Here is a 72089-nt window from a genome sequence, read left to right on the forward strand (position 1 = left end):
TCACTCGTAAATTAGATTCCGGCGGGAAAATAGTATCGCGAATTCAATTAACGAATCAATAAAACGGCATGGTCCAGCGGAAGCAAGGTGCGTTTAGGAACAGGGATTTTATGGCATGCGATGCCGATCGAATTCGCCACACACATGGAATGGACATTCCGGGGGCCATCTGCAATCGGAGCTCATTTCCCATATTGAGTTCATTAGTGCTGAAATATAGGGCAGGGTTATTATCATCAAGATGGTATTGGCAAACGCTTCAATCAGTTTCAGTGTACATGAACAATTGGACGTGATAAACAGAGCGATATTGCCATAGCTAGACTATGGGAGTTTGTCGGATACAGATGCAGCAAATATCAGATCCCATCAGTGACTCGCTTATACAGGGTGAGTCTTTGTCTCGTATGAATATTACAACAGTAGATTCTTAAGGTCAAAAGGAACACTTTTTTCCTCTATCATTTTTTACGAATCGGCTCGGTTTAAAAGATGAAGGCTGTTGAAAAATCATGGAAAAACGTTATTTATAGATCTCAGACCTCTTGGCAAAACCTTCGGATGTTCATTCATTCATTCATTCATTGCTGTATCCCGCTACCGGGAATAAATCTACAAAAATATATAAAAAAAGAACAGACTTATAATTCCTTAGGGCTAATTGCGACTGTGTGCCCTCCTGTGACTGAAGATACCCAACCGTGACCTACAGATCCTTCCACACTCTGGTCATGGATAGTCACCAACCAGATCTGGCAGCCGCTGTATTCTTCTCGAGTTTCCATTATAACAGTGCACCATAGACCTCCACTGTGACCTGTCAAACGCTAGTTGTTCCCAGTTATAATTGGCATTAACTGATTTTAGGGATTGATGCAGTATATCCTAAAACCGCTTATACTGGCCTCCTGGTTTCCGGGCTCCCTCTGTCAATTCGCCATACAGACCTATTTTGGGGAATCCTATGTCTTGCATCCTCAGAATGTGGCCGCTCCATCTGAGTCGGGGCCTGGTTACTTGAGCCTCAATTGTTGCACAACTCGCGCGCTGCAAGACTTCTGCATTCGAAAGTTTATGGATGTGATGCCAATTATCGAAGCACCCTTTGAAACGGTCATAACTGATAACGTCCTAGTGCAATAAGTTTCGTAAATCGTTTGGACAAAATGTCATTCACCTGGTTTAGTGGATGGATCAAAATCAGAAAAGGGCACCGGCATTGGCGTATATGGACCTAAACTGAGAATCTCTAAAGCCCTGGGAAGTGATCTGTAGGGAAGTGAACCCTCTATTTTACAGATCGAGACGCTGGCTGTTACGTATGCGCTCAGGAGTGATTAAAATGAACCCCAAAGGGGTGCATATCTATATCGCCACGGACAGCCAGGACACGCTGAGGTTTCTGGAATAACACTGCCAGGGAGCTCTGCTGACATGGGAGTGCCATAATACCATGAAGTAACTGGCCAGAGGCAATAAAGTGACTCTACTTTGGGTACCAGGGCGTTGTGATGTTGAAGGAAATGAAAAAGCAGATGATCTTGCAAAAAAAAAACATTAAGTTTAACATCTGCTGGACCGGAGTGTTTCTGTGGGCTTGTAAAATACCAATAAAATAACAATAAGAGTTGAACAACAGAATAACCCTCTGTAAAAACACTCCTGGACTTACTCAGTCAAAGAAATTCTTGATGATATCACTGACCTACTTCAGAAAACTGATGAAGCTGTCATGAGCTGAGCTTCTGGTGATGGTGGGACTGTTGACAGGGCTGCTGATGGAAAACTCAGCAGGAGAGATTTGTAATCTTTGTGGATCCTCAGCAGAATCAGCTGAACACATGGTATGCAAATGTGTACAGAGCTGGCTGGCCTAAGAACCATTCATATGGGTAAACCGGTCCTAGATACTCACGAAAAAACGACCAAGGGCCCTAAGGATGTTGTCGGTTTTATCAACACCATTGACGACCTCCTTGGATTCCTATGAATGAGTAGGATAGAGAGCAAAAGATATACATGGCAATTAATACAATAATGAGGATAAATTCAGATCCATACCACCCGCTGATATGAAAATCAACAAGTGTTACGATCCGAAATATGGGACATATGCTATTGTCTTTGTCTGGGTTTTTATCTGGAGGGGATTGAATCGGACACCGTTTCATACTGGGTGGCGCTCTGGTAACTGTATAGTACTCAGTAGTCGCTGTGTTACTGGATATTACTCAGTAGCGCTTGCCAGTATTGAATAAAGGTCCATCAATTCCAAACGGTCGGAGAAAAAAGCTATGTTGCTCTGATGAGGTCAAATGAGACCGAAACCACGGTCAGCATCTGCTTTTCTTCGATTGGGCGTACTCCATTTGGGGCCTTGACGAAGGCAAATTGGCTAGTTCAATTCGGATCGTAACACTTGTTGATATTCATATCAGCGGGTGGTATGCATCTGAATTTATCCTCATTACTATTCTTAATATTTTCTCGTGTTATGCGCCGTTTTCGAGTAATTCGATATTCAAAAATAAAAATACCTGTGGAATTCGAAAAATTGGGTACTTTGACCGAATGCAACTCTTTCAATAGATCCACAAATGTGTAGGCCACAGATTTAGCTAATTACTAGCTGACCCGGCAAACGTTGTTTTGCCATATACATAATTTCCTAGTCTAAAAAATAAAAAAAAATTAGGGGTGGACTACCCCTAACATTTAGGGGGATGAAAAATAGATGTTGGCCGATTTTCATAGATACCGGATAAGCACAAAAAATTTCATCAAAATCGGTCAAGCCGTTTCGGAGGAGTATGGAAACGAAAACTGTGACACGAGAATTTTATATATTAGATTCTGAAGGTAATTTTGTTTTTCCAGGGGCGGCACAGCTCATTAGGAAAGCTTAAAATGGCTATATCTTTTTATCAGGGCCGAATCGGAAAAAAATGGTATAGACCTCAAGAATCTACTGTGAAAACACTCACTCTATATACTTTACTTTCTCGTCCTCATGTAAAAAAAAAATTGTCGACCCCTAAATGTGACCTCATAGAGCAGACGGCGTACATTTTCGTAAAAATATGGGAAGCTGTACCTATCTTATATTAATTAGGGACAAGACATCCAATTCCAAGTCAAGTAGGTACCTAACGAATTAGGGACAAGACATCCAATTCCAAGTCAAGTAGGTACTTAACGAATTCATTTTTTCTCGCACAACCATCTAATGAACAACTCACCCCCAACAGGCTCTCAGCGAATAATTCAATGACATCCTGATAGAAGCAATAACCAACATTAAAGGAAACTGCTTTAGAGCTAAGAAGCGTCACGTTTGATCTTACGCCGGTATGTAAACCACACCATTGACGTCAAAGGACGAAAAGAAGCACGGAAAAGCGAAAATTCTGGAGACACATCACACCTAAACCCCAATTTGCGAGGAGTATGTGTAGACGAAGCTTGTTTTCGATAGATTTCCATAAATTCGAGATGTACAGAAGGGAGGATGTGGATCAGTCGTGCATATAAATCGAGTTTCCTTGGAAATATTGGGAAGGGTTCTGTAGCCATTCTCTGGTAGGTCGTGTTACATACGGGGGATAGTGAACAAGTAGTTTTCCTGTTCAAACTTTGTGCTTGGGATTATACAGGTTACGTTTTTGACTTTTACATATACACTGCGCAAAAAAATTAACGCACATTATGGAAATCTCAAATTTATTCTACAACTGAAGGTGCTCTCAATGATAATTATTTTTATCAGAATTATGCATGCATATGTTATCCACTTTCAACGGTTTTCTTCAATACAGATGTTTTTTCCTAGCAGGAATAAAAAAAGATGATATTATAAGATTTTGAATGTATTGGCTCCATTCTAACATCAGTTGTTCTCGATCAATTCTAGTGATCAATAGTTTTTCTTTCGTTTGATTTTCTACACTCGATCGCTATGCAAGGCGAAACACGCAATTTGACCCAAGAGGAATGTGCCCAAGCGGTAGTTTTGCGAGAAGAAGGGTGGACATACACAAGAATTGCAGAAAGGTTTGGAGTTTCCCATACAAGTGTGTCCAGAATATTGCAGCGATTCAGGGAGACGGGAGACAGGTATGAATGTCCGAAGACCAGAACAGGATAGACCACGGGTAACAACTGCCATTCAAAAACGTTACTTGAGAGTTTCTTCGTTGAGACAACGGTTTGCAACCGCTCGCCTCCTTCAAATTCAGCTTGAGCAAACTCATGAGGTGCAAATTAGCACTCAGACAATAAGAAATCGCCTCAGAGAATATGATTTAAGGTCTCGTGTCGCGGCAAGAGGCCCAGCTCTTACCCCAGCCCATCGAAGGGCGCGTTTGGATTTTGCGAGAGAGCATATCCATTGGGAAGAGGCCGATTGGGAAAGAGTTCTCTTCACAGATGAGTCTAGATTCTGCCTCTACCATTGTGATCGACGTTCCCTTGTATACAGACGTCCACATGAAAGATATGCTCAGTGCAATTTCCTGAATACTACTGGTTTCGGAGGAGGATCGATTATGGTGTGGGGTGGAATATCTTTGACTGCTCGCACAGACCTAGTGGTCTTTCATAATGGAGCTATGAATGTTGATAAGTATATAAGGAACATTCTTGAAGAGCATGTAGTGCCATTTGCCCCATACATTGGTGAAAATTTCATTTTTATGGACGATAATGCCATAATGCCCATCGTGCGCGCATCGTTCAGGAGTACCTCGTAGAGGTTGAAGTCTCTCGAATGGAATGGCCAGCTAGAAGTCCAGATCTCAATCCGATTGAGCAGGTTTGGGACAACCTCAATAGAATTCTGAGAAGTTCAGAAAATCATCCAGCTACTCTTAATGACTTAGGAATCCAGCTCGGAGAAATCTGGGAAGGATTAGATCAGAACATTTTAAGATCACTCATTTTGAGTATGAACCGTCGTTACCGAGCTGTAATTAACGCAAGGGGTGGAAATACCAAGTATTAAATCACTTATCAGCATTTCAGTATTTTGAAAATTGTTCATTTCTCTTCTTTCACATAAGATTCGGTGAAATCCTGATTTTTTCTTCTATTTAATGTGTCTTGTTTCGTTCAAAACCTTCCCGAGAGAACATAAAAAATAAGTTATAAAGTCAATGTAGAGTTAACTTTCATTAAAATTGATATTTTAAGAATGTGCGTTAATTTTTTTGCGCAGTGAATATCAGAGACAACCTGAATATATGAACAAGTCAAAGTTTTGACGGAAGTTAGGTTAGCAGCAATCACAGAGCAGGGTGTTTCACATTAATCGTATTCATAGAATAGTGTTTTTCGCCTAGGTTTTTATGAATCTCATTTTATTATATTTTATTATGCTTTTTTAGGCGAATGGGGCCGCAATGAGAATAATTTGACCTCAGTCTAGATCCCGCATTATTTACGGTAATTACGCTAATCCGAGCAACAAGTATTTCTGTCTGGTTGTCAACATATTTGTCGGAACAAATTAATTATCGATATATTATGAGACATGTTATCGCTTGTCAATATGTAACGAACGCTGAATGTTATATTACTACGAACTTATCTCATCGATAAATAAGGGACAGGGGTGTTATTTTGCGATGGCTGCACATTTTCGAGATATTGATTTTGTCGGTCAAAGTGTCAAATTGCAACGATTTATTTGAGGATGAGGCGTATGTTTATTGGCTGTGAAATGACGAAATATCCTGATTATTTCGCTTACTTCTGAGTGATTATGGTGAATACGCAACACAAATCCGAAGGACACTAGTCAGCACAAAAAAATTTTCCACTAAGAAGAATCAAAGTTTTGGGCTAACTTCTTCCCCTAATCTTTAATTTTTCGGATAATTAGTGCCATATTAGTCAAAATTTCAACGGCATATAGATTAACCCACTTGAAGCAACATTTTTTAAATGCTTTCATCCGGAAAAAAAACAAAATGTAGCACAAATTGGGCAAACTTTTTTCATTTTCAATATTGCGGGAAAATTGAGGAAAATTTGCTTGGCATAACTCAGTACAGTTTGGCACAACCTATTTCCGCCGTTAAAACCCAAATTTTCTAAAAGTGATGGACTAGCCGGTTTCATACATGTTGTGAAATAACTAGTACCCTCTGCAATAAAATTGCAACAGCACAAAGCAGCACAAACTTAAAAGAAATCAGCACAAACTTTCATTTCGAAAATCGAAAATGTCTGGGCCAACTTGACACACATCAACGAATCCTATACTAAGTGTGTTCCTGAACTAAGTACCAGCTAGCAAAGTGCCAATTTGTACGGCATTGGCGTAAATGGACCTAAACTGAGGATCTCTAAAGCCCTGGGAAGTGAACCCTCTATTCTACCGACTCAGACATAGGCAGTTTACGTATGCGCTCAGGAGTGTCTTAAAATGAACCTCAAAGGGGCGCATATCTATATCACTACGGACAGCTAGGACACGCTGAGCCCCCTGGAATCACACTACCGGGGATCTCTACTGACATTGACATTTGAGTGCCATAATACCATAAAGCAACTGGCCAGAGGCAATCCACTATGGGTACCAGGGCATTGTGATGTTGAAGGAAACAATAAAGCCGATGAACTTGTAAAAAGAGCATCAAGGTTAACACCTGCTGGATCTGAGCGTTTCTGTGGGCTTCGGAAATTCCAAACATTAAGTGGGGCATAAAGAGGGCACTACACCTGCCCATCCACGTAAACGACGCATTCATCCATGCACCGCTAAGGGAGGGTGGCCTGGTAGTATTCTGTATGCGGAACAAAATCCCCATTATAATCTCTCGCAGGATGCAGAGCCTGAGAGGAGTTACGGCAATTCTGAACTGCGTCGTGGAGAGCTCCTCAATCTGGATGAACAGGGTGGTCAGGATGATAAAACCGCCAAACGCCACCACTGCCATGAAGGACGCTAATAGGCCAGTGAACTCCATCAATCTTACTATGGTACTGGACTGGATGCACTTAAGAACCACAAGATGTGCAACACATACATTGATAACCCTCCCAGATACTGGTCAGGGGAGGACTATGTACGGGCAATACAGCTGTGGTCAAAATGTTTACCAACTGCTGGCCTGCTGTGGAACCAAGGACCAGAAGCCGTGTGCCGGGCAGGATGCAGGCAACGTGAGTCACTAGCACACATCCTGCAAAAGTGCAGTGTCATGCACTGGGAAATAATAACTAGGAACAACTACGTCGCTTATCGCCTTGAGGATATAGCGATAAAGAACGGCTGGCAGGTGACGAGAGAGCCCAGGATTAGGGACAGAGAAGGGAAACTTTTAAAGCCCGACCTTCTGCTAATTGAAGATCAGCACGTCATTGTATGCGAGGTCTCAGTGAGCTGGGAGTGCCCAGAGCCTTTAAGCATGGCTTATGCAGTTAAGAAAGCCATATACTCCACTCCCACCTTCTTAGAGAAGGTTGAGGAACTTCACCCGGATAAAATCATAGAGGTGCTTCCACTGATTGTTGGGAGCTAGAGGAGGATGGTGCCCTGAAAACCGCAATATCATCAAGATGGTTGGCGCTACAGATGCGGACATTGGTGACATTATCCATACCGCACTGAGGGGTGGCTGCATCATACATAAGCAGTTCAACCGCGTGGTTTGGCGCTGTGCCCGTAGGGTTCGCGAAGTTCGCGTTCAGTTCGTCCCACTGCAAGACCTCAGTGGTAATGCTTTAACCAGTGCGCGAATTGGTTGTGTATTCGGGCTACTGATGCGGGCTGTAAGTGCGGTTCAAGAGAGTTTGTTCGTGCGTTTTTGTTCGTGAGCTTCGTTCTATACTTGGACGTATTGATTTCCCTCTGTTTTTTGTCAAATATGTCATGTACCGAACTTTTATTTTCTGTTTTATCTATGGACCTGACATTGTCTACGTCATCTTTGAGGTCATGTGACCGAATAGCATAGGGATATCTTTCTTCCCTGTTTTTTGTATTTTCCTTTGCTGTGAACCGCTTTTGTATACTGCCTGTAGTCTGAATATTAAATAAAGCCTTATAACAGCGGTCCAACAATAGGAGTTGAACAAGAGAATAACCCTCTGGAGAAACACTCCTGGACTTACTCAGTCGAAGAAATTCGTGATGATTTCACCTACCTACACCAGAAAGTTGCTGAAGTTGTACAAATGATATTTGTACCGATATTTGTATGGGGAAGTCAGCATATGAGTTTGTAGGCTCTGTGGATCAGAAGCAAAAACAGCTGAACACATGGTATGCAAGATGTTCAGAGCTGGCTGGCCTAAGAGCCATTCATATGGGGAAACCGGTCCTGGATACTCACGAGTTAAAGGCCAAGGACCCTAAGGGGTTTCCTATGAATGAGTAGGGTAGAGAACAAAAGATCTACATGGTCGAAGTTCTCGAAAGGCTAATCGAGCCACAACGACCCTGGTTCAAATAATAATAATAGGTAGTATTGATGAGGGCATTAGCAGTGCCAAAACATTACTAAAAAATTTGATCTCTGTGCGTTTCGTATTTTCAATATAATATGCTGGGTGTTCAGGAGATAAAAAAACTTCCAAATTCCCCTCGGATATTTATTCAAAATCAATAGTTCAAACATTTTTGCTCTCTCCTTCACCGGAGTCCTTCCCGAACAGTTTCTCTGGATTCAACACATGGATCTGCGCCCCAGATCCTGGCCTGGTCACGAACACGAAATTTCCGAATTCCGCATCCCCCACTCCCTTAGATGAGTAGTAATTCCTCTTCAGGTCTTCCTTGTACTGATCCACCTTGTCTGCAGTGGTGAGAGCCACAATGCACCCTCCCCAACCTGCCCCGACCATCCGAGCGCCTAAAGTGTGGGACCTTGAGATATCCACTAGTCTGAAATAAACAAGAATCGTGTTAGAAAATCGAGCGGACAGGGGTGTTTCCAAAGGTAAACAGGATTATTTGGGGTCGGGAAAACTGAGAGGGGCGGATTCCTTAAATGGGGACGGAGAAAAAGGGATTGGGAATTACATCCGAGATTTGCTTAGCCAAAGTGGGATTGCGATGTTTGCTTGTTTGTTGGTGGTGAGGATGCAGTGAGATTTCTCTGGACCAAGTGGGGTCATTTTGATTTGAACCGAAGCAAAACCTTGTTCCTTCTAGTTTATCCCTTTCTGCGATGACATGCAGGGAACAGAATCGGCCTGTCATTTCTAGATTTTGAGTTGGGAACAAAAATTAAGAAATTGTCATTTTCAGTAATGCTGAATCACTCTCTTGTTTCATCTCGTAATCCAAAATGTTTATGACACTTTTTTATGAGTAAATCGAACATGATTTTATTGAATTTTTAGGTGCACCCATTTTCAAGATTCTGATATATCGAATGTAAACTCTATAGTTAGAATTTCTTTCATCATACTGCAAATTTTCTGATGATTTCATGAGAAAGAAATATGAAATTTTTCCTGCTTTCCAGAGTGACTGTTAAATACAGGGTGTTCTCAAAGGTGAGGCTTTTTTTTTGACAGAAGGTAGAACTCATCAAAATAAGTTGTTAACCAAAAATTGTCTGTATAAAATCCAAGATGGCTGAGATATAACCCCTAGAAGTTCGACAAAATTTCAATGAATTTCAAGCACGGGACTGTGGAAGGTGACTCAAGCTGGGACTATGGCTAGACAATGAATGGTTCAGTACCATGTTCATCGGATTAGATGCATCAGGTCACTTTTGAGAGAATCATAATTGTTGTATCGTGCAATTTAGGGTGAGAAAAAAATGTAGAAAATCGAGGCAGTTTCTTGAAAGTGCTTATGTTGGTTATGTTGAAAAAGTACTATGATGTTTCATCCCATTTTTATGACGATTGTTGGAATGTTCGAACAAGAAGATTATAATGCCCATTGTGAAAAAATTCATGATGATTTAGACGAATTTTATTGGTGAGATTTTGAAGTATTATTCTATTTTTTACACTTGTGTCCTAAGTCTCTTCTGTCAGTCGGTATCGAAATGAGTCATTTCATAAAATCGTGTAAGTTACTAAAAAATAATGAGAACAATTAGGCAATCCTAAGTTTCCATTTTCATTACCACGTAAATATCGAACGAGCCAATATCCTAAACGAAACCACATGGTCGAATCAGGAGATAAGTTTTTTCCCACTGCTTTGCTATAATTCAGCTAACAAACGGTCTAGAGTCGTATTAGGATCTATTTCAGTAATAATATTCAATTTTTTTTTCAACTTTATCCTTTTGAAAGTTTTGTATAGGTTATTTTTGGTGAAACGCTTCGTTTTGACCAGTTTTACCCTCTGTTGAAAAGAAGCCTCACCTCCAAATACACTCTTTATACAGGGCGATTCTTTGACTCGTACAAATAATTTGACGGTAGATTCTTGAGGTCAAAAAAAAGTTTTCATCAAAACACGTCCCGCCGCAAACGCAATTTATAGGATCTCGAAGATTTTGCCAAAAATCAATGGTGTATGAAGAGTGGCCGGACTGGGGTTTATATCAGAGCCGGATCCAGACAAAGACACAAAAGAGTTCGTACACCGTATCCAGGTACGGTATTCGTGATGTGTTTTGCAAGTCCGGATTCGGCTTAAGTCCACTAATCTAACTTAAGTTATCCACATACTCATCCAACGCAGGATCACTGCACTCGAACAAATTTTTCAAACTCTCGTGGCTCTCAGTGAGTAACTTTCCCAACACTAAAATGCCATCTTTCTCGGGTAAAGTCTCGCAGCAGTTCTTGAATTTGTATACTCTTGCAACCTCTGAAAATCAAAAAATTATAAAAACTTAAAGAATAAAATGATGTGAACAAAATTAAAAGTTTAAGGCATCGGCGAAGCTGTATAGATAACTCATTTCTATTTCATTTTTAACACCCTGCTCCATAAAGGTGTTATCTTCTGTTATTATTAACTTTTCACGGTTTTTCAACAGCATGTATCTTTTAAACCGAGCCGATTTGGCAAAAATGGCAAAGGAAGAAAGTGTTTCTTTTGACCTTAAGAACCTACTGTTGAAATATTTGTGGGAGTCAAAGACTCACCTTGGGTTATCCTACACATTTTAAAATGTAGAACTTTTTCGAAAAGTGAGGCAGCTATCAGACTTTAACCATACCAAGAATAGGAGGACAGACAGTGTGAATTGCGTCATGCAATCAAAAACTTCCAGGATATGAAAACCGAACCTGACCGACAAGGAGATAAACTTCTACAATATCGCCACATCCTGGCCTTCAAAGGGCAGAATATACTCGGCCGTAATTTTGGTGTTTCGATGAAACCGCTAGTAGAATACAGAGATCCCATGTAATATTCTTCGCATAAACTTTTCCGAATGCAATATTCTCTCATTTGGGAGTGAATTTATTTCGTCTGTTTCCGCGCGGTTTGTTGAAGGTTAAGTGTGTGGCTACACGAAGCTTGCTGCAATATTGCAAACTTCAAGGCTTTGGTTAATTATTGGAAACGAACTCGACAGAAAATTATGTCCTCGCCACTGAAATTTTCCTAGTTTGAACTAAAAAGCTGAGTTATTTATGATTTTCAGTCAATAGTCAATAGTTATAGTTCAACGCCTCTCCACCTCGGCGCTGCCTGCTAATTTTCAGATTACAATCTACACTTTGTATAGTAGTGGAAGTGAATGGATGGGGAAGTGAGCGAAATATTCTTATCTAATGCTGCGACACAATCATCTCAATTAATTGGAATAGTAATGTCAATATTGACTGAATTATTACATGTCCTAGACTGAGTTGTGTGTCAAATGAGCTTATTACATCATTACTGGCTACAATTGGTAGGGTGCTAATCAAGCGATGTAATGGGTGGCCATCAAAATAGGCCGATTGTATTCATTACAATGGTTCTGTTTCCTAATCTGGGCCATGTCGCACAAACGAAACAGCGAATCTCAAAATTGAATCAACTGAGCCCTTATTATTCAGGGTTGGGATACAGAACGGAATCGAGAGAATATCAAAACGAAATGATGATACGAGGATATATTGAAAAATTCTTAGCCTACTATAGAAACAAACAAAATTTCAATGTCAAAATATTTTATTACTCAACGTATTCTCGTCTCAATTGGAAACATTTATTACAGCGAACCTGCAACGTCCCTAGACCTTTCAAAAAAAAAGGTTTCTTCTTGCTCTGCAAACCAGACCTCCACAGCTTTTATTACCTCCTCGTGGGAAGAAAATTCAAGACCCTTTAAACTTTTTTTCAGTTGGGGAAAGAGATGATAGTCGGATGTAGCCAAATCTGGTGAATAAGGGGGGTGATCAAGTAATTCAAACCCTAAATCACGAATTTTCTGCATGGCTACATGAGATTTGTGTGCAGGGGCGTTGTCCTGTAAAAACAACACCTTTAAATAGCTTTCCGCAGTCTTTTCTCTTTAATTTTTTCCCGTAGAGTGGTCAGTAATGTCGTATAGTAATCTCCGATTATTGTTCTACTCTCATCCAAAAAACTAATCATGATTACTCCATGGCAATCCCAAAAAACTGAAGCAAGAACTTTTGTAGCAGATTTTTGGACACGAAGCTTCTTAGGTCTTGGAGAGCCAGAGTGTCGCCATTCCATCGATTGTTGCTTTGTTTCTGGATCTTATAAATGTACCCAAGTCTCATCCATAGTAACAATTCGGTTTAAGAAGTCTGTTTCGTTTTCAAATCGAGCACAGATCGAACGCGATGCTTCTACCCCTGCACGCTTTTGGTCAGCATTCAAAAATTTGGGGATTCATTTAGAGCAATTTTTCTCATGTCCAAATTGACGTGAACTATATGATGAACGCGTTCGTATAAAATATTCAGTGCTTCAGATATCCGTTTTAGCCCAATTCGACGGTCTGATAAAATCATGTCACGAACTGGATCGATATTTTCGGGGACTGACACAGAAACTGGCCTTCCCGATCGGTCATCATCTTCAATGGAAATTTCACCTCTTTCGAAGCTTGCAGTCCAATTTTTCACGGTCGTATACGAAGGACATTAAAAATACAGGTACTAGATGATGGCTCGATACTCGATACTTCTAATGAGTTATTGTTCGTTGCTACGGTAACGCAATTATTTTTTTATGCATGGAACTGGTCTAGGCTAACTAGATATCAGTACATCCTCGTATTTATGAATTTTGAGGGTAATAACAATGATGTATTACGCATCTGATGTTTTTTTTTTTGTTACTACTGCTTCACTTCGGTGAAAACCAGGGAGATTAGGAAAGGGATTCTAACTTTCATCTCCTCAACAGAAATGCGACATAGCGAAACATTTTGACAGATGATATACCTCAACGTAATATAGGCAAGCCACCTGCCAGGAAAGGTGCTTCTTTTCGTTGGCTTGGAAAGCCTCTGTGGTATAGGAAAGCATACCCACAAGAAAGAGTCTGAGGAAAAAACTGGAACAGAAAAACCTTGGTGGAATCTTCCGAGGATGAATCACTACAAAAAGAATTTGCTGCACCTCCTTGCTGAGTTTTTGAAGTCGAAAACAATTATGAGGTACAACCCCTCCAGAAATGTTTAGTTTTCGTTGTGAGACATTCAGAATTCTTATGGAAAAATCCACCTATTTGCTGTTGCAGCTTTTTCTTGGAATATACTTTAGAAGTGTGTACTTGGAATGGAACGGAAAATCAGTTTTGGGCTTTTCCTAGCTTCTTTTCGATTGACTCGTTTCAAGGGTGGAAAATCGATGAGTGAAACGTGAAAAGATAAAAGTGAAGTCACTTTTGAAATTCGAAATGTGAGCATCGCTGAAATAACACTCCATTTCCTACCGAAAGAGTCTTCCTCTGATTTTCTGGTAATTTCTGGTTTTCGTGTAATTTTTTTGGTGGGTAACTCTATCGACTAAACATATAAGAGGTTAGGTGTAGTTGGCAGGTTCAAGTCTCAAGACACTAGTCTAAAATTCCTTTCGTTATTTTGGATTTTGAAAATATTGAACTTTCGTGTGGAACTTCTAGATCTTATCCTTACTCGGAGGCCTGCACTTTCTGAAACAGCGATATTTACATCATCGATCACAGTTTCATCGTCATCGGTGGAAATCCAGTTATTGTTTCGTCGTTTGGACGCATTAAAACGCCCTGTTTATCCTTCTAGCAACTCGGAAACGCATCCTGTAATTCAGACAACAAAAACAGCCCAAGCAAACAGAACTTTGCGGGTGGATTTATGTTGTTATTCGAAGGGATAGGCCCAATTGAAAGAGAGAGAGAGAGAGAGACAGGCATTCGGTATAAACTACGAGGAAAACGAGAACATTTTGGAGATTCAAGAGGTAAGTAAGTGATTTCCAGAGATAGAACTAAAAACAGAATGATATGATTCTCACTAAAATATCAGTTGTTAAACCACGACACGTGTTTCGCGCAATCAAAATATCATCTTCAAGTGGGGGAAGTTTCACCTTTACCCTTCACCATTCAGCCTTGAAGGATTTACTCTTGAAACTGTTATCAAATTGGCTATGTAACGATGCAAAGATATGGTGGGCCTGCCATTTGAAATAAGATTCAAATCCATTGCCAAAAATCTGTAGATGCAAATTTTCAGCACCAAATCATGATTACTAGTACTGGATAAAAGTCTAATAGTTCATGGTGGTGAATCACTCTATATATATACATGAAAATTTGCGTGATCTGAAATGAAAGCATTTTTATGCGTTATTCAGAGAGGCAACATCGTTCTGGGATGGTAAACTCACTGAACGTTCAATAGGAAGCAACTTGAAGAGATGACGTTATTATAAAACATGCAAGTCGGCTCGGTTCAAAAGATACAGGCTGTTGAAACCGTAAATTTTGAGTATTTTCAGAAAATCTGTGTTTTCCTTTTGTTTTATTTCATTCATTAAACTAGGAATGTTTATATGAGTATGTACAGGGTGAATTTTTGACTCGTACAAACATTTTAACACTAGATTCTTGAGGTCAAAAGAAACACTTTTTTCTCTACCATTTTTCTCGAATCTGCTAGGTTCAAAAGGCTGTTGAAAAAACGCAGAAAAAAGTAATTTTTAATTTCATCTCACAAACGGTTTCATCCAATGAACTGAATTTCGGAATATAGTTTATCATTTATTTGGTGAATCTTTTTCGAACACAAGATATCACTCACGTCTTCCAGTTTTCTCATCAAGACCAATACCAAAAATTCAAAGATCCCAACACTTAAAACTAAGTTGGACGCTATCTAATGAATACTTGAACGTGAAACCGAATGCAACTCTTTTGAAAAGATTAAGCTAGCTAAGACTCAAACTGTATAAAAGAGAAGTTAGAACGATCTGTCAATCGTAGGACTCACCTTGATAGACATGACGTGCCCTGTTCTTCAAATAAAACTCCTCGACATCCTTCGTACCATGGGACATGTAAACTTCCTCTAATTCTTTCGAAGATATTCCCAAGAACGAAGCAATCTGATCTCTGCTATAACCCTGATCAGACAATATATCACCCACCAACGACGCCATTTTTTGAGGATTACACTCCAACATTTTTTGTACGTCGCTCAGAGTTCTAACCTTTTGCCAAGATAGTCTTTTTTGTGCAGCGATACACTGAAAATCAACGATAATTAGCGATGATAGGGATAGCCAAGGAAACATTCTCGAAAGCACACAGCAAACAAACATCTTCAGGATGTTTGTATGAAAGACGTATTAAACCCACCCGACCCATTTCGGAATTAGAAATTAACGTCCGCAAAAACCTTCCCCCGCCGATTTGATTTGTTATTAGAATATAACAATCTGCTCTTTCAGAATATGTATCTCGTTTAGATGTACGATACTTTTCCTGGAAGATAAGTTACTCTAAATAGTACCTTCGAAAAATTTCCAAAAAGTTGGGTTAAGTTAAAACTTCCTCAAGACCGAACGGTTGTGCCGAGATAGATGAAATTCTCAGATTTGTTACTAGAAGAGTTGTTCTTTCAGAATATGTATCACGTCTAGATCTACAATAATTTTCCTGGATGATAAATTACTATAAATGGTACCTTCTAAAAATTCCCAAAAAGTTGGTTTCAGTTAAAACTTCCTCAAGACCGAACGGTTGTGCCGAGATGGATGAATTTCTCAGGTTTGTTACTAGAAGAGTTGCTCTTTCAGATTATGTATCACGTTTAGATCTACGATAATTTTCCTGGAGGATAAATAACTCTAAATAGCACCTTCGAAAAATTGCCAAAAAGTTGGGTTCAGTTGAAACTTCCTCGAGACCGAACGGTTGGTTGTACCGAGATGGATGAAATTCTCAGATTTGTTACTAGAAGAGTTGCTCTTTCAGAATATGTATCACGTTTAGATCTACGATGATTTTCCTGGAAGATAAATTACTCTAAATAGTACCTTCGAAAAATTCCCAAAAAAGTTGGGTTCAGTTAAAACTTCCTCAAGACCGAACGGCTGTGCCGAGATGGATAAAATTCTTAGATTTGTTACTAGAAGAGTTGCTCTTTCAGAATATGTATTATGTTTAGATTTACGGTAATTTTCCTGGAAGATGAATTACTCTAAATAGTACCTTCGAAAAATTCCCAAAAAGTTGGGTGCAGTTAAAACTTCCTCAAGACTGAACGGTTGTGCCGAGATGGATTAAATTCTCAGATTTGTTAACAAAAGAGTTGCTCTTTCAGAATATGCATCACGTTTAGCTCTGCGATAATTTCCCTGGAAAATAAACGACTCGAAAGATGACCTTCGAAAATTTCTCAAAAAGTTTTGTTCAGTTAAAACTTCCTCAAAACCGAATGGTTGAGCCGGAATTTTTAGAAGAGTTGTAGTCTTTTTTGTGCTGTAATACATTGAAAATCAAGGAGAATTAGCGATGATAGGAAAAGCCACGGAAACATTCTCGAAAGCATCCAGTCGAAATCTTCAGGATGTTTGTATGAAAGACACAATAAACTTCGAAACCCACCCGACCAATTTCGGAATTCGAACTTAACGTGCGCAAAAACCATCCCTCGACATTCGACCCCGCCGTTTCCGGTGCGTTATACCCCATCTACTACGAATTCCGAATTCTCAGTTCCAGTCTGACACAATAAAATTTTATCGTCTAAGAAACCGGACTCGGAGTCTGTGAAGTTTGCAGTCGACCGTCCCGAACGCATCCCATAAGTGTTTTATGCCGTTGTTTCTGTCTCCAAACTCCTTTTTTAAGGCTTTATCGGGCCATCTCGAAAAGATAACTGGCGGAGTTGAGAAGCGCCGCCTCCCTGATTTATAAAGTAGTGATTTGCCGGAAGTGAAATATCACTTTGATATTTCTCCCCTTCGTCGCCATGATGATAAGGGAGGCTGTGGAAGAACTTTTTCGTGTTTTTTCGACGAGAACGAAAAGTGTTCATTGTTATTCGAGGCAATCATCAGGAAATTTTTTTCCCGACATTTACACTGCACAAAAACATTAACGCACATTATGGAAATCTCAAATTTATTCTACAACTGAAGGTGTTCTCAATGATAATTATTTTTATCAGAATTATGCATGCATATGTTATCCACTTTCAACGGTTTTCTTCAATACAGATGTTTTTTCCCAGCAGGAATAAAAAAAGATGATATTATCAGATTTTGAATGTATTGACTCCATTCTAAAATCAGTTGTTCTCGATCAATTCTAGTGATCAATAGTTTTTCTTTCGTTTGATTTTCTACACTCGATCGCTATGCAACGCGAAACACGCAATTTGACCCAAGAGGAATGTGCCCAAGCGGTAGTTTTGCGAGAAGAATGGTGGACATACACAAGAATTCCAGAAAGGTTACCCATACAAGTGTGTCCAGAATGTTGCAGCGATTCAGGGAGACAAGTATGGTCCGAAGACCAGGACAGGGTAGACCACGGGTAACAACTGCCATTCAGAACGTTACTTGAGAGTTTCTTCGTTGAGACAACGGTTTGCAACCGCTCGCCTCCTTCAAATTCAGCATGAGCAAACTCATGAGATGCAAATTAACACTCAGACAATAAGAAATCGCCTCAGAGAATATGATTTAAGGCCTCGTGTCGCGGCAAGAGACCCGGCTTTTACCCTAGCCCATCGAAGGGCGCGTTTGGATTTTGCGAGAGAGCATATCCATTGGGAAGAGGCCGATTGGGAAAGAGTTCTCTTCACAGATGAGTCTAGATTCTGCCTCTACCATTGTGATCGACGTTCCCTTGTATACAGACGTCCACATGAAAGATATGCTCAGTGAAATTTCCTGAATACTACTGGTTTCGGGGGAGGATCGATTATGGTATGGGGTGGAAAATCTTTGACTGCTCGCACAGATCTAGTGGTCGTTGATAATGGTTGAATGCTGATAAGTATATAAGGAACATTCTTGAAGAGCATGTGGTGCCATATGCCCCATACATTGGTGAAAATTTCATTTTTATGGATGATAATGCCAGACCCCATCGTGCGCGCATCGTTCAGGAGTACCTTGAAGAGGTTGAAGTCACTCGAATGGAAAGGCTAGCAAGAAGTCTAGCTCTCAATCCGATTGAGCAGGTTTGGGACAACCTCAATAAAAGGCTGAGAAGTTCACAAAATCATCCAGCTACTCTTAATGATTTAGGAATCCAACTCGGAGAAATCTGGGAAGGATTAGATCAGAACATTTTAAGATCACTCATTTTGAGTATGAACCGTCGTTGCCGAGCTGTAATTAACGCAAGGGGTGGAAATACCAAGTATTAAATCACTCATCAGCATTTCAGTATTTTGAAAATTGTTCATTTCTCTTCTTTCACATAACATTCGGTGAAATCCTGAATTTTTCTTCCATTTAATGTGTCTTGTTTCGTTCAAAACCTTCCCGAGAGAACATAAAAAATAAGTTATAAAGTCAATGTAGCGTTAACTTTCATTAAAATTGAGATTTTCAGAATGTGCGTTAATTTTTTTGCGCAGTGTAGTTTTCGGCGAGGTCGACCTCTCTGTCTTCGATTCTGGGTTTTCTACTATCATTTTTCATTATATCTAAGTATTTCTTATATCTTAATCATTTTTTCTCTTAGTCGTATAATTCCCGAGATGCTGTCATTCACCATCGAATTTGGGACACCCTGTACTGTCGACTATCAAAAATTCCATATTACAAATATGAAGACAACTGATTTTCGGCTAAAGCCTTGTGCACACTGTGTCGGCACGGGACGGCAAGTCAAATTGACTTTCCTGTCATTAACCAGCAGGCATTCTAAGATTCCGAAACAACCGAAATCATTTCAGCGGAGATGGACGCAAATCCACCGACGAAAAAACAATTTTTCCGATCAGGTGCAGTAAGGTAGCTAACGAACGAAGTCCTAAACCGCATCCACATCTGGCCGTCACGATAAAATTTATAGGACATCAAACCGAACGACGACAATATTTATGTAAAGCGGTAGGTATTATCAAAATGCAAAATACTCCATTTCCAAGGCGGGCGTTTTTTACGGCCCGCATTAAATCCGCACCACGAAATTTCGAACGATTACTTTAGGGTCCTCGCGGGTCCTAAGTGGCTGTTTAAGGTTCTTCCATCCTCTGAAAGCGATTTTGGGGCTCGTCGTTGGTCGCGCTATAGCAAAGAGATTGCGGATGAGTGGTATAGACTGGCGGATACCTATCTTCGATGTTGTCACTTGATATGAGAGGTACACAGGGTGTGAATTAACAGTTGCGAAAAAATTTAAGGGTAGGCTCTTTCATATAATTTTTTTTGGGCAGCCCATACTCAGATAGAGCCTCCTTAAGATGCCACTTAAAGAACAATTCTTAGTTTCTTTCTCAAAAACAAGGAAACCTTCAGAAACGAAATTAAAGGTTGGGAGAGAAAAAGCAATCGAAATAAATTTTGGTTGGGCTTCCCTATATGTAATTGTAAGAGGTAGAAAGAGCCAGTCCTAAAATTTGTTTTGCGAAAAACTTTTTCCTTATTCATATTATACCATTGAAAAATCAATCTTCGATAGCTTGATTTATTCTGAACAAATAAGACCTCTTGTAATTTTTGCCGAATTTAAGGGTTTTTGAGAAAAAAATTATTTATCAACAAATATGTTATGTGACTCGTATTATCTTCGAACAAAAATTTACCTTGTAGGAGGACATCATGCTCACATTATAGGGAGCACCACCTTTTTTTTCATTACCCTCTCTCTCCTATACAGGGTGAATCTTCGACTCGTACAAATATTTCAACAGTAAATTCTTGAGGTCGAAAGAAACACTTTTTTCCTATACCATTTTTTCCGATTCTGCTTGGTTCAGAAGATACAGGCTGTTGAAAACCCATAAAAAAATGTTACTTTTACTTATCTCACAAACGATTCCATCGAATGAAATGAATTTGGGACCATAGTTTTATATTTATTCGATTACTCTTTTCCGAACTCAAGATATGACCCACGTCTTCCAGTTTTCTCATGATGACCATTACGTACCATAAAAATTCCAAAAATTCAAAGAATTGAACTCTATCTAATGAATATTTGAACGTTTTGTAAAATAAAAGTATTCTTCATATTTTCTCGATTGTAATGCATCGTTTTCGAGTAAATATTGTTCGAAAACAAAAAATATCTGTGAAATTCGGAAAATTGGGTACTTTGGCTGAATGAAACTCTGTTTAAAAGATCCACAGTAGTGGTGTGTAGTGTCATAGATTTAGCTTGTTACTTTGAAGGGAATTTTGTTACTCCAGGGGTGGCATACTTCATTATGAAAATTTAAAATGTCCATAATTTTTTTCAGAGCTGAATTGGAAAAAGTGTTTCTTTGACCTCAAAAATCTAATGTTGAAATATTTTTACGAGCCAAAGACTCAACCTCTATAATTTCTGCTCCATTTAATCTGTCAGTTTTCTGATTTCTATAAAAAAATGAAAAATTTGAAAAAAGGCTCATCTTCATTTCGCTTTAGTATATCTATGGGAGATGATTCCCCAATATAAGGGTCCTGTAGCGTTCCTCGAACAACTGAAGAACAGAAGAATCATCACTTGGAAGACCGGACCTGGTCGAAAGACCCTCCCAGTCAGAAACAAGATTTGGCTATTACTAATTTACTACTGAAGGCATTTTTAACGACTAGGGTGATCCACCACCAAGATCAGCAGAAGTTTTTTGACGCAGAGATGATATTGCTCCCAGTGCAATTGAAGGACAAGTTATGTACCTAAAATTATTTATTTTTTTCTTCATTCATCATCAAGTCTTCGAATAAGTTTTGATGAAAACTTTATTATTCACTTTTTTCCTCGTTTTCTGCTCTGTTTCCTTGTTTCAGATATTATTTCGAAATGGAAAGAGGATAAAGAAATTTTTATATCAATGGAAAAGAAGCCCTTCAGTATTGAAAGCTTATTCTGTAAATAAATTTGTCATCACTACAGTACCTACTCACGGGGAGACAGGGTTTTTTTACTGAGGTTTTTCTGTAAGTTCTTGCATCATACTCCAAATTGTATGGTACCCCGTTTCACTAACCTTTGCTTAAACTCATACATATGATATGCTATATTGTTTGATAACCAAAAATGTATTGCTTACATTCAAAAGAATATATAACATGTATAATTGTTAAATATATCTTTCCGACTCTTTTGAGCATCTTTGATAATACAATTTCGGTTTTTTTTTAAATTTTGATAGATGTTCAACATATTAGATTCCAACATGTAAGAGGGTAATTTTTGGTATAGAAATTCCACATAATTCCTTACAATATTTATCTGACACCTGACACGCTCTCAAATCTCAAATTTCCCTCTTGGGCTAACCATCTTTTAGGTGATAGATGCTTTTGAAGTGTTATGTATCATCGGAAACATAATTTTCCCTTGGGAAAGTTGATAAAAAATGATAAAAGGTATCAATTACAGTTTTGTAATTGGGGTTTTTATTGCAGATAATTTATTTACTGTGTCAGTTGTGGTCAACCTATCCTAACATCCACAGGAGGTGGACCGACCCTGAAAATACTTTCTCTGACCATGTCAAAGGCCAATTTTTATCTAATGTTGATAAGAACTTATTTGTTTATTCATGCTCCCTGTACGTCTCAATCTCATACTTCACGTTTTCATTCGAATGCTCAGCGAACATACAAAGTTTATAGTTTTGCCAGGGGAGGTCGTTACACCGCTCTCAGAACTTTATTATCCGATTTTATTGGTCTCATCAATTCCACACCACAAATAACCAATTCCGCATTGACTATTCGATTTGAATTTTTATTATCTGCGACGTAATAACAGACGATCGCCAGTGCATCATTCCCCACTAATAAATCTCGGTTTTTCCGCAAAGTTTTATTATTCGTTATGCAGTCCATGTTTTACTGTAATTTCATCCAGTGATGGGTCGGGATTTCGACCGGTGCAATTTTGCTAGTATAGGGGCATATTTGTTTTTCGTTTTTCCATTGCAAAATGGAATGGAATGCTTCAATATGATGTATCATGATGGGATCCCGATTATGCCCCAAATTCGAGAGGCAAATATTCCTGATTGATCCCATTATTTCAATAGCGTATTCATCGAATGATGAAACACAAAAAGGTTGAAAGTGTATGTGGAACGAGTAGGTACCATCAGGACTAGGAGCGTAATGTTTTTGCTAAATAACGACCCAAATGATGAAATGAGGTTCCAATAGAATTCTGGGAATTTATGCATAAATACCTTTTTTCAAAACTCTCAAACTCTACAATCTGAAATAAGAAACTTGTTTTATGATCTTAACTTGTTCCCCGATAGTTATTTATTTCAGTAGGCACTAAATTTGAATCTTAGGTTGGTGTTCCACTACCGACGCAAGCTGAGGCTTGAAAACTAGCCAAGACCTTAGGTTACGAGGATGTATTGATATCTAGTTAGCCTAGACCATTTCCATGCTAAAAAAATATTGCGTTACCATAGCAACGAACAATAACGCATTAGAAGTGTCAGTGTGAAGTTTGAGGTCAAAAAAGTAGACCGGAGTTACGCAATAAATTAAAAGAAAGAAGATGTCCACCGAAATTGTGAAAATCGAAAAATTAGAGTATCGAGCCATCATCAAGTACCTGTATTTAAAAGGGTTAAGAGGTAAGCAGATTAACGAAGATTGCTTAATACCCTTGGTGATCAATGTCCTTCGTATGTGACTGTGAAAAATTGGACTGCAAGCTTCAAAAGAGGTAAATTTTCCATTGAAGATGATGACCGATCAGGAAGGCCAGTTTCTGTGTCAGTCCCCGAAAATATCGATGCAGTTCATGATATGATATTATCATAATTGGGCTAAAACGGATATCTGAAGCACTGAATATTTCATACGAACGCGATCATCATATAATTCACGTCAATTTGTATATGAGAAAAATTGCTGCAAAATGGATCCCCAAATGTTTGAATGTTGACCAAAAGCGTGCAAGGGTAGAAGCATCACGTTCGATCTGTGCTCGATTTGAAAACGATGTAGACTTCCTAAACCGAATTGTTACTATGAATGAGTCTTGGGTACATTTCTACGATCCAGAAACAAAGCAGCAATCGATGGAATGGCGACACTCTGGTTATCCAAGACCTAAGAAGCTTCGTGTCCAAAAATCTGCTGGAAAAGTTCTTGCTTCAGGTTTTTGGGATTGCCATGGAGTAATCATGATTGATTTTTTGGATAAGGGTAGAACAATAACCGGAGATTACTATTCGACATTACTGAGCACTCTACGGAAAAAAATTTAAGAGAAGAGACTCGGAAAACTATCCAAAGGTGTTTTGTTTTTGCAGGTCAACGCTCCTGCACACAAATCTCATGTTGCCATGCAAAAAATTCCTGATTAAAGGTTTGAATTACTAGAACACTCCCCTTATTCACCAGATTTGGCTCCATCCGACTATCATCTCTTTCCTCAACTGAAAAAATGTTTAAAAGGTCGTAAATTTTCTTTCAAGGAGGAGGTAATAAAAGCTGTGGAGGTCTGTTTTGCAGAGCAAGAAAAAACATTTTTTTTGAAAGGTCTAGAGACGTTGCATACGTTGAGTAATAAAATAATTTGACATTGAAATTTTGTTTGGTTCTGAAGTAGGCTAAGAATTTTCAATATATCCTCGTAAGTCTGAAAATCGAGGTGTTAAGTGCACCCTTTTTATCCATTTAGAGAAGGAGTGTTTTCTAGTTATAAGAGACTGAATAAATAGCCTATTGGAGTTACATACATCAAAAGGATCTAAATAACGATCCATATTTTTTCCTACCGACAATAACTTCAACGATTCCTCGAATCGCAAGGCAAAAACTACCCGGATAACAAGATTTAAAACTAAAGAGGAGGAAATAACCAGACATTGACTAATGAAATTGCGGGTAGAGCGGTTAATTCCGAAGACAAATGGAGGATGGGAGGAAACTAATACCCTTGTCTGCGGAACTATTACTCCAAATACCTGACCATGGAAGCGGTAACGGATGTTCCAATCAGGTTTCCCTTGTTTTTGATTGTGCAAGCGGTCAGTCTGAAGTTAAATGGATTCACTATCCGGCATAAGCTGGACAAGGGCAACCAATACAAGCCACCAGTTTAACGAATTGATTTCATTAGATACCCAGGTGATTTTTGGGGTGTAGGCAAAGATTGAAAATGATAAATGATGAAATCGATTTTTGTATACCTGACCCGAGAAACACTGTTTTCTGTAGGTATTTGCACCCTAATACCTTAGTCAGAGATATACAATAATAATCTTCAATAGGGAATACTCCTTCTGACGAAAATGATGTATTTTTTATGGAATATCTTTGAAACGTCACATTTTGAAACAACCATTTTAACCGTTTCCCAAAAAAATTATTTTAAGCACTTACGAATGAAAAATAAAAATGGGTATTTAAAGTTTAAAGCGTTTTGTGACAATTGCACAAGCTGACAACATCGACTGAAATATGCCTTGATAATAAAGGACAACAAATGCATTATCTTGATGAGATAGACAAAGATGGCTGTGTATGAAGTCTGCGACGAACGAGGAAGGTCGTAAAATTTTATGGGATTTTTATGGCCGGTTGCAGTTGAAGCTCGCCAGTAAGTACGCGCCTGTAGATCAACAGCTGTTATTTTATAAACAAGCTGATCGGACATTGTTCTTTTCATTGTCTTGTATGCGCTGTTGCCAAATCGTGAACTCCGCACAAAGCGATTTAAATTTTAAAACCCCATATTTGAAGGATGATTTTGAATAGTTTCCGCGGAGAATTTGAAAAAATCATGAATGAAACTCATAATTATTCAGTTTAAACTTGCATATGCAGTGATAACCCAAATTGAGGAGAATTCCCCATTATGTAACAATGTTAAATTTCATTCCTCAAACAACCATCCAGAATTTATGCCCTGGGTATAGAGTACCCAGTTCGAAAATTAAATGTTTGTAATTTTTTTCCTTTTCTGTTCGACGACAAACAAATCTTCGAGATCTTTGTCTATTACAAATATATCTGGCTTCAATGGGAGGATCTGTCAAGTTTTTGGAAAAGCATAACTGCAATATATGCGAAATTTGTCGTTCTCAACAACATCTTCTATATGGCAGCACTGGTTCTCTGCCTGTAACATGGACTTCTCTGAGATGGAAGTAGAGAATTGTGGCTCTCTATACATATACCCTGATGGAGCATGGACCTTACGTTATATGCTTCTTATACTATCTAGTGTTTATTACTCCATCTTGACAAGCCAAAATTAATGGCTCCGTTTTCATTTTTAATATGACGACTTCATAAAAGCAAAGGATTACGAAAAGCCACTGTCTTTCAAAACCCTCAGAATAAGCAGAGTGTAGATGTTTATCATGATGTTCGAGTAGTTTCTTCAATTTTGCTTGTCCTATCTATCTTTCTAGTCTTCTTTGTTCCGTTAGAAATTCAAGTCCATTTTCACGGTATGTTACATTATTCACTACGAACTGCCGAACCTTTGCTGAGTGGCGAAAAATAACATACCATACAACACACCATAGAAGTTTATCTTCAACAAAAATCATCCCAGAGTTTAAGGTGATACATATTCTAAATGAGAAACTCCTCTAGTAATATATCTAGAAATTTCATCGACTTCGTCTTGACGAATTTTTGAGTGACACCAAAAAATTGAGAATTTTGACTTTGAGTTTTTGTGCTAGGGTTAGCCTTAGCAACGCTGTCATCTTTAGAGTAATTTATCTTCCAGGAAAATTATAGTAGATCTAAACAAGATACATATTCTGAAAGAGCAACTCTTCTAGTAATAAATCTGAGAATTTTATCCATCTCGGCACAACCGTTCGGTCTTGAGGAAGTTTTAACTGAACCCAACTTTTTGGAAATTTTTCGAAGGTCATCTTTAGAGTAATTTATCTTCCAGGAAAATTATCGTAGATCTAAACGTGATACATGTTCTGAAAGAGCAACTCTTCTAGTAACAAATCTGAGAGTTTCATCCACAACATGTATGTGAAACGTGAAATATCTCTAACTATTCCACGAGAAAAATTCTAAACAGATCGCTCGATCTCACCCAGTTTCACCCCTCCTTCCCCAAATAAACTTCAGACAAATTTCGACAACGCCGACCCAGGAGAAGAATCACTTTCTGATCTAGCATGCGGGTGGGACAAAAGGAACGAGCATCGTAAATCACCAGTACGTCCAAATTGGACAAAAGCGCCAACATATATAACATCGAGGTTAAGAATGAGCCCTTCCGAACAATGGAACTTTTCTCGACTTTTCTACATTCCACGATTGGTGAACCCAAATACTGAGGAGAGTAAATAGTGCCGAATTTATTGACCAGTCGCGGCATAAGACCTGTAACAAATGGCACATCCTTAGGGCATTGCTCCCTTCGCTCCCTTCCTTATTCTCTTCCTGCTGGCATCAGGAATTGAATCAAGTGGGGCGGAAATACGGGAGATATACAGGGCGTCGTGGCTTCAACATACATTTTCGAACAATTTTCCTTAAATCTGCATCTCCTTTTATCTTCAGAGATGAAAGGCAAGTATGACCCTGCAAGCAGACTATTTTCTCAGAAAAATCTTGAGCAAGAATTGAGACCAGATTGACAGGGTGCAAATGAGAAGTTTGCAAAAAATTTGAAGAGTGATTCCTTGCCAAAAAATAATGTAGGTCTTTAAATTTCATATTTTTCGATCAGCCCTTGCTTGCCAGACCCTAAAAATGGCACCTGGAAGCAATTTTCTTCTAGATACCAGAAATTAAATGAGGCAGACGTTCTATGAGAGAGAGAAGGCAATAGCCACCCCTAATATTAGTTTCACAAGACACATTCCTTATTTATATTATTATTAGATCAGAAGTTTCTCTTTCTCTTTTTTTCAATTTTCTACTGGTATATCTATGGGAGATGATTTCCCAACATAAGGGTCCTGTAGCGTTCCTTGAACAACTGAAGAACAGAAGAATCATCACTTGGAAGAATGGACCTGGTCGAAAGACCCTCCCAATCAAAAACAAGATTTGGCTATTATTAATTTGAGTATTGAAGGCATTTCTAACGACGAGGGTGATCCTCCACCAAGATCAGCAGAAGGTTTTTTGACGCAGAGATGATATTCCTCCCAGTGCAATTGAAGGACAAGTTATGTACCTATAATTATTTCTTTTTCTTCGTTCATCATCAAGTCTTTGAATAAGTTTTGATGAAAGCTTCATTATTCACTTTTTTCTCGTTTTCTGCTCTGTTTCTTTGTTTCAGATATTATTTCGAAATGGAAAGACGATAAAGACATTTTTATATCAATGGAAAAGATGCCCTTCAGTATCAAAAGCTTATTCTGTAAACAAATTTGTCATCACTACACTACTCACGGGGAGACAGGGTTTTTTTACTGAGGTTTTTCCCTAAGCTCTCGTATCATACTCCAAATTGTATGGTACCCCGTTACACTAACCTTTGCTAAGACTCATACATATGCTATATTGCTTGATAACCAAAAATGTATTGCTTACATTCGAAGGAATATATATTTAATTAGGTACCCACTAGTCCTACTATTGAAAAAAAATTGTAGAGTACCTTGATTCATTTTGAAAAGGTCTAATGTAATTAATAATTCGCATCATTTGAAATTTATCAAATTATCCAATTATTCCTTTTCTATAATATGGATTCATGAATTCAACGATACTTGTCGATTTGGTTCTTCCAAAGTTGAGCGAACATTCTGTCGTTCAGATGCATACCAGCCGTCGATATGAATATAGACGATCCGAAATGAACCAGTAAATTTGCCATCGTCAGGACAACTAAATAGAGATGTGAAGAAATGGAGACACCGAACAAGAGCAGATGCTGACCTGCTGACCATGGTTTCGGTCTCATTTGACCTCGTCAGAGCAACACAGCTCGTTCTCCGATGGAAAAACGTTTGGATTTGATGGACCCTAATTAAATACTGGTCGTTTCTGAGTATTATCGAGTAGTACTCGAGTGCCATCCAGTATGTGGGTGGTATGCATCTGATTCAATTCTGATTATTGTATTCATTGGCTGTCTGTTAAGGTGCGATCATTCTTCATTATTCTATCGTCCGCTTTGAATGTAAGAAGTAGGGTTAAATAGCTAGAAAATCACGTACCTTGGCTGCCAAACGGCATTCCTCGACCCTGGTGTTGAAAACGTTGGAAGCTGCCTTATTTTTCTCCACCATACTGTGAGCGACTACGAACACTGCGTTCTTGGGAAGTTGGACGTCGACACATCTTAACGGATCGAATTCTATGTGCTTGGCATAACCTGTAAAGAATGAAGGTGCCTAATTACTCAGTGGCACGAAAATGTCAACACCAAGGACAAATAGAATTTTTCAGATAACTTGGCAGAATGTTAGAGCCTACTCGAATCTAGCAAATGATTTCATTATATCTCGCTTAACTCTCTCTGTCTCGTTGGTGCAATGGAGGTACTAGGTACGTAGATACGGCAGTTTTGAATCTGCCGTACCTGGCTTATATTTAAAACTATAATATTAAATGTCTTAGAAACTTCGGTTGAACGGCTTTTTATTTATTTACATCATTCATCATACATCATTCATGTTTCGACAAATAAAACCATCTTCAGAATATGAAACTGCTATTGATAAAATTCAAAGTGTTATAAAAAGGGTAGGTTGCTATGATGTGACACCTCAATAACCTGAACATCACTCATCTAACAATCAAGGAGGTTTTCTGAAATTTCCCAAATTTTCGTTTGGCTATAACTCCTGAAATTCTTGATAGAATCTGCTAAAAATTTCGAGTTAGCTTAAGGTTGTTAGTTTCAATGAAACAGAGCATTTCAATCGGACAAAAATCAGGATCGGGCTCAGTAAGGCTTTATTTAACTTCAAACCCATGAAAAACACCCTGTATGTAGTTTTTAAATCATAATTTTAACATTTTTGTTATCTGCATGTACATAGGTATGATTGTCCCAAAATAAACGTTGGGTTGCTCCACCTGTGAATCATGTTTTATGAATAATTTATTGTTTTGTGGTCAGACGTCTTTAAGGAATAGAGCACTCCATGAAAATGGATTTTAGAAATTTAAGCGACCAAGAATCTGTCATATGTATGTGGAAAAATTCAAGGTGGTTCAGGATTGCATGAAAAATCTACGCGCCCATATTCTATATCTATATTCACGAGCCACTGGGTATATAATAATATAATCATATCCTCTTCATAAAGAGATTTTATTGGCTACCAGTTCAATTAGAGACACGCTTATAGATCTATCCCAGTTTTTCTCCGAAATAACTAATAACTCTGTTCAACAGATCGGAGACAGTCACCTAGGCAATATGCTTAGCCACCTAGCAACCGACATCCCAGTTAATCTGGACCGGGTTGGCAACACTAGACATCCCGCTGACGCTGACTTATAAAAAAAACATCGGGTTGAACTCGGCAACGATCGACGTCAAATTATGTCCTACTGGGCACATATCATAATTTTCCTGGAAACGTGTTCTCAGATTTCGTGAAAGCTAGAACGTCTCAGTTGGAATTATACTTTTTCTCTGAGATCTGAAAATGCTACCAGCTGATACGAATATCAACCACTGCTACCATCGGAAATGAACAAGCCAACGTACCATCCTTCAGAGAGCCAGCGGTAAGACTATTTCATCCTCTTCATTCATTCATTGCTGTATCCCGTTTCCGAGAATAAACCTACAAAAAGATTGACAAAAAAATGGGTGCTGTCAAACCTTAATTTCCTAGGGCTACTTGCTACTGTGCGCCCTCCTGTGACTGAAGAGACTGAAGAGGTGTAGATTTGATGGTTTCAGTAACAATCCTCATGGAATCATAGAGTAGGGTATCGATTTGATCGAAGTGAGTACTATTGAACCAAACAGAGCAACAGTACTCAGCAGCAGAAAATGCTAAGGCCAAAATCGCCGCACGAAGTGTAATGGCATCAGCACCACATGAAGAATTAGCTAATGTTTGGTTTTAAACGTAAACCTTGTTAGCTTATTTCCAGGTCTACACCAGGCCTACACATTTTTGTGTTGCAAGTATTTATTTTCTTTCAGACGAAAGACACTCGAGCAGGAACCTTACTTCAGGTCACACTTGGTGCTTGACCTATTTATTCTATCTCCATCTCCTGTCGTGGTTCCTGCACCATCTTGGCAACTTGTACTATTTTATGGCATCTGCTTGAGATTCTTCCCTTCCACATAGCGTAAGGCTGAAGTTCTTCTCCATGCTTACATTTTTAATTATAATATCACTAGGTAGGTTAGCCGATGCGATGTAGGTACTTGTTTAAAGAGGATCAGGCTCTCTGACTCTCAATTCTCTCCTTGCCTGTACCTTTCCTTTTTGGGCACGTTCTCATAGCTCCAGTGCTTGTCTATTCGACTTTAACGAACCAGAGTACTGTCCTATAAGTTATTATTGGTCTCCCAATCATGACTAGCTTTAGGGTTACATTACCAAGTTCAACCGTTGTTCCTAGATCATTGACTCCAGGCTTCCAGTTAGTGAGATAGATTTCATGGCTGGAAGCTTCCTTTTCTGAATGAACGGTATTACTGTGGTCTTGGTTGGGTTGACATTGAGCCCCTCTTACAAACACAAACTATTCGATAGTGCTGAGTCCCTTCTGTAATAAATCACAAAGAGCTCCTTTGAATTCACCATCAAGTAATGTCATAAGCAGAGTCTTCGTATTCGAATCCAAGACTTAAGTCAATTGAATATATCGTTAATGAGTACGAAACGACCATAAAAATCGATATGAACCAAGCAAGACAAAAATTGACCCTCGAAACGGATTATGGAAGCCACAAAAGACGTCTTATATCCTTGATTATCCTGAATATCGACGGAAATCCTGGGCATTCTCCCTGCCCGGAAATCAGGTAATTTCTCCGGTGAAATTCAATTCGCGTCACCGAGGGTCCTTCAGATTTGGCTCGTAAAACGACAATAAGGCGCGGAAGAGAAGTTGTGTTATGGCATTAGGAATGTTTTCATCCTCATTGCCGGATTCATTCGATCGAAATGAGAATTTATTTTCTCCTTTGGACCGTCCTGGCGCTGGCAAAGATTCGCCGGATTCAATTCCTGCTAAAAATATAAGGGACTTGACTCAGGAGTCTCTCCTGAGACTGGATGGTTAGGGCCGGATTCATTTACGCTTCGGATATATTGGAATTATTCAGGTATCCTTTTTTCAGTCAATTTTTTATGTGAGTTAACGATTAAACTGGGTATTTTCTGAGGTTGATTCAGCTGTTTCATATTCTTTCGTTATTCGTTGTAATAAACAATAATAGGAAACTTTTTTGTTGTGGGAAATCTTTCTACTGCTTAATTGGACAAAATATTTTGGGATATATTTGTAGTTGGGAATCTGAAGAGGGACATTCGGGATTTACTCGAGCGTGTCAGATTAATATAAGAGTACATACCCTGTAGAGTACCTCTACCAAAAATTAGACCTGTATATAGGGGGAATTGTCTAGGACCGCCTATCAGAATAGTAAAAAAAAAACGATCATTGTACATACTCGAGCGTGTCAGATTGAGATATATGTGGTTAATTACATGTTGAAAAGTATATATTCTTTGACTGACAATTTAAGCGTGCCGAAAATGTGTGGGAGGGCGCCAAAATTGCAAAACAAAACGTCACGTGTACATTCTCGAGTGCGGTCGCTTTTTTTCTTATTTTGAAGCTAATGATCCAAGAATAATGGAAAAAATATAATCTGACAGTTTTAGCAAGCCGAAACAATAAAAATTGGCCATAAAGGTCACAAAAATCCGTTTTTTTTTAATTATCTCCTCTCCTGGGCTTCAAATCTTTTTCGCATTCATTATAAAAGTTGTAGAGCATAACATTTTCTACAAAATTGGTCCTAAGCAATTTTTTCTGCGTTCAAAAGTTTTTGAGATATATGGCGATTAATGCGAGGTTTTTAGCGATACATGCTGAAGCGAAAATTCACTCGTTGGAAAATAGTACATTATTCTAAGGTTCAGTCAGAAACAACACTAAAATTTTCGTGACTAATTTCGAAATTGTCATAATAGAAATACCTTGTCATTTTGACAATTGGATGAATGTAGATTAGATTGGGATTCTACATTGACCTTGCCCTTTCGCATGTGTGGCTAAGCTCCACGCCCTTATCGCCTTCTAACTCGAGAGAGGTTGAGAGTATGTAAAATTGCTTCAGACAAATGTTGTGTAAAATTTTATTATCTACAACTTCTATAATGAATACAAGAACGATTTGAGGTACAGACAGGGAAATATTCGAAAAAAAAACATTTTTATCATCTTCAAAATGTCAGATTAAGAAAACCCCCTGATTAATGTCAGATTAATGGGTCAACACGTCTACAATACCGAGATTAACCATCTGTATGAAAATCTGACACGCTCGAGTATATACAAGTAACGATTTTTTTTACATGTTCAAAGGACCGCTGTGCCCTTGCCATGTCCAAATTGTCAGTCCCTTGAAAAATTAGCTTTCTTTGGGTCCAATTAACATATCCTCCAAAAAATCTGACACGCTAGAATTTTTTTTGTTACCATTTTCAACTCTTCCGTACTGCCAGTCCCACCGCGAAAACTGTCAGATAAGCATGAATTCATTATCAGCGACACGTAGGGCATATACAGTATCTTAATCTGACACGCTCGAGTATGCACACCTGACGATTTTTTTTCTCCATAAAGAGTTTCAAAAAGGTGTTGTGGTAGGTACGGCCCTGAAGAGTATAGTCCTAACTCTCTATATATGTCAGCTTATCCTTTTAGAGCCCCCTCACGAACTGTTAGGTCCGAAGAATCATATTTATTATGGATGTTCGATCGAAAGGGTCCGACGTAGGAAATGGACTTTGGTGAAAACAAACGAGGATATCGAATGGAGTCATTAATCATTGAGGTGTTACACTGTCTGGCATTTTCCCTCGCCTCGTGAATTTTTTCTCAGCCTTCTCCCGATTGCCCTCGAAAAGAGAACTGTGAAACGTTCAATATTTGCCGTCGTTTCGCATAACGCGAATTTAGGCAGTCTGAAGGTGGAAAATGAAACGTTTTATAGCTTTTATTTCCGATATGGCTCAGAAGAAAAGTGTAAAACTGTGTCGGAGGGTCGGTGGGAAACAAGTAGAGTCATTCGGGGTAACTGAGCGCAGTGGGTAAGTGTGCGCAGTGCGTATATCTCGACTATGCAATGTATGAAAAAGGGGTTCATTTGGGTGAAGCAAGGGCGCAGAATCGCCGTATTAGTTTTTCATAGGAGTGCGCCGTGCCACGTTTCTTTAACTTTTTATTTGCAATCAATCAAATTCACTAGTTTTCTTCTGAATTTTTAGCATCTCTGCACATTCTGCCAGATCCAAGTTCCGAGTCCCTCAGTGTTAAACAATATTTTATTCGATCATGGGCATATTAATCTGAATATATAATAAAAAATTTTAGGTTCTCTCAGCTGCTCAACTCTATAAGAACGTCAATTCAAATTTTGCCGTACTGGGGAAAGTGTGCGCGGGTAAGTGTGCGCATAGATTCATTATATGGGCATTAACTCAGTAAGGAATAAATTATGACATTGTTGATTTTCTTGGTTAAGACTCGATCAATATTGTCTTATTTGTTCAGAAAAATATTAAGAGCCACCAACAGGGGAATGTATCAACTGTTGTGTTCACCAAGAATTGTGGCACGAACAATAATGCACTGCTGTAAAAAGGCGCTTCTGTATTGACAACAAACAGCATTTCTCTTATATTGTAACATTTTGATGACATTATTTTGTAATTTGTTTTGATTGTGTGGTTCACATAGCACTGCGTTCACTTACCCCGTGAGGGTGCGCACACTTACCCGCAATACGGGGCAAGTGAACGCACTCTGACTTTCTCTATTAAATTCTTTTCTGCGGAAAGAAAACGTTTTTGTTTGTTTGCTTTTTGATGTTTTTTTATAGATTATAAAATTCTCTATCTTATGAATATGTTTTAATTTTCCTAGCTTCAACATTCGAAACAGGGTATGGTTCGAAAGGCAAAAGTGCGCACAGTTGCCCCGAATGACTCTATAGCGAAGTAGGAAAGTTACCACACTTCTCAAAAGAGCTCTTTCTTTAAAAATGTGTACCTACTGAGGATTAGTCAACCTGTACTCAACTAAGTGACACAGAAACACCCAAATGGGTGTTGAATTTATAACAGAACAGATGAAATGGTGTGGTGTAATCACTGTCCATCATTTTTGTTATGATTTTTGGATCACCAGTTAGTAAGCTATGGGAATAAATTCGTTGTTAGTTTTGACATCCCAACTTAAACTTGGTATTTCTAATAATGAATGTGTTTTCACAACTTTTTTGATATCATTCTGAAAATTCAAACTTGAACACCCTGTATCTCGAAAACGTTTGCGATTCCATGATTATGGGACTTTTCTTTCTTAAAATTACTTCCTTCTTCGTTGGTAGGAACCTCCAATTTAAGAACACTCTGTATAATATATTGGCTATTGATGGTCTTACCTCTTTCAAGGTAGTCGATGAACAAAATTCCGTTCACATGCCAAAATACCGACACCATAACCTTACCAGCCGATTTTTCGGGAAAATTCATGGGTAAAACGTCAGATGTGAAACTTTCAAAACACCCCGTATCAAGCAGATGATCCCCATCCTGCTCCTCACTTCGCTAATCCTCCTCTCATCAAAGCAGAGTTTGCTGAGCCTTCATCAACGGTACTCTTCGCCGTTTTCATCTCCCAGTAACAAAGTCCACAAAGAAGGAGGCATAAATCAAGAGTGGTGTTTTCTCAGGGGATCAACTCGGAAAACGGGATACATCCCCAAGGCAACTATGTCGTAGACTAAGTGCCGAATATATTTCGAATTCATCCAGTAGTAGCGAAAGGCGAAACTGGAAGTCTAACTTGATTAGAGGGCTACTTTGAACTGAATGAGAACGAGACGCCCTCCGAATACATAAGTATTTCTGGGTTATTCCTCCTGACAGATGAAGAAATTTTACTGGGAAAATCCGACTCCCTGGTTTGAGAATTTCTTTATATCAAGCCAACTATTCTGACCATAATGAAAGCACAGCCCTCTTAAGAGGGCTGTGATGAAAGCTCATCCTTATCGGTGACCACGAATTTGATACTATCAGCAGAGACAACTGATATTAGTGTACATCATGGTATCCATCTTTATGCGCCGATTTTTCATGAAAAACCATAATGAAATGAATTTCGTAAAACCGAGGCCAAAAACTACACTCTATGAGTGGAATCTGTACAATTCCACCCTATGGAGAGTAGAGAGAAGGAGAACGATCGCCGTACTAAAAATGTGTCTCCAAAAACGGGGAAAATAGGAGTCGCTGCGATCGCTAGGTTGGTCGATAAGGGGTGGGGATTTAAATGCCCACGTCAATTTGAAATGAACAGCCTTCGTTTTATTTTAGGTTATGTGTCATCGCAATTTTTTCTGATGATTTTTCAAATACGTTTCTTCAAAACTATAGTAAATATTAATTTTCTGATTTATATGCAATAAAATACAATCACATTATGAAGGGGACTAAGTAATCAGCTTTATACATTCATAATAAATGACGAAATCAATGAAATTCAAAAGAAATCACTGATCACAAAAATTTCACCTACGTTTGTTTATCATTGTTTATATACAAAACCGTATCAATTCGGCATCGCGGGCATTCTGGAAGCTAAAGGATAGAGTGTTTCAAAATCACGACCTCAATCTGAAGACTAAGACAGCTGTTTACAAAGCAGTGGTCCTCCCAACGCTCCTTTACGGAAGCGAAAGCTGGACGCCCTACAGGCGACATATTAAACAGCTTGAACAAACGCAACAACGTCATCTAAGACAAATAATGCACATCAGATGGTTCCACAAAGTTTCGAATGCAGAAGTCTTGCAACGCGCGAGCTGTAAAACAATTGAGACTCAAGTAACGAGGGCCCGACTCAGATGGAGCGGCCGCATTCTGAGGATGCAAGACACAAGACTCCCCAAAATAGCTCTATATGGCGAATTCACTGATGGAGCCCGGAAACCAGGAGGCCAGTAAAAGCGGTTTAAAGATACACTACATCAATCCCTAAAATCAGTTAATGCCAATCATAACTGGGAACAACTAGCGTTAGACAGGTCACAGTGGAGGTCTTTGGTACACAGTTATAATGGAGACTTCATGCATGAGAATGTGTTTTATTTTTTTAACCGGAAACGGTGCCTCGTACAGCAAAAAGTCAAGAAACCGAACTTGCTCCAAATTAAATAAGGATTTAAATAGTAATTTTTATTGTCGGAAAAACCAGTGGCGTATCATTTTTTTATCTGAAAATATACAGTCTCGGTGCAGTACGGACGCCACTGGTAGAATAGAAAAGAAATGATATTATGCAAAAAGTGCTCCTTGACGCTCAAATTCTATGTCTCAAATTTCATAAAAATACTTCAAGCAGTGTGAAAGTTATTAATAAAAAACTTTTTTTTTCTATAATTTTAACACCCCGTATCTCGGAGAGGGAACATTTTTCGACATATGTGTATATAACAAACTAGGGCTTATTTTTGATGTAGAATACGTGGTTAAAATTTCTTGGTTACGATCTGGACCACCCTGTATTTTCCGAGGCAGAGCGAAACATTTCATTCCTCCCTTTTTCCCGATGGGAATCCGAGTCGACTTCGAATAATCCCCGTAGCAGCCGTGCCCCAGAAAATTGAAAGTGTATTCACCAAGATAAATACGTATGTGACACCATCACACAACATGGAAAAATCCTTCGACATTCGAGCCTTAACTGCAGCGAATAGCCGTCCGTCTTCGCTCAAGAAAACATCGATTTTTGCATATACAACATCTGGGGAGTGGGTTGGGACCCCCTTCGTATCGGATGCTTCGTGATTGGATTTTTTGTTCGTGTTTCGATGCGGAATTTTTCATGGAAACATTTTTCTCTTTTCGTGGCCGCTTCTCGAGTTTCTTTGCAGGAAATTTCCTTGCAATCTTTCTGCAGTTTGTAAATGAATAGTTACGAGAAGGGTGTTTCTCTGTCGAAAAATAATGTGGGTCTAGAAATTTTTATTTAACAGCTGCTGCTTACGAGGATGTATTGATATCTAGTTAGCCTAGACCAGTTCCAAGCATAAAAAAAAATATTGAGTTACCATACCAACGAACAATAACTCATTAGAAGTGTCTGTGTGAAGTTTGAGGTAAAAAAAGTAAACCAGAGTTACGCAATAAATTAAAAGAAAGAAGATGTCCACCGAAATTGTGAAAATCGAAAAATTGGAGTACCGAGCCATCATCAAGTACCTGTATTAAAAAGGGTTGAGAGGTAAGCATATTTACCAAGATATGGTTGATACCCTTGGTGATCAATGTCCTTCGTATGCGACCGTGAAAAATTGGACTGCAAGCTTCAAAAGAGGTAAATTTTCCATGGAAGATGATGACCGATCGGGAAGGCCAGTTTCTGTGTCAGTCTATGACATGATTTTGTCAGACCGTCGAATTGGCCTAAAACGGATATCTGAAGCACTGAACATTTCATACGAACGCGTTCATCTGTTTATCATACAGTTCACGTCAATTTGGACATGAGAAAAATTGCTGCAAAATGGATCCCCAAATGTTTGAATGTTGACAAAAAGCGTGCAAGGGTAGAAGCATCGCGTTCGATCTGTGCTTGATTTGAAAACGATGTAGACTTCTTAAACCGAATTTTTAATATGGATTAGACTTGGGTATTCTTCTACGATCCAGAAACAAAGCAACAATCGATGGAATGGCTATATCTGGTTCTCAAAGACCTCAAAAGTTTCCTGTTCAAAAATCTGATGGAAAAGTTCTTGCTTCAGTTTTTTGGGATTGCCATGGATTAATCATGATTGATTTTTTGGATAAGGGTAGAACTATAATCGGAGATTACTATTCGACATTACTGACCACTCTACGGGAAGAAATTAAAGAGAAAATAAGCGGAAAGCTATCCAAAGGTATGTTGTTTTTGCAGGACAACGCCCCTGCCACAAATCTCATGTTGCCATGCAAAAATTTCGTGATTTATGGTTTGAATTACTAGAACAACCCCCTTATTCACCAGATTTGGCTCCATCCGGCTATCATCTCTTTCCTCAACTGAAAAAAAGTTTGAAAGGTCGTGAATTTTCTTCCAACGAGGAGGCAATAAAAGCTGTGGAGGTCTGGTTCGCCGTAATAAATATATCCAATTAAGAGGAGAATATGTTGAGTAATAAAATATTTTGACATTGAAATTTTGTTTGATTCTAGAGTAGGCTAAGAATTTTTCAATATATCTTCGTACATAATGATTCCTTCGAGATGGACCTGAAAAGTAATAAGCCAGATCCGTACTCGAAATTTTAAATTCATTTCGACAAATAATATCCTTTCCAAAGATTATAGAGACTCTATAATCTTTGATCCTTTCATTTTCACGTTTGATGGGATAGCAAATGTTCTGATGCCTTCATACGTATTATTCCAATAGCAGGGAACTTTAGGTCCCACGAGTACGTCCTGAAGGTGCATGGAGCCTCTCTGATGACGAAAACAAATTCTTACGAAACACAGGACGCGCTCTCGAACTGTTTTCTGCGCTGAGATGGATCCGGAAAGTTGATTTTATGGCACATTTCCCAATTCCAATTGTGTCGCTAGATTGATGCCTTTCCGATAACAATTCCTGAGTGAAGGTACATAAAATTCAGTTCTCTCGCCAAAAAGACGGATACGAGTTCGAGCAGTGAGTTTCAATAACGTTTTATTGAGGCTCGGCGTCTAAAACAGTAAGATGCCGGGACGTGTACAATAAAGTTAATTGAAAAATTGATTCGATCGATTCGGGAGGGTGGGGGCGGTTTGTGACGATTGATTCTTGGACAGGTTAGGTGAGGTCATTTGGTAGAGTGAATGACGGCAGTTTTATTCGGATCGACCCTGTGGATTTTTCCCACGTTCTTTCCTCAAGCATTTTCTGGAGAGCGTTTATGTATACTCCCTATTTGTACTGAGTGACATTTTCCAACAATTTGTTCAATACATGTGACTTAGGTTAGATAAGTGATCGATCAAAATTTGGGTGAAATCCAACCATGGAAAAAAGAGAAATATTAATGATAGAAGGACGTCTTGACCGATTCCTAGTAAGATGGTCGATTTCCTCTCCAAGTATCTCATCCAGACAATTTGAAATATCCTTTATTTTAAAACTTCCTCTAAAAATCCCCACTGAAGGAAGCTTTAGGCTTAAAGGGAAATATGAAACTGGACGTAATACTGGGTACTCTGCTTCCTATGTCATTCCTATAAACATATATACTGTTTTGTCTTTGTACTGTTGTTTTCTCTTTCCGTGTACTTTTCTGTTGCTGTCTTTTATTTTATTACTGTTTTCATACATCTTTGTATTCGTCTGCAGATGCCTGAAGATGGCCCTAATTTTGTAAGGGCCGAAACATATGTAGCAATTTTTAATAAAGAATTTGGAGCAGACACGAAAACTTCGTCTTTTTCATTATATATACGAAGCTTTAGGCCTTAGACTCAATATTGACAAAACCAAAATCCTGGTAAGTCCGACAGAAAACCTTCAAACAGATATCAGCCTGGAGGATGAAACTCTAGAACAGGTCGAGCAGTTCAAATACTTGGAAAGCTTCGTAAATACTAGGGCTAATCTGGTCGCGGAAATACACAACCGTATCAGTTCCGCATCACAAGCTTTCTGGAAGCTGAAGGGCAGAGTGTTCCAAAATCACGACCTCGATCTGAAGACCAAGACAGCTGTTTACAAAGCAGTCGTCTTCCCAACGCTTCTTTTCGGAAGCGAAAGCTGCAAGCCCTACAGGCAACATATTAAACAGCTTAAACAAACGCAACGACGTCATCTAAGACAAATAAAGCACCTCAGATGGTTCCAGTTTAAAATGCAGAAGTCTTGCAGCGCGCGAGTTGTATAACAATTGAGACTCAAGTAACGAGGGCCCGATTCACATGGAACGGCCACATTATGAGGATGTAAGACACAAGACTCCCCAAAATAGCTCTATATGGCGAATTCACTGAGGGAGCCCGGAAACCAGGAGGCCAGTATAAGCGGTTTAAGGATACACTACATCAATGCCTAAAATCAGTTAATGCCACTCATAACTGGGAACAACTAGCGTAATACAAGTCACAGTGGAGGTCTTTGGTACACAGTTATAATGGAGACTCGAGAAGGATACAGCGGCGGCCAGATCTGGTTGGTGACTATCCATGCCCGGAGTATGGAGGGATCTGTAGGACACGGTTGGGTCTCTTCAGTCACAGGAGGGCACACAGTCGCAAGTAGCCCTAAGAAATTATAAGTTTGATCGCTTTGTTGATTGTCATAGGAGCTTGACCTTAACCTGGCATATTTTCCACATTTTTTCCATGAGTAGGTTCTTATTTTTTCAATTTATTCTGATCAAATCGAAAATGTCGAGAGAAATTCAAATAATGAAGAGGTGGTGAAGTTCCGCTTCAACTCTCCCTTTATTACATTCTGGATCAATTTTAATTTTAAATTGGAAAAGTTGAATACTCGCACACTTTGAAAGCAATATATAAGTGTCGTAGTGCAGTGCACTCTTCATATCGTTAGCTATTTCAGGAGGTATCTACGGATGCGTAAAAGGGCAAAAGAATTATTTTATTTTCAATCTTGGTTCATAAGTCGAAATCTCGCTATTACGAGTTGTAGATTCGTGAAATGAGTAGAAGAAGTGGTTAAGCGTAGAGTGGTCGAAAGTAAAGGTTTCAGGAGAAATCTTTCAAGGACTTCGGAAAAATAAAGCTTTCTGTTAAAATTTTGCTCTCTTGCCAATCCAGGCCACTGCGATTTCTAGCTGTAACACCAGATGACCCAATTTCTCGAATCTATTCGTAACTTTAGCAACCTCCATGAATCCCAACCCAGGAGGGTTGAGACCCCCCTGATGAATGAGCGACAACTAGAAACTTTCGCTTCCGCTGTTATTCTATTCAAAACATGTTTTGTCTGTTTCCGTCTCTTAAATGATGTAGGATCGTGAAAATAGAATGAGGACGACTAGAAGTCGATTCTCGTCCAAAATGTCTTCTGATTCATGAGGAATATCCATCCGGTGGTTGAGCGACATGATTGTGAGACCAATGATTACTTCATAAATTCTTCATAAATTCTTCATTGCCCCATAGGGCAATGATCTGGCATGCCAGGGCAATTCTTCATCTTCTGTCTTCATCAAACTGTACCCAAGAAAAAATAATCATATGTACATACCTTGTTCCAAGACAAGGCCCTTTATTTGTGAATCGTCTCCCACAGATATAGCAGTGGTTATTCAAGAGAAAATAGGAAAAACCCAGAAGGAATTCAAAAAAGAGGTAACAACACGAATAGAAATATCTGGATCTCTATCCTGTTTCTTCCTGACAAAACACATCTTATTAATGAATCTCCTCATTGACAATGAAGTAAGAAAAGATAAGAAAATATATTAAGTGACATAAAAAACACAATACCCAGTGTTAATAACTTGGAAAGAATTTCTCGGAATATATTTTTTCAACACAGGATACTAAATGATCAGTTTTTGAGTTTTTCATCCATATCTTGCTTGGCCACTAGGGCTAGAGGTATAGGACGTGTCAGAAGAACAACCCTTGATTTTTCTAGAAGATTCACGAGTTTATTCGATCGAACACAATACAATTCTTTCCAATTGCAAATCTGTAAACTTCATCACTTTATTTCACTCAAATTCCCCCACAGGAATAACGATGAAAAAAACGTCATTAATATGGAGCTACAACTCCTTCATAAAACAGTTACTTTTCTGTTTTTATTGGTATTGTTAGATCGACAGCACATGAAGCTTCTGATGGGGATTCTCGACCCTTCTATTCAATCAGCAGCACATATTATGTTACCGAACGAAGTTTCGCTGTGAAGAATAGTCTCAATCGATAATGTTTAGTATTGATCAACCGCAATTTCACTCAAGGATTCAATTAACGCTGAAAACTTCCCGAGCGTTAATTTGCGAGCAGTCTATCGAGATTGCGTCATTTCACAGGCCCCGTTGTCTTGAGACATTAATAACCTTTATCATACCTGATAATCAGAGTTTCCCCAGGGATGATTTAGTTGCGTGTTGCTGGGGCAAGATAGGTGGGGTTATATGGAAAGTGAGCCCACTGAACTGTTACGCGAGATGTGTTCGATTGTCCATTCCATTATACAGGGTGATTGACCGCGATGGCCTATTAGACTTTTATGAAGAACCAATCAAAATTTGTGCTGAAAATTTGGATGTTGAGGATATTTACAGACCTCTGCGACTTGCGGTTTTACCAGAAACAACCTAGTATTTCGAATAGGTCATTCATTCATTCATTCATTGCTGTATCCTGTTACCGAGAATAAATCTTCAAAAAGACTGAAAACCAAAACTATCGGTGCGATCAAACTCATTATTTCTTAGGGCTACTTGCGACTGTGTGCTCTCCATAACTGAAGAGAACCCAACCGTGACCTAAAGATCCTTCCACACTCCGGGCATGGATAGTCGCCAACCAGATCTGCCCGCCGCTGTATTCTTCTCGAGTCTCCCTTATAACTGTGGACCAAAGACCTCCACTGTGATCTGTCGCTCTGTCGTTCACAGTTATGATTGGCATTAACTGATTTTAGGGATTGATACAGTATATCCTTGAACCGCTTTTACTGGCCTCCTGGTTTCCGAGCTCACTCTGTGAATTCGTTATACAGAGCTATTTTGGGGAGTCTTGTGTCTTGCATCCTCAGAATGTAGCCGCTCCATCTGAGTCGGGTCCTCGTTACTTGAGTCTCAATTGTTATACAATAACTCGCGCGCTGCAAGACTTCTGCATTTGAAACTTTGTGGAACCATCTGATGTGCATTATTTGTCTTAGATGACGTTGTTGCGTTTGTTCAAGTCGTTTAATATGTCGCCTGTAGGGCGTCCAGTCTTCGCTTCCGTAAAGAAGTGTTGGGGGACCACATCTTTGTAAACAGCTGTCTTGGTCTTCAGATTGAGGTCGTGATTTTGTAACACTCAGTCCTTTAGCTTCAAGAATGCCCGTGATGCGTTGTATTTATGAAGCTCCCCAAGTATTTGAAGTGCTCGACCAGTTCTAGAGTTTCATTCTTCAGGCTGATATCTATTTGAAGGTTTTCTGGCGGACTTACCAGTATTTTGGTTTTGTCAATATTGAGACTAAGACCTAAAGCTTAGTATATATGTTTTTAGGTGTTCAACATTATGTGTAGATCTTCTGAGCTGCTAGCGATAAGTGGGCAGTCATCTGCATATTCCGTGATAAACTTTGTACGGGTTTTTGCTCTGAGACGCTTCAGGTTAAATAGGCCTCCATCAAATCTGAATCTTATTCCAACACCTCTCACAGGCAAACTCATGTCAGCAATTATCGAGACAGTTATGGCCGAAATATGGAACTATAAAGGCGCTAATACGCAGCTTTGTTTTATTTCAGAGTTGGTTAAGAAATGGTCGGTTTTAGAGCTATTATGCTGTATTCTAGCGGTGTTCCACGGCATGCGTTTTCATAAATGCGGCTGTATCTATTCGCAAACTTTGTCTTCAGATTGTTCCCAATGTACGTTTTGATTAGGAATACTTTGTTTACTTCTTGAAAGACGGGAAGCGGTTTTCAATTATAGTTTCAGAATTTTTCATCAGTTGGATATACCAATCGTGCTTTCATCATCCAATATTGATCAATAAAACTTCACCATCAAATTCGTCTTCTGAAATTTCACATTCGTCGCTCAGAGCTAATGGAATTGGGTAACTTCAATACACTTTCCTTACCGTATGTCAATATTGCGATCTCGGAAAACCATCGAAGAAAAATCGATACACCAGAAAACATACAGGCTGTTGTTTATTAGACGTATCCAGGAAATCGAATGAGATTCTTTCCTGAAAATTTGTGAATAGTAATGATATTAGGGATTTTGATGAAAATTCGTATATAAATTGCGAATTCGCATCTCGTTTTCAATTGAGCTCGATCAACCCTTTCCAAATGGCGATCCACCGTTTGCCTTGAGGCGCGAGCGTATAAATTTCAAAGAAACCCAATTGTTTTCCTCGTCTAACCGCGGATGGAATCGTGGTTTCGGGTTTACAGGTTTACAAAGGGACTGCAAGCGAATTAAATAATGTGTTGTCTTTGATGTAGCGCAACGCGAGCGCTGTTGTGTATTTCAGGTATTTTTGTTCAATTTCGTTCTGTTTTGTTAGCATAGGTCGGAACTACTCGGTCCTGGGGCACTGGAGCCAGTTCTGCACAACAAATCGTCGAGGAAATGAAAATACCGAAAATGTATCAGTAGATTGTGATGTCGGAAAATTTCACTTCTCCAATGTTAGTGCTTTTGATTGTAACCATTAAAACTGCATGTTACGTTGAATAATTGATAAAATTCTCTTGTATGATCAGAATATTATTATTTTCGATTTTTGATAAGAGAACAACATATGACCATGGTGAAATGTTGAAGCGTGCGCTAGTGTAAGAGTGGTTTGGCATCGGAAAGAAAATGGAGAGATAAAATTTCAGAGTGCATTTTTGAGAGAAAATTGGAAAACACCTTATCTCAAGAATCGACTCGGAATCAATTTGTGTGTCAAGAACTCTTTTGCGATGAAGATATCAAAAAAGATGATGGATTCATTATAAACGAAATCTCATCCCTCGTGAGAAGTGGACTTTTCTGAATAAGAATATCTAACCAATAAACAACATGGCTCAGAAGTGGATATTCTTGAAGAATTTTGTTGGCATAACATAATATATGGTTCATAACGGTTCTCAGCTGAGTATTGGAAACAGAATGGACATAATTCTATTTCTGATCCATAGAGCCTACAAATCTCATCTGCTGTCTTTCCATTGTCTGTCAGCAGTCCCACCATCACCCGAAGCTCAGCTTCAGCAGTTTTCTGGTATAGGTCGGTGAAATCATCACGAATTTCTTTGACTGACTAAGTCCAAAAGTGTTTCTCTGGAGGTTCATTCTGTTGTTCAGCTCCCATTGATGGACCTCTGCCCTATATTGGTATTTTCCAAGCCCAAAGAAAGGCTCAGGTCCAGCAGGTGTTAACCTTGATGCTCTTTCTGCAAGTTCATCGGATTTTTCATTTCCTTCAACACAAAAATGCCCTGGTGCCCATAGTAGAGTCACTTTATTGCCCCTGGCCAGTTGCTTTATGGTATTACGGTACTCCCATGCCAGCAGAGATTCCTGGTAGTGTGATTCCAGGGACCTCAGCGTGGCCTGGCTGTGATATAGATATGCGCCCCTTTGGGTTCATTTCAAGACACTCCTGAGCGCAGACGTAAACAGCCAGTGTCTCGGTCTGTAAAATAGAGGCTTCACTTTCCAACCCCAAGCCTTTAGAGATCCTAAGTTAAAGTCCATATACGCCAATGCCGGTGCCCCTTTCTGATTTTGATCCATCAGTAAACCACGTGGATGACTTTTTGTCCAAACGATTTACGCAACTTATTGCACTAGGACGGTCAGCTATGACCATTTCAAAGAGCTACTTTTTACGAGCTCATCACTAGAAAAGAACATTCATGAAGTATATGTGCTCAGCTTTACTTCCACCTCCAACGGTTGCATTCTAATAAACAAAAGTAGCTCGACAGTTTGGGAATTATAGTTATAGGCAAAGACAACCTGTCTTTGCAGCACCTCTCTGCAGCACCACCATTATTTTTCACAAAATAAGTAATAATAATAAACATAAGCTCACCTTCAGTTGCCAAAAAGGCTATAGCTTGATCCATTCCACCCCCTTGAGTTCCTATAAGACGTTCAGCCTTTGCACATAAATCTGCAAGTTCCTTCCTGCCAGGTAGCGGCTGAAAAATTACCATAAGAAATAATATTCGAAGGTAGCTGTCAGAAAAAAAAAATGTATTACTGTTGTATCTGTTGAGTCTGTAACAGTAGTAGTGCTGGGAAGATTCTACACCACCGTTATTTGATTCTAAAGTCATTCAACAGAAGGAGGATTTCAGGGTACATACTTTAACCGGAAGTTTGGTTATGGAATGGTGTAGTGGTTTGTTATTTGGCTGATTTATGGATATTTTCTCAATCGGAGATGATGTCATTGTAAAGTGGGTTAAAAGAATTGAACTGTTAAATGAAAGAAGCGTTGTTTAGATGGTTCGTGATTTTGTATAATGATTTTATTATTAGCCGATCTTGTGCGTCGGTTGTAGCTTTTGCTCTTCCACATTCATAAGTACATGCAGCATTTCCACTTGTATCGTTATGGAAAATATCTCAACAAAAAACGTTACGATCGGATTCTTATCTCTCATCTGATTGATTTAAAATATAAATTCTTTTCTTCATTTTCTTTTCTCCGCATCCTACATCGAATAAGGCATCCAAGTCGGATTTAATGGTAACTTCATGTGTTTACCAACGCCATTAGCGACTGAGATAAGTTCAGATCCAGCCCATATTCCGTCCTATAAATCGCCACGCTTCCTTGTTTTTGGAAGGGAAGTTAGGAGGGCGTAGAAAAACGTCGTAAAACGAATTCGTCTTCGCTAGGGAATAATGGTTATATCGACGAGATCACCCTTAAATGACGTAATTAAATCGGCTAGACTTGGTTATCGAACGCGAGTTTACGAGCGATTGCTCGCTAGCAGATCTGTCTGGAGGGAGTGACGGAAAAGATGTTAAGAAAACGACAACAGTAGTTTCCTTGATTTCCTGGATAGAACGATCTGCTCGTATAGTTTCATTCAATAATATTTGAAAAGACAACAGAGAACAGGACATTTTTAACGTTTTCGGTTAATGATTTGAGGAATTTATCCCCCCCTAATTGATTTATCATTATATCCGATTCCCTGGGAGTGTGAGGGAGTGGATACATGCTGCCATCTTCACTCAGAGACTCAATAAAGTGAGTTGGTGTATTTTTCCACCAAGGAGCCATAAATTCATCTCTTTTTCGTCGAGGTATGAGATGTGTTGCTCTGACGAGGTCAAATGAAACCAAAACTATGGTCAGCATCTATTCTTTCTCTCGACGAGATGGTATTTCCGTTAATATTTCGTCTTTTGGTGGATCCACCAGAATTTCAACTAAACTGTGTGGCGGCTCACCAAGTGCACTCAAAAATGGTGCAATATGGAATACTCCTTCTGACGTAAAGGATGTATTTTTTATGAAATATCTTTGAAACGTCACATTTTGAAATAACCATTTCAACCGTTAACCAAAAAAATTTCAAGGACTTAAAAATAAAAAATAAAAATGGGTATTCAAAATTCAAAGTGTTTCGTTTCTATTGCACAAGTTGGCAATATCGACTGAAATATGCGTTGATAATAAAGGACAACAAATACACTATCTTGATGAGATAGACAAAGATGGCTGTCTAAGAAGTCTGCGACGAACGAGGAGGGTCGTTAAATTTTATGGGATTTTTATGGACAGTTGCTTTTGAGGCTCGCCAGTGAGTACGCGCCTTATAATGGCTGTACATCAACAGCTGCTATTTTATAAACAAGCCATTGTTCTTTTTATTTTCTAGTAGGCGCTGTTGCCAGATCGCAAACTAGAAACGAAGCGATTTAAATTTTAAAACCTCATATTTAAAGAATGATTTTGAATAATTTTCGCGGTGCATTTGAAAAATTGATGAATGAAACTCATAATTATTCAGTTTAAGCTTGCATATGCTGTGGCCCATGGGCGTAGCCAGGGTTGAGTTTCGGGGGGGGTTTAAATGAAATTTTTCTGATTTTGACATATAAAGTGAGACTTTTTGAAAATGATATTATGTATACCTATATTATTTCGGGGGGGGGGGGGGGGGGGTTGAACCCCCAAACGCTCCCCCCCTGGCTACGCCCGTGCTGTGGCCTGTGATAACCCAAATTGAGAAGAATTTCCCATTAGGAGATTAGATGGAGGATTTAAAGATCGATTTGGAATGCCGATCAAAAACTTTTTTCTTAATATTGTCGAGTATCAAAGAAAAGAGCTCACCACAGTTGGTTCGTTCATGAGGAACATGCAAATGGCCGCAGCGCTGACCAAGGCGCTGCTACTCGACAGACCAGCGTTGGGGGGAATATTGCCCCAAACTGCAACATCCATCCCCTTGTACTTCATAGCCTCAGAATATTCCAAAGCACCCTGGATACCGCACTGGAAATAGTGGTACCACAAAGGCTTCGTGGAGGCTCTACGACACAAATGATTTCTTTATCGAACTGCAAATATCAATGTGATAAGTATACGGTTACCTAAAAGTGCTGTCGATTTCAGCTTTCTCATACTTCTTTTCCATATTCACTAAGGTTGTTATTTCTGAGCCATTTGCGCGTAATGCGATGAGAACACGTTGCTCCACAGCCATGGGGATGACACCATATCCGCTGTAATCAACATGCTCCCCAATCAGGTTGACCCTATTTAAAAAAATTAATTGTTCCTTTGTCGAAAAAAAATCATGGCTCAGAAAATATGAAAAAATTCAAAACTCATTCTGTGAGGAAAAGAGACATAAGGTAAGCTAAGCTCATTCCACTACTCTGTAATCTACTCTGTAATCTGTGGCTCATTCAGCGCTTATGCGAGGAAACCTCTAGTAAAGTGCATTCTTGAAACACCTACGAGTTTTAAATACAACAAGCGCCATCTAACCACAAATCACATCGATCCTGTGTAAGCAATAGTAGTTTCCTTTCCGCTAGAATAATTTTCAACTGAAGAAAACTATCTTATCAGAAGGCGATAAAGAAACCTGTAGGACGCACATCAAAACAGCCATCTATCAAGGAGTTCAACAAATTTCGCATCTTTCAAGACCCACTATGTTACTCACCCTCTGTACATTCCTACATTTGATTTGACAGAAAGTAAACAAACACAAACATTTTGTTAGGCAGTTTTTATTACCAAGCACCTTCAGAACAGCAATAAATTTATTTGAATCCTCACCTGCCAGGTACACTAACAATGAAATCTGGGTTATTATCATAGGTATCTTTGAAAAATTGTTGCAGTATCGATAAACGACCATCAAGAGCAGCACAATGTAATTTTTCAACCGGTTTATCCGCATTATTCCCTTCACATTTGTCTATTTGTAATTTTTCCCAGTCAGAATCGAGCAATTCAGCTGAACAACTCATGTTGAAAGCAAAATATTATCAAATCTGATAATCGAGGACACGTCGCTTTGTATGATTAGTTCTATGTTTTACGAGTTCAAATGGAACCTTCTTCTTCTTCTTTTAGTTGTAAATTGTTGCTAAACTGATGCCATTCGGAAACTTTTTTAGGATCACTTAATGAGTGTTACTAAGCAGGTATTGGGAATTCAAATATTCAATCGGAGAGAACTTTTTTTAATGGTCTGAAGAATAGTCGTTAGTCACAAAGTAGTGAATAAATAATTGAAGGAATAAAAAATTAAAAAAGAAAGGTGATAAAAAGAGCCTTCATTATATCAAATTATATAAAATTTGTATGAAAAAATATAAGCATATATTAGATGATTTCTCCTTGAGGTAGCTGATTCAAAACGAAATAAGCAAAGACTGGCAAGAGAACCCTGAGCAGGATTTTTGTCCTGTTTATATATGAGATGAGCATCAGAAGGATCTATAATTCTACAACAAACGAATGTTGGAGTTTGGAAAATATTTCAATACCTATTAGAATTCCCAATGAAACACTCTCGCGTTATAAATCCTCTAATGAATACTTATTATTGACAATTGTCGCTTTCAAATCAAGGAACAAAACCAGTATAAATTCCAAGCAAACACAATATGAATTGAATCTATTCTTATCCGAGAGTTTCTGGTCAGGTTGTTGTCTTTGGTAAGGTTGAAATATTTTCTAGATTACTATCTGCGACATTTATCCAGGAATCTGTTCGAGACTGTTTCGCACATCACGCACAACAGATGGCTCTGCCAGAAATTCAAAGTTCTTCTGAAAGATGTCGACAGCTATCCTGATTTACTGATTCATCTAAAACAATCTTCATTTTATCATTGACTATTAATAGGGGGATCATACACTTTTTTATATTATTCTACTCATATTTAAACATTATCGTATTCCTAACAAATTTGACTTTGAATAGAAATTACGTGGAAATTAATGATGCTTTACTAATGTTCTGGGGTAGCAAATATTGCAAAATTCGATTCACTGATAAAGACGTATACTCCATTCACATTTATTTTAGCAGTCGGTTGGCCATGAAATAATTTCCAAGTTTTTGTAACTAGAACGGAGTAAGGTTGGCACTCATGAAATGTCGTTAATGTCATAACGCCGTTGCCACAACTAATATCAATTTTCATTACGAAAATGCCGTAATTGAAGAAACAGACAGTGTTTCAGGAAGTGCTATTTAGAATTCAGGTCCGCTCATGCAAATAGTTATACCCTGATATTCTAAAATACACAATACGTCAGACGGTAGCGAACATATTCCATGTAAGAGAATTTTTATAATGTTTCATCTGAATCTAAACGACTCATATTTCAGCTGAATATTTCCACAATCAGAAAGATTGTGAATGGAGAGGATGACAAAGAATTTCCTTCTATTGGGAAACCCAAAAAAGTGGTGGCATTTGAGAATTTCATGTGTGAGTGAATTAATGCGAAAAGTTTACTACAGGATTTTCGATGAATGTCATCGTAGAATAAGTTCCCGAAAATTGATTTTTATATTTTTCATTTGACTTGTCCTATACATTGTAAATATTTTAAGGTACTAGTAAATACCTAATTATTATTATTATATCAAATTATTAAGATGAACAACCACAAATACGTGCCAATTATCCTGTTAATTGTTTATTCAGGTAAAATTTTTGTTCAAAGGTGAAGTTCATCTTGACTTGAAACTTCCTTTGATTCCTTTTACTTACATTGATACGGGAAAAATAGCGTTGATTTAAAACCCAAAAATGTTTCGATAAACGTCATAACCCCACATTTTCGTACTATACAGAGTGAAATGTGTCAAATTTCCGTGGCCAACCGAGTACTAAAATAAAAGTGAATGGAGTATAGAAAAAAAGTTTCTTGGTGACAACTCACTTATTATCAAATGAATATTATCCTTCATTTTTGTGACTGAAATATTCTAGGCTGCTAACCAGTTTGGAAATGAAAGAAGCAGTAGAAATCCAGAAATACACGCTTATTTAATATCATTATACATTGTAGGTATTCATTAATCAAGAAGAAGAATGTAGATTGTCTAGTGAAAAGTTGATGAATTTTTGGGTTATCTACAAGCGCGTTGAAAGCTTCTTAGAATGTTAGATTGGGCTTTGGGCTTGGTAAAGTTTGAAGAACCAATGAACATATTTTAAAATATGTGACCACTGTTGAGATTTTAGAGAGTAATTGCTACTGTTTTTCCAATAAAATTGACAATTTCCGTGTCATCGGAAGCTTACAATTCAAGATATCAAAAGTTCAATTATTTTTTAAGCGAATCAATAGTGTTATGAATGAAGAGAAATTTAGACATGATGCCTATCAATTGTTGAGCAGTGTAAATTCTCGTCTTATACTTTGCATCACTTCTTCCTCGAGTGATCCAAAAACTAACCTAAGAATTCAATGCTCCACAACTTCAAAGTGGAAACATAGTCGATATTTGGGGATGAAAAAGAAATTTGGGACATCACAGCATATGCAAGCTTAAACTGAATAATTATGAGTTTCATTCATGAAATTTTCAAACGCACCGCGGAAACTATTCAAAATCATTCTTCAAATATGAGGTTTTAAAATTTAAATCGCTTCGTGTCTAGTTTACGATTTGTCAACAGCGCCTACTAGAAAATAAAAAGAACAATGGCTTGTTTATAAAATAACAGCTGTTGATGTACAGCCATCATAAGGCGCGTATTCACTGGCGAGCCTCAACAGCAACCGGCCATAAAAATCCCATAAAATTTTACGACCTTCCTCTTTCGTCACGGACTTCATAGACAGCCATCTTTGTCTATCTCATCAAGATTGTGTATTTGTTGTCCCTTATTACCAACGCATATGTCAGTCGATGTTGCCAACTTGTGCAATAGAAACGAAACGCTTTAAATGTTGAATACCGCTTTTTATTTTTCATTTTTGAGTCCTTGAAATAATTTTTTTTTGGGAAACAGTTGAAATGGTTATGGTTATTTCAAAATGTGACGTTTCCATAATATTTCATAAAAAATACATCATTTTCGTCAGAAGTAGTATTTCCTATTATACATAATAATGCAAGGTTAGAGACCACATTTTTGAGCTCCAGAAAGTCAAGATCACATCCCCTAAGGGCAAAAACTTGGCATATCGTTATTAGGTCACTAATGAAGACATTTAACCAATTAAATCTTCTCTAGGATTCAAACAAACCCTCAAATATAATGTGAAAAATCCGCAAAATTCAAAGCAATGAAAATAACATCCCGGTCCTCTATTCCTACTCCCCATACGCCTACTCCGATGAACGGGATTTGCGGGAACCGGGAACGTCATGCCCCGGCGATATTTTCCGGGCGTCGGGACGCGTCGGTCCGTCCGTCCGTCACAGGCGACGCGTGAGCTGTCGGGATTTGGGAACCGCGTTCCCAGATTGGATTTTTGCCGCCTATATTGTTGGACGTCGTTTTCGATGTCGCGGAGCGTATATTTCAGTGTTATGGGGACTAGGGAGGGATGACTCGACGGATTTGGGGATGATTTAGGGACGTTGTCGGCGGTCGGAGCTTCGGAGGAAAATTTTGAGTTGGCCTGCCTGCGGGAATTCAATAATTTGTCAGTGTATGCCATTTAATATTAATCAGCTATAATAATATGATATTTAGACCCGTTTGCACCTAACATACTTAGTGTTAAGTGTCCCTTAAAATGAAACTTTTAACTTAAATTTCGTTGCACCAACTGTTAAGTGACATTTAAATGGCTAAAACTAACCTAAAATTAACATCCTTCAAAATCGTTTCAAAGGAAAAAATCTATTTATCTAATATTCATAGCCTGAGGAGGAGACTAAAAGTCTCGAAACGTAGCTAATTGAATAAATTGTATAAAAACTGAGGTTCCTGGTGACTGATATACCCATTCACAACATATAATATAGGAACGATATAAAAACCTAGTTTTCAAATACGTTTCTTCAACTCTATATTAAATATGAGTTCACTGAATTATATGCAATACACATTATGAAGGGGACTAAGTAATAATTCGTAATAAATGACGAAATCAATGAAATTCAAAACAAATCACTGAGCAAAAAGATAATACATACATATGTTTATCATTGTTTATTGAAAACAGGATATGTTAGTTGGTTTAATGTAATCTTCAAAATTATATACCTTCGCAGTGAGGAGTAGAACATATCAAGACAACAAAAGGTAGCAATCTCAGATTTATCACTTATTAGAGTAGATTCTGTTTCCAATACTCAGCTGAGAACCTTTATAAACCATATATCAAGTTATGCAACAAAATTCTTCGAGAATATCAACTTCTGAACCATATAGTTTTATTGGTTAGATATTCTTATTTAGAAAAGTCCACTTCTCACGAGGGATGACAATTTCGATTTCGTTCATAATGAATCCATCATCTTTTTTGATATCTTCATCGCAAAAGTGCTCTTGACACACAAATTGATTCGGAGTCGATTCTTGAGGTAAGGTTTTTTCCAATTTTCTCTCAAAAATGCACTCTGAAATGTTATCTTTTCCCCTTTTCTTTTTGATGCCAAACCACTCTTACATTAGCGCACGCTTCAATGTTTCACCATGGTCATATATTGTTCTCTTATCACAAATCGAAAACATTACTATTCTAACCATCTGTCACCAGGACAGTTCACTTAGCCAACTTCAACTAGTTCAAATCAAAATTTCGTCATCCCGTGATCGCCAGCGCTGCTATTGGCAAAAACATGAACTACCTATTGGTACATATTTTAGGGGACAAATAATCTATGGTCTCAAAGCAGTTCGTTCTCCTTCTTTCTACTCTCCATATTCTGCTGTACCAAATTCCAGGTAATTAACTGTCAAGTTAAACTTTTGCATGGATAATTGTTATTAGCAAATTTTAATGATGGTTTTCCCAACGTGAAAAAACCATTTAAAAAAATAGAAGGCGAGTGGAATCATTCTATTGGTAAATATTTCAGGATCGAGTCAAGATGTTTCCGCAGAGTGCAGATTCAATGGATCTTTGCATAGAACTGTTTCGGACTGAGGATTTATCTCTAGAATTGTTACTCTTTCAGCATATGTGCCATCCTTAGCTCTACGATAATTTTTTTGGTAGACACGTGTGTCGAAAGTTGACCTTCGAAAATTTCAGAAAAATATGCAGTCACTTGAAAATTCGTCAAGATCAAACGGTTGCACTGAGACTGAGGTACTCTTTGCAATACAGGGGGTTTGAGTAAGTTTATTCTTAATATCTTTGCTTTTCTCTGGGAATGCATCATCAATTTCTCCGGAAAATAGTTAGCAAGGCCGAATTTTCCGCATTCTCTGACCGTCCCTCTTATCTCCACGAACTCCCGATTTAAAAATTCACTCAACTCAACGGCAAAAATTCCCCAGAATCCCAAGCACTCCTCACCGTCCCACAATCTTGATCTACCGGCAAGTTCACGCAGCATCCAAACAATGCCAGACAGGCCGGGAAGCTACCGACAAATATGCAGAATCCATAAAGCTCCCCGACTAGCTGCAGCGCAACCTGGGATATTTCTTGCGCATATAAGAACAGCATATTTACAAGTATGTCCCCTTGTAATTCACATTGTGGTGTCGGTGCTGATACATTATCAATCGGCATAAATCAGGTTCTGTATGCGAACGGTATGGTATGTGGACCCCTGTATCTGATCTGGAGGCAGTGGCACAGAATCGGGGAGGAAGAGACTCATTTTTGGTCAGAAAAACGTTTGTTGTTAGCGGGAGATACGTTGAAAGGAAAAAACTGTAAAATTCATTGAGTTATTATCATAAAACAATGGATTCAGTTTGAAACAAACACTGAGCACCCATAACCCCCTGTTTCGGGCTTTCGGTTGATATTTCTCAGAGGGTTCTCCTAATTATTGAGGTACCTACTAGCTCATAGTTGGGGAGCCCAAGACAAAAATTCGGGATTTACTCGAGCGTGTCAGATTAATATAAGGGGACATACCTTGGACCCTGTAGAGTACCTCTACCAAAAATTAGACCTGTATATAGGGGGAATTGTCTAGGACAGCCTGTCAGAATAGTAAAAAAAAACAATCATTGTACATACTCGAGCGTGTCAGATTAAGATAGCTATATGAGGTTAATTACATGTTGAAAAGTATATATTCTCTTAATCTGACAATTTAAGCGTGTCGAAAATGTGTGGAAGGGCGCCATAGTTGCAAAAAAAAAACGTCACGTGTACATTCTCGAACGCGGTGGCGTTTTTTCTTATTTTGAAGCTAGTGATTCGAGAATAACGGAAAAAATATAATCTGACAGTTTTAGCAAGCCCAAACAATAAAAATTGGTCATAAAGGTCACAAAAATCAGTTTTTTTGAATTACCTCCTCTCCTGGGCTTCAAATTGTTTTCGTATTCATTATAAAAGTTGTAGAGCATAAAATTTTCTACAAATTTTGTCCTAAACAATTTTTTCTACGTTCAAACCCTTTTGAGATATATGGCGATTAATGCGAGGTATTTAGCGATACATGCTGAAGCGAAAATTCACTCGTTGGAAAATAGGAAAGGAGAAAAATGCCTTTTTATCACCTTCATACTGTCAGATTCAAGAAAACCCCCCCTGATTAGTGTCAGATTAATGTCAGAAGAATCAGCATCTCCATCATCGAAAAACTCAGTCAAGTAGAGACCAACAAAGTATTCAAACGTATAGTGATGTGAAACATGGATTATTCTTTTTCAAAAAAGAGATTCTAGGTGAAGTTTCTCAAACGTTAGTAATTCATTTTTCAACAAAGGTGTACACTCTACACCACTGTTTTATGTGAACCCATATCAGGAGCGGATCTATCCAGTACAAGAAGTTATCGAAGTTAGTAACATCTCACTTGGTGGATTCCCTCAGTGGAATGCATATACCCAAGAGAGAATTATATGCAAACAAGTGGTATCACTTGTTATGATCAGTCTGTGGTCGAAATTCTTCCGCTTTGGGAAAAACGACGTACATTTCTCATAAGTCTCGCTGTACTTTCAAACAACAACGATCCACAACATAATAAAGTTCAATTCTTAAAGGTGTTTAGGGTGAGCTGTAGATGGAAGATTAGAAAGTGCGTTCTGGCCTTAAAGTAGGCTCTCTACGTCTCTAGATTCCTCGTTTTGAACAGAACAGATTAGTTGTTGAAGAACTACCTGCACCCGGTTATTGTTCTACACTTATCCAAAAAATCAATCATTATTACCCCATGGCAATCCCAAAAAATGAAGCAAGAACTTTTCCAGCAGATTTTTGGACACGAAACTTCTTAGGTCTTGGAGAACCAGAGTGTCGCTATTCAATCGATTGTTGCTTTGTTTCTGGATCGTAGAAATGTACCCAAGTCTCATCCGCAGTAACAATTCGGTTTAAGAAGTCTACATCGTTTTCAAATCGAGCACAGATCGAACGCGATGCTTCTACCATTGCACGCTTTTGGTCAACATTATTTGGGGATCCATTTTGCAGCAATTTTTCTCATGTCCATGAACTATATGATGAACGCGTTCGTGTGAAATATTCAGTGCTTCAGATATCCGTTTTAGCCCAATTCGATGGTCTGGTAAAATCAACTGCATCGATATTTTCGGGGACTGACACAGAAACTGGCCTTCCTGATCGGTCATCATCTTCAATGAAAAATTTACCTCTTTTGAAGCTTGCAGTCCAATTTTTCACGGTCTCATACGAAGGACATTGATCACCAAGGGTACTAAGCATACCTTCGTAAATATGCTTACCTCTTAACCCTTTTAAATACAGGTACTTGATGATGGCTCGATACTCCTATTTTTCGATTTTCACAATTTCGTTGGACATCTTCTTTCTTTTAATTTATTGCGTAACTTTGGTTTACTTTTTTGACCTTTTTTTGATGCATGGAACTGGTCTAGGCTAACTAGATATCAATACATCCTCGTATCTTCCCGAAATTGTTATCGACATTTTCGCAACATGAAAAATTAATAATCTAATCGACAATTTAAGAAGATAGGAAGGAATAAATGGAACATACAAATCATCGCGTAATGCTACACAACGTGCGGACAAAGACAACAAGGGTAGACTGGCAAATGTATCACAATTTAGCTGACTGCTGCTAATTCCAACTTCCCTCGTCCAAGATGAATGTTAACATATATAAAACCGAGGAAATGCTGATGGTTACAGGGGGTTATAGCTCATAAGACATTATGGGCGAGAGACAGAAACATCGGAACGCGGTAGTAAATAAGAAATCGTTCATTGTTTTCGCTTCTTCGTCATTATCTCGCTTCCTGTCCGAAAGGCGTTCTCCTAATGGCAAATCTGCAGTTACTCAGCAGTTCCAATATTTCATTGTCAACCCAGATGATGAACAGGTAGAGGAACTTGGGAAAATCACCGAAATATGGAGAAAAATGTACGCCAATTGATGAATCTAAGGTGTTGTACTTGGGGATTACGCTGAATGCGAAAAATTTGTTCAATATTTGTAAATTAACAGCATAAGGAGTACAAGTTTCTATAGTGTTTGTTAAAAAGAGCCAAATGAAAATCACAGGTACCTCAAAAATTGATAAGCCTTGGGAATTCAAATGTATACACCATTCACTTTTATTTTAGCAGTCGGTTGGCCATGGAAATTTGACACATTTCACTCTGTATAGTACGAAAATGTGGGGTTATGACGCTTGTCAAAACATTTTTGCGTTTTAAATCAACGCTATGTTGCCCGTTCAACGTAAAAGTTTCTGTTATTACGTATTTTATCACAATGTCGAATCTCTTCGGAAAATGTGTGACGAACATAATTGAAGTTTATACAAACTGATTGAAGGCATACAAAATCCAGATATTTGCATGAAAAATACAAGAGATCAGTATAATATCACAATATGCACTAGCTTGAGGAGAGTTAATGTTCGTTATCTTCCTTTGCTAAATTTTGACTACGTTACGTCAGTTGTAGATTTCAAAAATATTAACCCGAAGATTAAATGCATATGATCCAGTGGTTCGGAATGGGTATCTCCCGAAGGAATTAACAGATGATTACAAGATTGTTAAATTCTTCAACAAAAATCATCTTTCATCAATATAAGTAAAAGGAATTGAAGGAAGTTTCAAGTCCAGATGACCTTCACCTAAAAATTTCACATGAATAAACAATTAATAGGACAACTGACGCGTATTGGTGGCTGTTCATCTCAATACATTGATATAATAATAATAATTAGGTATTTATGGGTACCTTGAGACATTTACAATGTATAGGACAAGTCAAATGCAAAATAGAAAAATCAATTTTCGGGAACTTATTCTACGATGACATTCATCGAAAATCCTGTAGTAAACTTTTCGCATTAATTCACTCATACATAAAATTCTCAAATGTCACCACTTCTTTGGCTCTCCCAATAGAAGGAAATTCTTTGTCATCCCCTTCATTCACAATCTTTCTGATTGTGGAAATATTCAGCTGAAATATAAGATAAGTTGTTTAGATTCAGCTGAAACATGATATAAATTCTTTTACATTGAATATGTTCGCTACCGTCTGACGTATTGTGGATTTTAGAATATCAGGGTATAACTATTTGAATAAGCGTACCTGTATTCTAAATGGCACTTTCTGAAACCCTGTCTCCTTTTTCAATCACTTTCGGCATTTTCGTAATAAAAATTGATATTAGTTGTGGCAACGGCGTTATGACATTAACGACATTTCATGAATGCCAACCTTACTCCGTTCTAGTTAAAAAAAAAACTTACAAAAAAATTATTTCATGGCCAACCAACTGCTAAAATAAATGTGAATGGAGTAAAGATTGCAGCGACATGTTGATGACAGTTCAAACTAAATCCTTAGTAGAGTCATTGTCATTTTTGATGGGGATTCTGAGATTTTTGTCAGATAAACATTTTTTCTCAGTTTATAGTTGTTTTTTCTCAATTTTGAAGATTGGTTACCGACACTGAATTGAAGTTTATTAATTATTATCAATTTTAGATCAATAAATGTATTAGTATTCAATTTATGACTATGTTCTGAATCAGCTGATAAAACGTGAGATGAATTCATTGCTATAACCTCTTCAGATATGAACCAATGTTTCAGAGAGTGTTTGTGTAGAGCCCTGTGAAGTAATGAGCCTGAACCATGATGAGCATCCCTTCTTATCCGATGAACGAAAGAAACGAGAGCTATCGACCATCTATCGCCTAATAAACTGACGACATTGATTAAGAGAGTCCTCTTTCAGAACTTAATCTTTAATCCAATCCTATCAAACAAGCAGATTTCAGCGGGGCCTGCATTCAGAACAACTTTTTTAATCAACCGATCCTGGAGATAACTCACTGTGATCTAAATTGATGTTAATGGAATTGCTATCGATGTCGGGATGATAGGAAGTTTTTGGAGAGCTTTATATACGGGGGATGCTGGATGAACTCAGCAAAATCAGCGATTAAAGAGTTATTTTTCGAATATACCGAAAATACTGCAAACCAATGTCTAATAAATACAAAAAACGATGATTTTTACCGCGACTCTGAACGAAAAAATCTTTGGATAAATCACATTCACCTGAAAATTTGTTTTCCTCTGAACATACCCCTGTATAGTAGACGATGCTGGACCAGTCTGTCCTTAATTAAAAAGTTTCAACATCGCCGCCCCAACTTGGTTGAACCGTATTCTTTTCGGGTAGGGTTTTTATCTCCGGATATTCGACAGGGTAAACTCTTTAAGGGAAGTTTTCCATCTTGTTTAGCGTAACTGGGTAGTTAACGTTCGCTTGCACTGGATTGGGAGCTGATCTTGAACCTTGGACTCTCAGGGTGGCCAAAAAAGTCAATGTTCGATGGACATGCGAAAATAGGGAAAACTCCTTCTGACGAAAATGATGTATTTTTTATGAAATATCACATTTTGAAATAACCATTTCAACCGTTTCCCAAAAAAAATTTTTTACGTCCAGCTTCATAATCGAATTAAACGTCACTTTAAGCTTAAAGCTTCATTTACTGTCATTTTTAGTAGGGTTAAAGGAAGCTTTAAAATTAAAGCGACTTTAGGTTTGATTATGAAACCGGCCGTTAAGCAATTAAATATGAAAAATAAAACTGGGTATTTAAAGTTTAAAGCGTTTTGTGAGAATTGCACAAGCGGGCAACATCGACTGAAATATGCCTTGATAATAAAGGACAACAAATGCATTATCATGGTGAGATAGACAAAGATGGCTGTCTATGAAGTCTGCGACGAACGAGGAAGGTCGTAAAATTTTATGGGATTCTTATGGCCGGTTGCAGTTGAGGCTCGCCAGTAAGTAGGCGCCTGTAAATCAACAGTTGTTATTTTATAAACAAGCTGATCGGACATTGTTCTTTTCATTGTCTTGTATGCGCTGTTGCCAAATCATAAACTCCGCACAAAGCGATTTAAATTTTAAAACCCCATATTTGAAGGATGATTTTGAGTAGTTTTCGCGGTGAATTTGAAAAAATCATGAATGAAACTCATACTTATTCAGTTTAAACTTGCATATGCAGTGATAACCCAAAATTTGATATGGTATGTAGGTAGATAATAATAATGAGACTATTTTTGCTATATCAAATTTTGGCGATTTCTTCATGCATGACAATGTGTTTTATTTTTTTAACCGGAAACGGTGCCTCGTACAGCAAAAAGTCAAGAGTCCGAATTTGCTCCAAATTAAATAAGGATTTAAATAGTAATTTTTTTGGCTGAAAAACCAGTGGCGTATTATTTTTTTATCTGAAAATATTCAGTCTCGCTGCAGTACGGACGCCACTGGTAGAATAGAAAAGAAATGATATTATGCAAAAAGTGCACCCTGACAATCAAAACCTATGTCTCGAATTTCATCAAAATATTTCAAGCAGTGTTAAAGTTATTAATAAAAGACATTTTTTTTTGTATAATTTTAACACCCCGTATCTCGAAGAGGAAACATTTTTCGACATATGTTTATATGACAAACTAGGGCTTATTTTTTATGTAGAATACGTGGTTAAAATTTCTTGGTTCCGATCTGGACCACCCTGTATTATATACAGAGCGTTTCAGAATGAACAGTAAGCCTCAAACACCTCGCTGTAGAGATAAATATTCGAAGAATCATATTCCGGTGCATTGCTCAGCGATAAAAGGCTGCACCTCGGGATCATCGTTAATCAATTAATTAAATGCCATTAAATGTTCAGAATCCTGAGTAATGGTTTCCATTACGAGCAACAACTGCTTTGTCGGTCACCCTCATAATTGATTATTCCCTCTTTTTTCGGAACAAGATATAAACTTGGGACTTGACTCTCCCGCGGTTTTTTCCGATGAAATCACAACGTCTAATAAATATTGAAACTGCCAAGTAAGGCATGAAGTACAATGTCAGCGTGACAGCACGCGATGTGGAAAGGACCACCCGTAAGAGGTGGAAGAGGACCTGGAAAAAATTCGAGACTGATTTCACCGAAAAGTAGAAAAGTTGTACATAATTCATTGTTTCTTTTTTTAACGTCCTTAAACCACTTGCTCGAGAAAGTGCTGCTAACATTTGTATTGAAAATGGTTGTATCCAATCCTAGAAAGGTGGTAGAACTCATCAAAATAAGTCGTTTAACTAAAAATTGTCTTTATGAAATATCCAAGATGGCTGAGATACAACCCCTAAAGTTTAGACAAACTTTCATTGAATTTCAAGTAAAGGGACTGTGGAAGGTGACTCCGGCATCGCAAAAACGAAACAAAACATAAACATATGGCTGGATAATGAATGGTTCAGTACCAAGTTCATCGGATTAGATGCATCAGGTCACTTTTAAGAGATTCATAATTGTTGTATCGTGCAATTTAGGGTGCAAAAAAATGTAGAAAATCGAGGCAGTTTCTTGAAAGTGCTTATGTTAGTTATGATAAAAAGTGCTATGATGTTTCCAGATTTCATCCCATTTTTACGACGATTGTTGGATTGTTCGAACAAGAAGATTATGATACCCATTGGGAAAAAATTCGTGAATAATTTAGACGAATTTTATTGGTGAGATTTTGAATTATTCTTCTATTTTTTACGCTTGTATCCTAAGTTTCTTCTGTCAGTTGTTATCGAAATGAGCCATTTCATAGAATCGTGTAAGTTACTGAAAAATAATGACAGCAATTCGTCAATCCTAAGGTTCCATTTACATTACCACTTAAATATCGAACGAGCCAATATCCTAAAAGAAACCACATGGTCTAATCAGGAGAGGTTTTTTCCCACTGCTTTGCGACAATTCAGCTAATAAACGGTCTAGGGTCGTATTAGGATCTATTTCGGTAATCATTTTCGATTTTTTTTTCAACATTGCAAGACTTCTGTATTCGAAACTTTGTGGAAACATCTGATGTGCATTATCTGTCTTAGATGACGTTGACGCGTTTGCTCAAGCTGTTTAATATGTCGCTTGTGTGGCATCCAGCTTTCGCTTCCGTAAAGGAGCGTTGGGAGGACGACTGCTTTGTAAACAGCTGTCTTGGTCGTCAGATTGAGGTCGTGATTTTGAAACACTCTGTCCTTTAGCTTCCAGAATGCCCGTGATGCCGAATTGATACGGTTGTGTATTTCCGTGTCTAGGTTAGCCCTAGTATTTATTAAGCTTCCCAAGTATTTGAACTGCTCGACCTGTTCTAGAGTTTCATTCTCCAGGCTGATATCTGTTTGAAGGCTTTCTGGCGGACTTACCAGGATTTTGGTTTTGTCAATATTGAGTCTAAGGCCTAAAGCTTCGTATATATGTTTATAGGTGTTCAACATTATCTGTAGATCTTCTGAGCTGCTAGCGATAAGTGCGCAGTCGCCTGCATATTGAAGTTCCGTGATAAACTTTGTACGGGTTTTTGCTCAGAGGCGCTTCAGGTTGAACAGACCTCCATCAAAACTGAATCTTAATCCAACACCTCTTGCAGGCATACCCATGTCAACAATTATCGAGACAGCTATGGCGAAAATATTGAACAGTAAAGGCGCTGACACGCAGCCTTGTTTTATTCCAGAGTTGGTTTAGAAATGGTCGGGTGTAGATTTGATCCGAACTCTAAACGTAACGTGGTGGTGGCAAATCATAATCAAGATTGATTCCCTCTCCGCAACTCCGCAATCCATCAGCGACGGGGAAAAACCAACCCCTCCGTTCGCGAAAACACCTTTCCCACCCCCCGCACGACCCGTCCACTGGAAATGAATATTAACGCCGTTTTAATAACCTCCCCATCGTCATTCCGAATTAAAATCTCCAACTCCGGTCGGTAATTTTTATATCCGCCATCAAGGAACTGATAAAAGATTTGTTTGAGTTGTAAAAGTTGGACTGTTCCGGAACGAAGGACGGCCGATGTAGAATATCCATTAAAATTCCGGAGAATTAACCGGATCCAATTAAAAAGCGAGTGCTTTTTCATTTCGCGAAATTCGCGCCGCCGCCCGCCGGGGGCCGCTTTATAATTTCACGATTATGGTTCTTTCTACTTTTTCGGAAGTATTAGGTGGTGCTTGACAAGTCCGTGACGCCCGATCTCGGCTTTTTCGGGGATCGGCCGACGCTTTTTCCGCTTTCCAGTTTCGAGGAGGATCCTTCGTCAAATATTCTCACTTCCGAACGTCCGGGGATATGATTTGAATTAATCGCTATGAATAATCATTTCAACTGTTGGAGTTTTCCCAGTCGGCGGAAAAATTAATGAGCGTTTGAAATGTCTATTTCAACTGTGAATTTTCGTCGACTATTAATTTTTAAACAGGGTCTCCAGTAACTGTGTTACCAAGCTTATGGAAGGGGTCAGTAAGTGAGAGAAGATCTCGGAAACTAGGAGAGCTAGACTAGAACAGTTTCCTAACTCTTTTTCTGAAAAACAAAGACCAGAGAAAACCTTATTGAAATATTGGGAATACCAAACAAGCAATAAGACACCTGGTGTAAATTTTTTTAAATAAGAAGTTATATAATACACTTTTGTTCGTTCACATAGAGAAACGGGGATATTTTAGTGTTTTGATAAAAGTTTTCATAGAAAATATATCTCAATCTGTTGAAATTGTCTTCATCTATCTCGTGAAAATGGGAAACGCTTAGTGAAGTTTTGCTCCGATAACGAATTTCTTGTGATGATGTCAGCTTTTACTATTTTCCACGATAAAATGAACTTTCAGTCAATGTGTAAGGACATATGTATCTCGTTCATATAGCATGGTGAACTTTTTGTACATTTCAAATCGTTTAGGAGAATAGAGAGTGAATTAACTAACCTGGTATATAACCTCAAAATGAAGGGATTTACACAAAAAATAAATTTGAGAGAGGACTTTTTTCACCTAGTAAGTTGATAAACATATGAATTTCGATAACATTCACACAAAATTCATTTAAAAAATCTTTTCTGATTTCCAATTCAACTTGGACAAGTTTTTATAGCATCAATGTTGCAATTTTACCCATTTTATATAATAAAGTAGGCAAGATATCACAGTTTTTGCTCTCCATTGAAACAATTCCTTCTATTATGATCGTGTAAAGAGCAAAGAAATTCCTATTCAAAAAATATTGCTCCCTTTTATCAGCTGATTCAGAAAATAGTCATAGTCTTTGACTCCTACAATCATTCCAACAGTAGATTCTTGAGGTCAAAAAATACTTTTTTCCTAAACCATTTTTTTCGATTCGGACCTGATGAAAAGATATAGCCATTTTGAGTTTTCATAATGAGCTATGCCATCCCTGGAGAAACAAAATTTCCTTCAGAATAACAAGCTATATCTATATCTATGACATCACAAATCTGTTTATCTTTTAAACAGAGTTGCATACAGTCAAAGTACCTAATTTTCCGAATGTCACAGATTATTCTAAAAAAAGGAGCGTTCAACTTAGTTTCAAGAGTTGGGTTTTTCGAATTTTTGGTATATATATTTGAATGTGAGCAATACATTTTTGGTCATCAGACAATATAGCATGTGTATGAGTTTTAGCAAATGTTAGTGTAACGGGGTACCATACAATTTGGAGTATGATACAAGAGCCTAGGGAAAAACCTCAGTAAAAAACCCTGTCTCCCCGTAGGTAGTGTAGTGATGACAAGTTTGTTTACAGAATAAGCTTTTAATTCTGGAGGGCTTCTTTTCCATTGACATAAAAATTTCTTTATCCTCTTTCCATTTCGAAATAATATCTGAAACAAAGAAACAGAGCAGAAAACGAGGAAAAAGGTGAATAATAAAGCTTTCATCAAAACTTATTCTAAGACTTGATGATAATAACCGAAGAAAAAAATAAATAATCATAGCTACATAACTTGTTCTTCAATTGCACTGGGAGGAATATCATCTCTGCGTCAAAAATCTTCTACTGATCTTGGTGGAGGATCACCCTCGTCGTTAGAAATGCCTTCAGTACTCAAATTAATATTAGCCAAATCTTGATTTTGACTGGGAGGGACTTTCGACCAGGTCCAGTCATCCAATTGATGATTCTTCTGTTCTTCAGTTTTTTGACGAACGCTACAGGACCCTTATGTTGGGGAATGATCTCCCATAGATATACCAGTGATATTCAGTAGAAAATTGGAACGTAATGGTCATAATGAGAACACTAGAAGACGTGTATCATTTAAACCAAGCCGATTTGGAAAATATGGTAAAGGGAAAAAGTGTTTCTTTTGACCCCCAAGAATCTACTGTTTAAATATTTGTACGAATCAAAGACTGACCCTGTATATATACATATTCTTTCGATTAGAGCATTAAAATTTCCAACATCAAACAATAATTATTGCATGTGTATAAGATAAGGTTTCAGCAAAGGTTACAGAGAACACTTTCATAACATATTCTCCCACAAAAATGGACTTTCCCAGCTCGTTTGGCGCAAGAGGTCGAAACTATCGCATTACTTTAGTTAATGACATATAAAGAACCCCCAGTTCGGTAGTAATCCCGGGGGTGGGAAAGTAAATAGCTTAGTGCCAAAAATCATCGTAGCGCGTAATCATGTGATATATTGCGACGTCTCGCGGTTTATTCTTGGGGTTGGAAAGTGCAGAGGGATGGTCCTGACTCTCAGATTTTTACAGCTTCGTATTCGATTCACTGCCGAGAAGCTTGAGGATTTGAGAAAGATGATGATTTGCACTTCTCGTCTTCGACTGGTACAAATATTTTGACAGTAGATTCTTGAGGTCGAAATAAACACTTTTTTCCCTTACCATTTTTTCCGAATCGGCTCGATTTGATATATACAGGCTGTTGAAAAACCATGAAATAATTATTTAATCAACTGCATTATTAATGAAAGCGATTAAGGATTGAGATCTTTAATGTTCGGGATCATTAATCGCTCAATTAATAAACGAGTTGATTACAAGATTTGTCCGTTGACCACATTTTGAATTGAAGGTGAATTCTTGATTGCAAAACTTTTCTATCGATACCTAGTCAAATTTGACTCCTTATTAATTATCTATGTTCATATCGGAATGTTGATATTTATGCGGCCGATCGAACAATTCGAGTCCAAAAAAAAAAAGAAAAACAATATTGAAGAAAATCTACCCCCACATTGCAAAAAGAAAACAATATCTATCCATTCCTTTCTATGAAGGTTTATATGAAAACATCCAACATATTGTTAACATATATACTCGATATATACTCGATTATACTCTGATAAATAATCGACATAAGAATATTGAAAATTTATTAGTTAACAATAAGACAAAAACCAAAAAAGAAGAACAAAGTGGAATATACAAAATCAACTGCACAGATTGTCCTGCATTCTACATCGGAATGACCACACGTAACGTTAAGAAACGATTCAACGAACACCGCAGAAATACACCTAAATCAGCCTTAGGATGCCATCTAGACGAACATAAACATAACACTGACTTTGACAACTTAAAAATACTACATAAGGAACATTACTTGAACAATTGGAAATTCTAAAGAACAGAAGTAATCAACATTTACTAAACGATTTGACAGAATTTAATTTACGAGATAACAGCATAATAAAAATGATATATTTCCCGAACACAACAAACAACGTTAGAAACTCGACAAATGACACCCCAAATTAATCTTCTAATCTAACTCCTATTTTCGACTACATTTTACATATTGAACACGACAGGAACTTCGACGTTTGGGATATATTTCAGAGAATTGAATAGAGAAAAATTATTTCTTGAAGTCACATAATTCATCCTTGATCTTGTCTCATCATATATGTTTGCCAATTCACCTCCAACGACGGTAAGATTGCACACTCTCATTATTTTACAATGACCACCGTTTACATAAAAATAGCATTATTTAAATTGTGAAAATGTAATTTCAGCTGGCCTGATGATGGCTTAATCATAGCCGAAATCGATCGCCAAAGAATTATACAATAATTACAGTGTGTTTTTATTTACATTCACCAATAATATACAGAAACATACTATGTAAGCATACATTGCCAAAAAGTAAATTGTTCTTATTGTTGAAAGATTTAATCGAGTTGGTGATTGTCGTGCTGTTTTCTATCTCATATAACGCTTCTTTCTCAACTTCTCTAGTGCGTCTCTGCGACCCCTGCACTTTGGAGACCGTCCAACCGCGCAAAAACATCCCAGGGTTTCCCGTTGCAAAATTGCTGCGGTTTGCATTGTAAAAATTTCGGAAACACAAGTCGCGAACATAAGTCAAAAGTGCGTTTCCGCCGCTTGACGTATGTCCTGGGGCGCTGCAAATGTCCAGTTCCTGTTTAAAACTACGGATGAGGCCTTATTGAAAACGTGGACCCCCGCGGACTTGAAGTCAGTATTGTCACTTTCGTGATTTACGATGATTGGTGTGTTGTTGGGGTTAATGGTGTAGCGGGAGAATCCATGAAATGGACGGTTTATTTTGTGTTGTTCTATCTGAAGCTACAGCACTACCCACTTGTAATTTTTGAAGTAAATATGAAAATGCGAAATACGATTTGAACTAGAGATAAATCCTGGCTTTCGAAATTGATCAAAATTGCCACGAAAAGTGTATGGGGACGAAAAGTACTTAAAAAATACTGGACTTTTCTTCAGAAATCAGTAGTAGCAAAATGTCATTGTTTGTTCAGGGCATGGGAACTTTTTTTCGAACCGAAAATCATTTCTTGGATTCGTAAATGATATAAGTGAAGTATTTTTTCCGTATATTCTAGAAATATTGTTCCTTAGCTGCTATAAAAAACTCTTCATTTTCCTCGCAAAATATTTTCACTGGGGTGTATATACAGGGTGAGTCTTTGATTTGCACAAGTATTCTTAGCGTAGATTGTTGAAGTCAAAGGAAACACTTTTTCTCTATACAATTTTTTCGGATTAGGCCCTGATAAACACATATAGCCATTTTAAGTTTTCATAATGAGCGTGTAGAAACAAATTTCCTTCAGAATTACAAGCTAAAATTATACTATACATCTGTGACCTCTGGATTTTTTAACCAGAGTTGAATATTAAATTAGTCAAAAACGAATCATTATACGAGAAATTATGAAGAATACTTTTATTTTACAAAACGTGCAAATATTCATTAGATAGCGTCCGACTTAGTTTCAAAAGTTGGGTTCTTCGAATTTTTGGTATTTTTATGGTACGTAATGGTCATAATGAGAAAATTTGACTACGTGGGTAATTAATATCTTCTGTTCGAGAACGATTGATCAAGTAAATGAAAAACTACTGGGTGTATTAGAAGGTGATGCTTTTTTTCAACAGAAGGTAGAACTGGTCAAAATAAGACCAGGGAAGGGCGCCAAAGTTGCAAAAAAGAAAAACGTCACGTGGACATTCTCGAGCGCGGTGGCGTTTTTTCTTATTTTGCGAATGATTCAAGAGAACCAAAAAATATAATCTGAAAGTTTTAGCAAGGCGAAATAATAAAAATTGGCCATAAAGTTCACAAGAATCAGTCTTTTTTGAATTATCTCCTCCCCTGGGCTTCAAATCTTTTTCGCATTCATTATTAAAGTTGTAGAGCATAACATTTTCTACAAATTTTGTCCAAAGCAATTTTTTCTACGTTCAAACGCTTTTGAGATATATGGCGATTGATGCGAGGTGTTTAGCGATACATGCTGAAGCGAAAATTCACAGGTTCAGTCAGAGACTAATTCCGAAATTGTCATCACATAAATACCTTGTCATTTTGACAATTGGATGAATGTATACTTCATTCAAAATTATTTTAGCAGTCGGTTGGCCATGAAATAATTTTCTCAAGTTTTTGTAACTAGAACGAAGTTAGGTTGGCACTCATGAAATGTCGTTAATGTCATAACGCCGTTGCCACAACTAATATCAATTTTTATTTCGAAAATTCGAAAATGCCTAAAGTGATTGAAAAAAGAGACAGGATTTCAGGAAGTGCTATTTAGAATTCAGGTCCGCTCATTCAAATAGTTATACCCTGATATTCTAAAATCCACAATACGTCAGACGGTAGCGAACATATTCAAGGTAAGAGAATTTATATAATGTTTCATCTGAATCTAAACGACTTATATTTCAGCTGAATATTTCCACAATCAGAAAGATTGTGAATGAAGAGTATGACAAAGAATTTCCTTCTATTGGGAGACCCAAAAAAGTGGTGGCATTTCAGAATTTTATGTCTGAGTGAAATGAGTGAATTAATGCGAAAAGTTAACTACAGGATTTTCGATAAATGTCATCGGAGAATGAGTTCCCTAAAATGGATTTTTCTGTTTTTCATTTGACTTGTCCTATACAATGTAAATGTCCTAAGGTACTAATAAATACCTAAATATTATAATTACATCAATGTATTTTTCATTAATACATAATAAATACGCGCAAGTTGCCCTGTTACTGTTTATTCATGTGAAATTTTTGTTCAACGGTGAAGTTGCATCTTAACTTGAAACTTCCTTCAACTCCTTTTACTTATATTGATGCAAGATGATTTTTATTGAAAAATTTAACATTCTTGTAATTATCTGTTAATTCCTTCGGGAGATACCCATTGCCAACCACTGCATCATATGCATTTTATCTTCGGGTTAATATTTTTTAAATCTACAAATGATGTAAGCCAAAGAAGATAACGAACATTAACTCTCCTCAAGCTAGTGCATATTATGATATTATACTGGTCTCTTGTATTTTCCATGCAAATAACTGGATTTGGTATGCCTTCAATCAGTTTGTATAAACTTCAATTATGTTCGTCAGATATTTTCTGAACAGATTCGACATTGTGATAAAATACGTAATAACAGAAACTTTTACGTAGAACGGGCAGCATAGCGTTGATTTAAAACCCAAAAATGTTTTGACAAGCTTCATAACCCCACATTTTCGTACTATACAGAGTGAAATGTGTCAAATTTCCATGGCCAACCGACTGCTAAAATAAAGTTGAATGAAGTATAGATTAGACTAGGATTCTACATTGACCTTGCCCATCCGCATGTGTGGCTAAGCTCCGCGCCCTTATCGCCCTCTAACTCGAGAACGGTTAAGAGTATTTAAAATTGCTTCAGACGAAAGTTGTGTAGAGTTTTATTATCTACAACTTTCATAATGAATACAAAAAATATTAGAAGTACAGGCAGGGAAATGCTTGAAAAAAAAAGCATTTTTATCATCTTCAAAATGTTTGATTAGTGTCAGATTAATGGGTCAACACGTCTACAATACCGAGATTAACCACCTGTATGAAAATCTGACACGCTCGAGTATGTACAAGTAACGATTTTTTTTACATTTTCAAAGGACCACTGTGACCTTGCGTCACGTCCAAATAGTTAGTCCCTTGAAAAGTAGCTTCCTTTGGGTCCAATTAACATATCCTCAAAAATTTGACACGCTGGAATTTTTTTAACCATTTTCAACACTCCCGTACGGCCAGTCCCACCGCGCAAACTGTTAGATAAGCATGAATTCATTATCAGAGACACGTAGGGCATATACAGTATGTTAATCTGACACTCTCGAGTATGTACACCTGACGAATTTTTTCACATCTTTGAGACCCTGCAGACGCTTTTCCCACCGCTGAAAGTGTATACATCATAGAA

General features: G+C 38.0%; 1 protein-coding gene across 1 annotated transcript; it reads right to left on the minus strand.

Moving 5' to 3' along the window:
* Nucleotides 1–8581: 8581 nt before the first annotated feature.
* On the minus strand, nucleotides 8582–49940 carry LOC123322552 (N-acetylgalactosamine kinase-like). The gene is made up of 8 exons (XM_044910499.1): nucleotides 49689–49940; nucleotides 48992–49156; nucleotides 48732–48930; nucleotides 46464–46572; nucleotides 28671–28828; nucleotides 15366–15621; nucleotides 10645–10786; nucleotides 8582–8887 (listed from the first exon to the last, which is right to left on the minus strand). Exons 1-8 carry the CDS (start codon nucleotides 49880–49882, stop codon nucleotides 8614–8616), a joined length of 1497 nt encoding a protein of 498 aa, XP_044766434.1. The 5' UTR covers nucleotides 49883–49940; the 3' UTR covers nucleotides 8582–8613.
* Between the last annotated feature and the right edge of the window lie 22149 nt (nucleotides 49941–72089).

Source organism: Coccinella septempunctata, chromosome 1, assembly GCF_907165205.1.
Source record: "Coccinella septempunctata chromosome 1, icCocSept1.1, whole genome shotgun sequence".
Lineage (NCBI taxonomy): Eukaryota > Metazoa > Arthropoda > Insecta > Coleoptera > Coccinellidae > Coccinella > Coccinella septempunctata.

What these genes read in the sequence shown, in the direction of transcription:
- LOC123322552 (XM_044910499.1), bottom strand. Translation starts at nt 49,882, where the DNA reads ATGAGTTGTTCAGCTGAATTGCTCGATTCTGACTGGGAAAAATTACAA. An exon ending in TCATGAACGAACCAACTGTG is followed by an intron (nt 46,573 to 48,731) that starts GTGAGCTCTTTT and finishes GTAATTTTTCAG; the next exon opens with CCGCTACCTGGCAGGAAGGA. An exon ending in GGCACGTCATGTCTATCAAG is followed by an intron (nt 10,787 to 15,365) that starts GTGAGTCCTACG and finishes TTTGATTTTCAG; the next exon opens with AGGTTGCAAGAGTATACAAA.